This window comes from Peromyscus maniculatus, chromosome 4, assembly GCF_049852395.1.
Source record: "Peromyscus maniculatus bairdii isolate BWxNUB_F1_BW_parent chromosome 4, HU_Pman_BW_mat_3.1, whole genome shotgun sequence".
Classification (NCBI taxonomy): Eukaryota; Metazoa; Chordata; class Mammalia; order Rodentia; family Cricetidae; genus Peromyscus; species Peromyscus maniculatus.
In genome coordinates, this window is record NC_134855.1 from 63,543,198 (window position 1) to 63,615,286 (window position 72,089).

Genomic DNA, 72,089 nt, shown 5'->3' on the forward strand with positions numbered 1-72,089 from the left:
AGTTCCAGGAAAGGCGCAAAGCTACACAGAGAAACCCTGTCTCGAAAAACCAAAAAAATAATAAATAAATAAATAAATTAATTAATTAATTAATTAATTAAAATAAAATAAAATAAATTTTGTCAATTAACATTTTACTCCAAATGGTACTGAAAAATTTAATTGAAGTGATATTTCATGTATTGCTATCATCACAAAAATAACCATATGTAATATTTTATTCAGATTTGCAGTTATACATTTATGTTAGATTGAACCGTTGAAGTGGATTTTTCAGGAATTCTTTCAAGGCACACTTTACATCTTTGTTCCTAAAGCTGTAGATGACAGGGTTCAGCATTGGTATCACTAGGGTGTAGAACACAGAAGCCATCTTGTCAGTGTCTAAGGAGTGGTTGGTCCGTGGTTGCAGATACATGAAGAGAAGTGTACCATAGAACACAGTGACGGCTACCATGTGAGAAGCACAGGTGGAGAAGGCTTTCTTCCTTCCTTCAGATGAACGAATCCTCAAAATTGCAAGGATGATATTGAAATAGGATATAAGAACAATAGACATAGAGAAAAACAAGTTGGTTCCTGAGAAGAAAAACACTACAGTTTCTGGAAGGTAGGTGTCAGAACAGGACAGTGCTAACAGAGGGACATTATCACAGTAAAAGTGGTTAATTACATTGGAAGAGCAATAGGATACAGAGAACACACAAGGTGTCACAACAATGGCTGTGAAAAACCCAAAGAAGTATGTGAAGGAGACCAGCAGAAGGCAGACCCGCTGAGACACCACCACCATGTAGAGCAGGGGATTACAGATGGCCACATAGCGGTCATAGGCCATCACAGCCAGCATGAAGATGTCTGCAACCATGAAAACCAAGAATCCTCCAAGCTGAGTGGCGCATTCAAAGTATAAGGTGGTTTTTTTACTAACTAAGAAGTTGACCAGCATTTTAGGTGCAATAACAGTAGCGTCTCCCAGGTTGATGACAGCCAGGTGTCTGAGGAAGAAGTACATGGGAGTTTGAAGTCTTGAGTTCACAGTGGTGAGGGTAATGATGCCCAGGTTTCCTGCTGCTGTCAGCATGTGATGACCAGGAAGACAACGAAAAGTGGTACCTGCAACTCTGGACGTTGGGATAACCCCATTAGAATGAACTCAGTGACATGAGTGAAATTCCCAGAAGCCATTTATAGTGCTATATGCATCTTCTAATTGATAGAAAACAAAAATATTAAGAGATTATTGAAATTATTATCTATATTAGGTAATATGTAATTAAATATTTCATTGAGGGTCACTTTATATAAAATAACCACAGTTAGTAACATCAAATTTTAGTTATTTCTTGCCTGATTTGTTTTAACCTGGAAATAAAACTTTGTCAGAAGTTAACGGGTGTCTAGAATAGTTTGCATTTTTTATTCACTTTATTTCTTTGCTATGATTCCACGGATTACTTTAGTCTAAGCTACCTATGAATTAATTAATGTAGAAATACACTCACTCACTCACTCACTCACTCACTCACTCACTCACTCACTCACTCACTCATTCACACACACTCCTGATTTACTCAGCAAGTAGCTGAGGAATTGAGTAGATTGTAGACTGACTTCAGAGCATTGTTTCTTAGGTTCCACTGTTCAGAGTATCCTTCACTGATTTCTCCTCTGGTTTTCTGCTTCAGTTGCCCTCACAGAGCATTAGTGCTTGATTTTCCTTATGTTAGTTAGAATCATCCTAGGAGTCAGTCCTTTTTACATATTTATTTTTTTTTCCAAGTACTGTGATGCTACTGTGACTTCTCATTATTCAAATTATATTATTTGCTTTTGGTATCTCTTTCTATAATTGATTTCAGCTTACTCACATTCCCTTTACATTATTTTTATTTCTCTTAACATGTTTTACATATTTTTTTCAGTACAGAATCTCACTTAATATCCTAGTCTGGCTTCTAAAATGAAATCCTCACCTTCTCCCACACAATCCTGGTCCAGATTGCAGGCATGTGCAACCACACTTAACAATTTTACATTTTATATAATGTTATTATATATACTATTTTAAACATTATATATTATTTATATATAATTATATTTTAATTGTTTTCTGTCGGTGAAATACAGAACATAAGATATTGCTTTCATTTGTATAGCACATAATCTTTCCATGGAATTATGTCATGAAGTTTCTTGCATGTATCTTACTACTCAACAGGATCATGCTGCAATATGTTTTCACGTATTTAATATCTAATGAGACAACTGATTAAAGTTAATTGAGAATCTGGGTAAAACAGATGCTAATGTTATAGTCTTTTAAATTATGACTTTGTGGTTTTTCTTATTGTGCCTTACAAGTTTTATGGATTATTTGTTGTTTATCTACTTAATTTATATAAATTTAAAACTACATATGATATTTTTAGAAATAAATGATATGATTTAAATGTATATATTTATATCCAAAATAAATCTTAGTTGTTATTACTCTTCTACACTTGAGTATTTCAAATGCTTTCTCTCTATTAATTATCAACAATCAATTGATTTTATGAAAGACCTTTGAACATGAAATATATATATGATATGATATATCATAGCTTTGTATTCTCAAAAATTTAAGAAATGTAGAGTAGATTACAAAATAATATAAAAAAGATGAGTAGAGCATGTCCCAACTCAGAGTAGTAATAGATGTTTGAGTATGTGGAAATGTGATTACAATATTGTACAGTTATATTGTACATTTATTGAAATTTCCTATTGTACTCATAACTATGCACAAATATCATGTGTCAATAAACATTATATGTTTTTAATGCTATGTCACATAATATCACACAACATATGTAATAATAGAAAACACAATATAAACCTGGATGTTCATTGAATACATATGTAATTTATTCAATCCACCAATTCTACATCTGAGAGGTTGGTGTGTCTATGCTGCCCTACTTCTCCTTTATTTCTTGTGAAATACCATTTTTTCTCCATAAATATTCTTGCTTTGTTAGGAGGCTAGCTTGTGCTTGATGTCATTGTGACTAAACTTACATTAAGGAGACTATTTCTTGTCTAGTTGTTATACATGGAAATCAGGACATTATTCACTTTGACAAAAAATGCAGAAGATATATGTATTTTTATTTTAACAATAAGAATCAAGGACACTAAGCAACAGCTTATTGCCTTTTTATAAGAATTCATGCAATTTCTTTTTGGAGTTTTACTACTTATATATATTTAATATGCTTATTTACTACAAGTTTCTTCAAGTACTGAAGAAATTACCAAAGACATGGCTAAGAACATCATCATTGTCATAAATATATATTGTTGAAATTAGTATCTTGCAGAACAGAACTAGACTTTATTTTTGTTCTAAACAATATCTTGCTTATTTTAGCATTTCTACCAGAATAAAGTATTTTATATTTTATATTTATGCAAATTAAATTTTAGTTATAAATATTTAATTGGCAAAACTACACAAAATCTCAATAGCTAAACATTTAAAAATAATTAATTTTTATCATGTTATTGTATCATATCATCTCTGAAGGTATCAGAATATGATTAAGAAATAAAACTTTAAATCTGCATAATTTATTTCTGAGATTTCAAGAATTTGTTCTACTGGGTCCCCAACATGTATTTGGTCTTTTTCACTCCATTAAAAGAAGAAGATCTGCTTGCCTCTGCCTCCCAAGTGCTGGGATTAAAGGCATGTGCTACTACTACCTGGCTTGTTTATGGGAATTTTCAAGGTTTAGTAAAATAATATAAAGAAGAAAAAACTTCAAAACTTTAAATCTAAGTTACACTCTGAAGATATATATATATGTGTGTGTGTATACATATATATCATGTATAATCTCAAAATATCTACGGATGACAATTATTTAAAAATACTCAATACCATAAATTATTAATTACAGACAAATAAAAATCATGAGATATAATCCAAGTGCAATAAGAATGGCTATGTTCAAACACATACACACACACACACACACACTCACAAGCATTTTGGTGAGAATAATCAATAAGAAGAATGAAAACACATTCCATGGAATGTAGCTTAGTATAGGCTTTGTGGATGACTGTATGTTTCTTCAAAATATTGTGAGTGTGCGATGGGGCTCAATGGCAAAGCACTTGTTTTGCATGCAAGATCTCATTCATTAAACTTTAAAGTAATTTTTATTTCATGTGATTTGCCAAAGAAGAAAATTCACTATTGTATTTTTTCTCAAATAAGCATGTGAAATTGCCTCCTACATATTTATATTTGTACCCAAAGACAATTGTGACTTTGAGCTTGGGGCCTAAAATCTGCTTTTTTTAGTGGGTAGCAATGTGCAGACTTATATGGTCCCATTGCTGAGATAAATAACTGTTTATTCTACACTTTTTAAAATAATTCACAAAAAGAGTTCATGTTAAAATTTAAATGTTACCTCAAATGCTGAGGGAATTAGTCAATAAATCTGCAGTATACATAAATTTTTATTACCAATGGCATAATCCTATATCTAAAAACAAGATACAAGTCTTTGTATACAAAAGACTAACATTCTACTATTTTGTTAAACTCAGAGTTCTTAGAATTTGGCTTATACATTCTCAGAAATGCATTGTCTGTGAAAAAACTGAATGTCTTTGTATATCTTCCAAACGTTTATTGGAACAAAAAGACTAACTGTTAGCACTAGGATATCTTTAAGTTTTGTGTTTTCTCACTCTTAATTATCCAAAATAAAAAAACTGAAAAACAAAATCAGTAATTGTGTAAGTATTTCCTGGAAAAAATAGAGCTATGTGAAGAGATACTTTAGATACTTCCTGACTTCATGTTCTAAGACAGATAAAAGCTCCCTGTACCGTATGAAAAAATATACCTCTGCAATAATGACTTTTTGTGAATAAACATCCTTTTTTAAATTTATCAACCAATATATCAGGTATCATTAAGGTCTATTAACATCTCTGTAGAATTTATGCTTAAGTTGTAAGGAAAATGAAAATTCCAGCTTGACTATAATATGTTTTAAAAGACACTTGGACTCTTCATCTAGACTAACAATAAATAAAATATTTGGTATAACCAACCTTCATGGCGTGATGAACTAGGACTTACCACCAACATTTCCATTTTAAGATGAACGAAGAGTTTCGCATTTGTCCTGTCCCTGAAGACTTCCTCAGTGAAATCTCTTTACTTGTTTCCTAAAGTCCCTGAACACAAAAAAATAAATTTCCCTAGTAAACTATTGATTCCAGAGGGAAAGGCAAATGGTGAGCTTATTAGTCAAGTCCCCATTCAACTTTCACAGAAAGTGAGATGTGAAGTTTGCCCACGGCTGCTCTTAGATGATTGTGTTAGAAGGTAGATGAAATGATTGTGGCATCTTTTTTTTTTCTTGTGTCTCCTATGCTATAACTTGCTACAACAAATTACTTTAGAAATAATGAAATTCCCACAGGGGAGAGATTTGACTGTTAAAAATGGTAGCCCATTTACCTTTCTTATGTAAGTTGCCTTGGGCAGTGTCTCATCAGAGCAATAGAAATGTAATTAAGGCAATCCTCTTGTTTGGAAATTTTATTTTATAAACAATATAAATTAGATGATAAAAATAGTTCAACTTTGGCTCTTCATCTTTTTCAAATTATTTTTAGTGAGCATGTCAAATAATGGTTTTTTTCATGGTATATTCATGCACATACACGATTTACCTTTTTACTACTTTCAAACCTATTTTTGTAGACAACTCAGTAGGATGAAAATGGTCCTATGAGCAGGCAAAAATGTCAGAGGCACCTCCACTCCCACTTTTGTTAGGAGTCCAACAAAAACCCCAAGCTAAAGAACCATAACATGTACGTAGAAGGCCTAGTGTAGACTCACACAGGCTCCGTGGTTGCAGGATCAGTCCCTGTGAGTCCCTATGAGTCCTGCTTAGTTGATTCTGTGGGCCATCTTCTCCTGGTGTCCCTGATCTCTCTGACTCCTACAATCCTTCCTTCCCCTCTTCTGCAGGGTTCCCTGAGCCCTGCCTAGTGTTTGGCTGTGTGTCTATGTATACGTTCACATAAGCTGCTGGAGGAAGCCTCTCTGATGATGGTTGGGCTAGGCTGTGATGTGTGAGTATATTAAAATAACAGTAGAAATCATTTTACTGACTCTCTGTCTCTGTCTCTGTCTCTGTCTCTCTCTGTGTGTGTGTGCATGCGTGTGTGCGTGTGCGTGTGTGTGTGTGTGTGTGTGTGTGTGTGTGTGTGTGTGTGTGTGTGTGGTGACTGGTTCTACCCTAGGTTTCCGAACCATCCATCTCCAAGAACCTTGCCCTCCAGGCAGTGTTGTGCATGGGATCCCTCTCATGGCTCGGGCCTCAAGTTAGACCACTCATGGGTTGACCACTCCCAAAAGCTTTGAGCCACCTTTGCTTTGGTGCATCTCACAGGCAGTACGGGACGTAGATCAAAGGCTTTGTGGCTGGGTTGGTGTCCCAGTCCCACCACTTGGAGCCTAGCCTGGTTACATAAGATGGCCAGTTCAGGCTCCATATCCTCCATTTCTGAGAGTTCTTGCTAGGGACAACCTGATAGGTCCCAGGAAGTTTTCACTACATTAGGTTTCCACAACATCCCCCAAATGCTCACCTCTTCTGATCATCTCTTTCTATACAGGAAACTATAATAGGAATTAACAAAGACAGTAGAAAATGGAAATACGTCCAAAGCTCATGGTCTGGAAGAATTATTCTTGCAAAAATGCCCATCTTACAAAAACCTATATAGTTTTTGTCAATCTTAGTCAAATGCTAAAACCATTCTTTACAGACAGGTAAAAAAGGTTAAAATTTATATGGAGGCACCAAAACAAACACAATGAGAGCAATCTTAAATAAAAAAATACTGCTTATATTTCTTGATTTTTACTAATACTAATACAGAGCCATAATATTTCCAACAGAGAACTAGAGCAATAGAACAGAGTAGAACTTTTTTCTATTGTTCTGGAGTTGTTTCCCTTTGCCATTAACACATGTCTAATATTTGTAGATGAGAGAAGAAGGTCTTACATCAGAGCAAGAATTACAAACAGTTGTGAACAACCTGTGTGGGTTCTGGAAACAAGAACTCAGTTATTCTTCTAGAAGATCAGAAAGGTTCCTTAGCTGTTCAATCACCTTGCCAGCACCTGTTTTCAGCTTTTTTTTTTCATTATATTGAAAATTATTGACTGGGAGTGTTTTTGCTTGATCAGTAGAGTTTATTCAATAGATGTGCATAAAATTATGGCAAAGTTTATATTAATATTTATGTCTAATATAATTTTAGAAATTTTGAGAAATAGAAATTCCTCAAGTTTAATTCAGTGAAGCATATGGGTAAAAATTTGTAGCACAATTTTTGTAGTTATCTTTTAGAGAGTACATGGCATACAAATTTTGTCTCTATAATATTGAACATTAATGAATAGTACAAGTAGACTTCTCATGTTTAAAATCTGAGAGGAAAGAAATGTGGTCACAACAGAGCCCTCCACTTAGAATGTGAATATCTCAAATCCAGAATCTGTGAAGTTGTTTACAGGGTTCAGTTTTCTTCATCCTCATAACTCTCTGAAGGAAATAGGCATAGAAGAAAGACTTGAACTGGCTCATAGTTGTCAGTATTTAGTCCTTGGTCAGATGCTTGTACTACTTTGGGCTTGAGGATAGGAAGAGAGAATATCAAGATACTGGAAGTGTGTAACAGAAGGAAGAAGCTAACCTCATGCTATTTGGGAAGCCAGGAAGATCCCAGAAGGGGATAAGATCATGCCACGAGTGATTTACTGCCTTGTAGGATCTATCTCTTCAAATTTCTAAATTTGAACCTCCAAAATTAGTTTTGATGGCATTTTCATTGTTAGAGAAAGCATTTCCAATAAAATTTCTCTTTTAAATGATTGAATCTTTGATGGTGGATGGTGGTTAAGAACACTTATTTAAAATGATTTTTAATGAAATAAATTTCTAGCAATAAATAGCACCTTTGCTTCACTTCTAGGAGTCCAATCCATGAGAAACAGGAAGAATTCTATGAGCAAGAGACATTGAGATCATGATGGGAAAATGTACAGAGATGGCTAGCCAAACTAGTGGAAATGCATGAATTGTGGACCAATAGCTGAGGAGCTCCTGTGGTATTGAACTAGATCCTCTGGCTAGGTGAGACAGTTGTTTAGCTTGAATTGTATAGGGGGCCTCCAGGCAGTGGATCAGGACCTGTCCCTGGTTCATGAACTGGCTTTTTGGAGCCTAGTGCCTATGGTGGGACACTGTACACACAGCCTTGGTTCAGGGAGGACGGGCTTGGACTTGCCTCACCTGAATGTACCATGCTCTGCTGACTCCCCATGGGAGACCTTGCCTTGGAGGAGGTGGGAATGGGGCTAGGGTTGGGAGGAAAGGCTGGGGGTGGGGTGGGAGGAGGGAGGAATCTGTGGTTGGTATGTAAAATGAATAGAAAATCTCTTAATAATAATTTAAAAAGGAAAATAAAGAAAAGCTGAAGAAGCTAGACTTTTATGACAACATGGTGGGAGTGATTGGGCACAGTAAACTGAATGACACCTACATACTACAGGTGTTCTACTCCTTTTCCAATCATATTCCACTCAGAATTCCTGCCTATGCAAAGGTGCTGCTCATATTCAAGACATAGATTTCTCCCTCAGTTGCTTTCTCACATGTTAGTCATATCTGGTAAAGCATTTACAATCACATCCATGACCAAGGCTTCTCCTTTTTTAAAAAAACTCACAGCCATTGTACTTACCCTCTAAAAATATGTTTATTGCTTATTTGGGAATTTCACATCATGCACCCCAGTCACGCTCACTTAGCAGAACTCCCAGGTCTGCCCTCAACCTTTGTGATACCCCAAAGAGTAGAAGAAAGAAGAAGAAGGAGGAGGAGGGGGAGAAAGATAAGAAAAAGAAGGAGAAGGAGGAGAAAGTATAATTTGTGTTGCCCATATATTCACTGGAGCATGGTAAAACTCCCAGTGACAAGAAAACTGAATCCTTCCCCACCTGCACACCTGTCAGAGAACATCAGTTATGGAGAGCTACACTTCAACATCTTTATGACTGTTTTACTCTTCAATGACTTTCTGTACAGGGTGTTTCTTTTTTGGGGGTATGGGGGGTAGGGATTGGTGGTTACAGGTGTTGTCACAGATAACTTCCATGTCCCTTTTTCTCAACTGTGAGTCTACAGTCATCAATATTACTTCAAAAGTAGCTTCTTTGCTCTTTATAGTTAGCTGTAGCTGAATCATGGGTTTCCACATAGTCTCTTGTGGTAGTGGACATCAACACAGCCCTCTGCCACAGCATGGGCCACAAACACCATGATAGCCCTTGGGAACAGTTCATGTCAAGGCCATCAACATAACACTCAGCTGAAGTAGAACCATGTACCTAGTAATGTCCCTCTGTGGCATCAGGGACTACTAAGATTAATAGGACTTCAGGCAACTCACAGACCACTGACACCAGCATGAACTTTGGTGGTAACATGGGCCAGTGGATATCAACATGGTCCCCATTTGCAGCAGGACCATGAACACCAACATGGTCCTTGGTGGCAGCATGGAACATGGACATCAACATGACCTCAAGTGGCAATACATGTCACTCACAATAACAGGGCTTCTGGTGGGAACCAGGACTAAGAACACTAATATGTTCTCCTGCAGTAGTCTTCAACATCCAAATGGTCTCCATTGGCAGCCCAGATTTTGGGCTTCAACATGAACTTTTGGCTTCAACACAGCCTGGGGCAGACATACCAACATGGTCTCCAGGGGCATCAGGGACCATAGAGGTCTTTCAAAGAGGTCCAGTCCAGAAAATAAGTGATTCTTCATCTTGTATTTCCTATCATTGTTTAGAACAGGAATTATCAAATATCTAGGCATCATGATTTAGGGCTGAGTATACCCAAGCTCCAGGCTGCTGCATACTATCCTGTAACATGAATATAAGGCTTGAGGAAATAGGAACTCATTCTCTTGAGGCTGAGGATTTCATAGAGGTGAGAATGTGGCTGGCTTGCTCTGTTTATCTGATATTTCAGGTTTCACCCCAATATCTGGCTCCCAGTTTTTTATTATAAGACCTTTCAAGATTCATATTACATTTGGCAATCCAACATTTGTGGCACGAATTCACTAAGAAGCTGCTTATGGCCTTGCAGGCCCTTGGGTCAAGGTGGAGATGCATGCAGTTGGAGTCTCCACCCCACATGGGCCAGAGTCTCTTTGGCTTGTTCCCTCTGGTGTTTTGTGGGCTCTCTGCATCCCCATCTCTGACTGCTACCACACTAGGTAGCTGCCTTGAAACCCACTCTGGCTTCTAGTGTTCTATAAAGAAGCAGTCAGCTTCACATCTGAATCATCACTGTCAGCAAATTTGGTGAGTCAATTAAGGTAACTTAAAGGGAGAAATTAGTTAAAAGAAATTTTCCCATATTAAAAAATGGAAAACATTTTTACAATGGAAGGTGGTCTCTATTTGATATCACATTAGGCAGTCTGAAAATGGAACAATTAAATGAGAACATAATTAATGTTGATGGGATAGATGTAATGTCAACTATAAATATTATTTATTTGATCATTTCTGTTTGATCATTAAAAAGGTTGGTTAATATGAATACCAAGATAAAAATTTTAGAAAAATCTTGTTAAAACAGATCATAGAGATATTCAAGCCCAGAAATAAGAATTTAAAGGTGAACCAATCTCAGCATTGCATTATACAGCTATAGAGAAAAAGCCTAAGGCTTTCAAATAGCCAACCTTAATCTATCCAGTAACCATACAGGTACTGCCAAATGCTCAAGGCTCTGTATGAGTTGATTGGACTCCTGTGCAAATGTTAGATTTGAGGAGATTCAAGGAAGCTATAGTTTCATGTGGTATGTACTCTCTGTTTGTAAAGCAGATGTTAAACTTGTGGTCAACTTGTAATAGAATTATCACTCAAAACTGGAAAGATTTGGTTACAGCGTCCTGGAAGTTGGTTCACAGTTACAATGGAGGACCTGGTGGAAAGATGAGGTTAGCCATGATGCAGGGCTAGAGGTATGGAAATTTTCCAAAATCAACTTTTGGGGAAGGCAATTATGCTGATATACAAAAACAATCTTTATATGATGACCACACCCTAACTTTATGCCAAATGGCAGCCTTGAATACTTGAGACAGAATTGAAGAAGTAGGAAAAAAAAAACTGAGTTATTTACAAAAGCTAAACCAGGTCCAAAAGAAACCTTCACTGATTTCTTACAAAGGCTGTCTTGAGCAGTAAATACAATGACACCAAATCCAGAAGCTAAATAGATAATAATTGCATCTCTGGCTTTTGAAAATGCTAGTGTACAATGCAAAAGGATAATTAGGCTGTTAAAGGCAAGATCAGCACCCTTGGAGGAATGGATCCAAGATCCAATGATTATTGAATCTCATGACCATGATGATGCTTGGATAGAAGTGATTTCCAGAGGTTTGAAGAAAAATAGTAATGTCAGGTGTTTTAATTGGGGTAAACAGTTCACTTAAAAAAGGACTATAAACAGAGCATTCCTAGAAACAATGTTTTTTCAATGAACAATGGCAACATAATGCCCTTTCCTTCTGGATTATGCAGAAGGTGTGGTAAAGGCAAATACTGGACTAACAAATGTATATCAACAAGGGACAGACAAGGTAATCCTTTGCCTTTGCCATCTCATCAGGAAACTCCCTGAGGAGCCTCTAACAGACCCCCACAACAAATTTGGTTCAGTTCTTTCCTGCCATCATAGAAGAAACTCCTTCCCAGATCAATTAAATAACATAATGACTATTGCAAAAAAAAAAAAACCCAAACAAAACAAAAACAAAACAACCCCCCAAAAAACAAAACAAACAAACAAACAACAACAACAACAAACCAAAAACCTTTACTGCTCTTGATGATAGAACAGCTTTAGAAAATAAAACAAAAATTTAAGGAGAAACCATAAATCAAAATTGATAAAGATGAGATTTGGAAACTCCCCAAAGTTAGAGTTGGGAAAAGGTTTTGTTTATGACTTTTTCAGAAAAGAAAAACAACCATTTTGAGGAATTTAAAGAGCTTTGGACAAAGAAGCATCCAAAGAAGAAGAGCAAACAAACCAGAAATAATAGCCAAGAAGAATAATAATCTGACTTAACTTGACCTTTGAAGTCTCCAAAAAGATAATAGGACCCCACACTGACAGTTCCATCAGGAGGATAATAATGCCATTAAGCTGATAAACACCACCCAAAGATCAGCTTTGTACTACAAACTTCTCAGGACAATTTTGATATGGCTAGCTGAGATGATCCAGCCTCACAGACTATGCAACTAAGGACTTAAGACAAGCCCTGCATTTTATCATTATGCAGAGACTGGACAATAAATGATACAACTGCCTCTCCAAGGACATGACAATTAACACCCAAATTTTCTTTTCAGGATCCCCTAAATATGCTTTCACCCCTAATCAGCAGGAAGTAATTTTAAGAACACAAGGCCCACATTTCCAAGAGGTGGGGTTGGTGTTTTTTGGTTGTTCAGTGTGTTATGTATAATTGTCATTGTTTAGGGTGTTTTATTACAAAGGAAATTAGATTCAGGGTTCTTTATTTTGAAAAAAAGAAAAAAAATGTAGATAATAAGCAGATTATTGAATCTACTAAAAAAGAGAGATATAGAAATAATAGGATAAAATGGTAGATTATTTTATCTACTCTGAAAAGCAAAAAACAGGGAGGATATAAATATGGCAAGATAAAAAGTTAGATTATTGAATCTACTTTTAAAAGCCAACTGCTAGTTTAAAATGTTTTATATTGGGTTGGATTTTTTTTCTGGTTCAATCTATTTGGTGTTCTGTAAAATTCTTGTACTTTTATAGGTACATCCTTATGTAGGTTAGGAAAACTTTATTCTATGATTTTGTTGAATATAGTTTCTGGGCCTTTGAGCAGGGATTCTCCTCTATTTTCCTATTCATAGTATTTTTATGTTTGGTCCATATTACCTGGACATTTGTATTAGGAATTTTTTAGATCTAGCATTTCTTTTGACCAATGAATATGTTTCTTTTCTTTTCTTTCTTTCTCCCTTTCTTCCTTTTTTCCTTCCTTCCTTCCTTCCTTCATTCCTTTCTTTCTTTCTTTCTTTCCCTTTCATTCTTCCTTCCTTTCTTTCTTTCTTCCTTTTCTTTCTTTCTTTTTTTTTGTATCTTCAATGCCTGAGACTCTTTCTTCCATCTCTTATATTCTGTTGATGATGCTTGCATCTACAGTTCCTGTTTGCTTACCTGGGTTTTCCATTTCCAGTATTCCCTTAGTTTGTGTGTTTTTTTAAAATTGTTTCTATTTTCATTTTCAGGTCCTGAACAGTTGAATTTTTTCCATCAACTCTTGTGTGTGTGTGTGTGTGTGTGTGTGTGTGTGTGTGTGTGTTTCTTGGTTTTCTTGATATTCTTTGATTTATTGATTTCCTCCAATTTTTTGGTTGTCTTTTCTTCTATTTCTTTAAAGATTTTCTTTTCATTTTTTCTTTAAGGACCTCTAGTATCTCCATAAAGTCATTTTTAAGGTTTTTAAAGTACAAGTATTTTCTTATATTTCAGCTAAATTGGTAAGCTGGGTTCTGGTGGTGACATTTTGTTCTTTTTGTTATTGATTGTGTTTTACACTGGCATTTAGGCATGTGGATTTGGAATAGTTATGAGTCTAGGTGATAAGTTCTGTGTTTGCCTTTGATGGATAGGTGATGGGTTTTTTTTTTGTTCCTTGATTTCTGTTTCCTATCTGGTCTTCTGGCCTAAGTGACCAAGGGTTTTGGTGATCAATGAGTCTTCAGGTTCAGTAAGGTGTCTCTGGTGGGGTTTTTGTGGCCTTGGGTCCCTTGATCTGATTTGGCTTCTGATAAAACCAAAGTCCTCTTGTGTCTCTCGATCAGGTGGCCTCCTGTAAAGCCTGAGTCTTCTCAGGTACCTAGGACCAACATGGCCTATGGTGGAGCTGCTGGGTTTTGTCTTCAGACTGATGTGTACTGTATGGAGGCCTATGGCACCTGTCTTCCAATTGATATAGACTGTGTTTGGGCCTATGGATTCTCCTGGAGTTCCGGGGAAGGGCTAGCCACAGGGAGAAAGATGAGGCAAGAGGAGCTGAGCAGTGGTGTGGGCTGGGGAGCAGAATCCAGGGGGTGGCTGCAGTCTAGATGCCAGGTTACTAACCCATTTGTCAACCAATGAGGGCTGCAGCAAAGTAGCGAGCATCCTCTGTAGTTGGGGACAAGGTCCAGCAGTGGTGCTGGTGCTATGATAGGAGGGCCTGGTCAAGACCATCACTCACCAGTTGAAGGTGGTAGGTGGTCTGTGCCTCACTGGGGCTGAGGGCAGAGCCCTGTAGCAGCAGGGTCAAGTATGAGCTGGGAAGGCATAGACCTGGGGAAGGGTTGCCTCCAGGGCAGAATCCAGGGAGGGATGCAGTTCTGCTGGTAAGCCGGTCACTCACTCTTTCTGGCAGGAGTAATCTGTGCCTCAGTGGTAGAAGTCTGCTGCTATTAGGGATGAGAAGCCAGCAGCAGCAGGGCCAGAGAAGAGCTGGGATGTTGTTGGCCTGGGGAAGAGTGGTGAGGGGACAAAATCCAGGGAGATTAACAGTTCAGCTGGCCGGTGGGTCACTTACCCATTCTGGCTTATGTTGCCTGGGCCTACTTGGTGGGAGTCAACTGGGGTTGAAGCTCCAGGCATCTCTTAATTCACTCAAGTTAGCAGTTAAGATTACCTATCAAAATGTTAATTTGCTTGAGAAGTATTCATCGCAATGTTACTTTTGCATGGAAAATAAGCATGATGATATGATTATAAGTATTTTGAGATGAGGAAACTCATACATAATTTTGCTTTGGTCAATAACAATCACAAAAGTAAGGGAATGAAAAATGGATATGTAACAGACATTTTACAGTAAATATAAAGCTTAAAATCATCAATTTGCAGTCTAGAAGTAGAGAAATGCTAAAGACTGTAATCACTCTCTGGGAGTTGAGAGATAAAAGGGAATAGATCATACTATGGAGTTCCCACAAGGAATACAGAGTGCAGATAGCAAAGGACATAAGTAAAACAATACCTACAATGCTTAAACTGCCAGACTATAGCCAAAGTCCTTCTGATCCAGGAATCCCCATTGGTATGGGGACTACTTAAACTTTTTAACTCCAGATAAACAAAAGTGATCACATACTCATCTAATAGGTCTGTTTTTTCAGGATTCCTTGATTTCTGAAATCCATCTGAAGGTATTTTCTTTGCCAGCTCAGCTCTGAACTCATATTTCTCACTTCATTTTAGTCTTACTTTGCATGATGTCTGTGCAATGTACATGATCATATTTGGGATTAAGTATCAACTTTCTGACTTTTTGCCATAAGTACCTTTGTGAATACATGACTCTTTCTGAATACAGGAAGACAACTTTTGTTAAGTGAATTTTCACTCTGACTCACTATTTAAAAATTCATACAAAATGCTTTATCTTAAGATAGTTACAAAAATAACTCTATACAACAATGTTAATTTGAAGCGAACATTGTTATATTGGTGTTTGGATAAAACTAAAACTGTTTTTGATGTATGTGCCTAGAGTGAGGTATGGGAAAGGAGGGAGCTATTTTGGGGGAGGGTCTACTTCATTTGACTTTTCACATATCAAATGTCTGCATGTACTGAATACTTCTTTCACTATTTATCTTCTTCTGAAAAAATGCTTTTTGTTACACATTTTATCTTTGGATATAAAATAAAACTTCAGTCAAGATGTTAGAAAAGTACATTTTAAAAAGATAAAATAAATGCATACTTAAATGTTAACAGTTTGGTGAATGTATAACATGTTGCAAAAACAACAGACATAACTATCTATAGCAGTTGCTCAGGTCCTAGATGTTTCTAGAAGGCCTAAGCCTTGATAGCCTCTAAGAAATTATTCTCCCAGACCTCCAGTGTCTGTGCTGTGGCTTTCTCTTGTTTATTCATCAACTATGACATTTTCATACTAGGACTGAACCCAGGATTTTGTGTTTGAGAAGCAATAACCCTACCAGTAAAGTATAATTCAAGCTCTTTTGTTGTCCTTGGAGTATATTATATTCTATCTTTTAAATGCAAAATCTCATTTGTCAATTACCTATATTGTTTCCTTATTGAGGTATATAAAGGTGGAATAAAACCATAAGTAACATAAATAAATCTAGTTGCTTCTGAAATTTTACAACCTGATTATTTAACAACATCTTTGAAGAACAGTGATTTTTTAAAGGGGTATTCAAAATCATTAAGTAAAAATGTAGTTATAAATTCATGTAAGACTGAATCGTTGGCATGGATTTTTCAGGAATTCTTTCAAGGCACACTTTACATCTTTGTTCCTAAAGCTGTAGATGACAGGGTTCAGCATTGGTATCACTAGGGTGTAGAACACAGAAGCCATCTTGTCAGTGTCTAAGGAGTGGTTGGTCCGTGGTTGCAGATACATGAAGAGAAGTGTACCATAGAACACAGTGACGGCTACCATGTGAGAAGCACAGGTGGAGAAGGCTTTCTTCCTTCCTTCAGATGAACGAATCCTCAAAATTGCAAGGATGATATTGAAATAGGATATAAGAACAATAGTCATAGAGAAAAACAAGTTGGTCCCTGAGAAGAAAAACACTACAGTTTCTGGAAGGTAGGTGTCAGAACAGGACAGTGCTAACAGAGGGACATTATCACAGTAAAAGTGGTTGATTACATTTGAAGAGCAATAGGATACAGAGAACACACAAGGTGTCACAACAATAGCTGTGAAAAAGCTAAAGAAGTATGTGAAGGAGACCAGCAGAAGGCAGACCCTCTGAGACACCACCACCATGTAGAGCAGGGGATTACAGATGGCCACATAGCGGTCATAGGCCATCACAGCCAGCATGAAGATCTCTGCTACAATGAAAACCAAGAATCCTCCCAGCTGGGTGGCACATTCATAGTATAAGGTGGTTTTCTTACTGACTAAGAAGTTGACCAGCATTTTAGGTGCAATGACAGTAGAGTTGCCAAAGTTGATGACAGCCAGGTGTCTGAGGAAGAAGTACATGGGAGTTTGAAGTCGTGAGTCCACAGTGGTGAGGGTAATGATGCCCAGATTTCCTGCAGCTGTCAGCATGTAGATGACCAGGAAGACAAAGAAAAGTGGTACCTGCAATTCTGGACGGTCAGATACCCCCATGAGTATGAACTCAGTGACATGAGTGTGATTCCCAGGAGCCATTTAAATTGTTGTGTTCATCTTTCAAGGTGAAAAAGAATATTAACCGATTATCATTTTTCTGCCTTACATAATAAATTATTAAATATGTTATTCAGTTATTTTATTTAGAATGGCAAGCCTTTAAGCATGTTAAATTACAGTTACCTTTTCCTCAATTGTGCATAAATAAAAGAAATATTAAAGACTACTTTGTCTTCAAAGAGTCTTAGACAACTTTTTGCTAACATTGATTTTATTATATAAATCACAGCATCATAAGTTACCTGAAGTATGTGCATGTGATTATGTACACACACACACACACACACACACACACACACACACACACACACACACACACTCGCACTCCTATTTCAGGCATAAAAACAAACAACCTCTGAGGAGTTGAGCCAAAGTAACTTTGGATTATTTGGTTATTAGCTTTTCATTCATCTTACTTTTCTGATTCAGTTTCTTGCACACAGATCTAATTGGTACTCCTCGATTTTATGTCTTACTACAAATCTCAATCCCCAATCCTTATTCATAACTCATTTCTTCTGCCAGTTCCATCCAGTCCTGCTATGTTGTTCTGACTTCTAGTTTTAAAAATTCTGTTATTCCTGGGAGACCATGGTAAATGAAGACCACATGAGAAAAGGAAGAAACAAAGAGCTAAAGAGGCCCACAAAAATCCACAAAGATACCCCCACAAAAGACTGCTGCAATGGCCGAGAGACAGCTGGGACTGACCTACTCTGGTGATGGGATGGCCAAACGCCCTAATAATTGGACCAGAAACCCCATCCAAGTACTGAGGAATCTGGATGCAGACATCCACGGCTAGGCCCCGGGTGGAGCTCTGGGAATCTAATTAGTGAGAAAGAGGAGGGTTTATATGAGCGAGAATTGTTGAAACCAAGGTTGGATAAAGCACAGGGACAAATAGCCAAACGAATGGAAACACGTGAACTATGAACCAAAGGCTGAGGGGCCCCCAACTGGATCAGGCCCTCTGAATAGGTGAGACAGTTGATTGGCTTGATCTGTTTAGGAGGCATCTAGGCAGTGGTACCAGGTCCTGGGCTCGTTGCATGAGATAGCTGTTTGAAACCTGGGACTTATACAGGGACGCTTGGTTCACTCTGGGAGGAGGGGACTGGACCTGCCTGGACTGAGCCTATCAGGTCGATCTCAGTCCTCAGGGGAGGTCTTGATATGGAGGTGGTGGGAATGGGGGGTGGGCTGGGGGGAAGGGGAGGGGGGCAGGAAGGGGGAGAACAAGGGAATCTGTGGCTGTTATGTAGAACTAAATGGTATTGTAAAATAAAATAAAATAAAATAAAATAAAATAAAATAAAATAAAATAAAAATCGGTTATTTTCTTCTTGTAGACCTTTCTGGAAATTCCATTATAGCTTAATCACATTCTCTCTGCATTGTTTTTAAGCATCTTAACATATTTTAATTTACTATTATCAGTGTTTTCAAGGCTGATTATCACTATATATCTCATTCTACCTAATAACTCACAACCATCCCTCCAACTACCTTCTGTGTGCTTGATTACTGGCTTGTGAAATCATGCTTCATTCTATTATTTAGTTTCTGGTAAATTTTGATTGCTTTGATTTAGAATAGTAGAGCACTGAATAGAAAATTTTCCTTATATTTGCAAAACACATAATTTTTCTATGAAATTGTGCTAAGGGTTTGTAATAAGTACAATACTATTCTACAGGCTCTCTTTGGAATACAAATATATTTTTACATCTAATGGTCAATAAAGTAAATTTATTTAAAATCTATGTAAAATATTAATGTTATAAAACATTTTAACTATGCTTTTGTTAACTGTGACTGACATGTTTGATTGATTAGTTATTGTTTTGTCTTTTTATCAATTTTAAAAATATTTTTTTTATATTTTGTAAAGTTAATGTTAAAATGCAAATACAACAGTTATATCTACAACTGATCTCAGTACTAGTTAGTGTTACTCTCTTGCTTTGAATATGATGGTAAATTTTCTTAAATATTTCTTAATAGTAAATTTTACCTTACTACCTTACTAGGGACTAAATATTTATAGTAAATATATTATTATAATTTTGTATTTTGAAAACTTATGGAAAATAGAGTAGTTTGCTAAATAATTGTAAAAGTTAGAAAGTATTGTAATATATAAAATAATAAATATGTAGGATATGCTGTTTCAATGAAATAGAAATTTATATATATATATATTACTATCACATTGTTCTGCATAAATATGTGCAAAGATTACATGACAGTAAAGAGTAAGTGTTTTTAAAATTAGAGCATGTGATATCAAACTATATGCAGTAACAAAATACAAACTAAATCTGGTGTGATTGTTGCAGTATAGTTTGTTCAGTGCATCACACATGAATTTGTAGAGTTGATGTGTCTGTGTTATATCAACTCTCCCTCATATTTTGTGTCATGCCACCATAGAAACACTTGTTTTATTAGAAGGCCAGCTTATGGTGTATAGCACTGTGATAAAAATTTATTTCAATGGTGTTAATTCTTCTCTAATTGTTACACGTAAAATTCTGAGTATCATTGACTCTGACATACAATGTTTTCTATAAATGTGTCCTTAGCTTAACAAGAATCAATGGCACCATCAGCAATTATTTTGGCTAAAAATTTGTGCAATTACCTTTGGAAGCAAGCATTTCTGCATATATAATTAGCAACAAAGCCAATGACATTATGATTTTATAAAGTAAATATCACTGGAATAGCCATGCTGTAGAACTTATCAAGTGTTTTCTTTTGCTCTTGTCAAAATATTGCTCAACTCATCATTTACCTTTATTTTTATTTACATTTATCTTTAGAGATTTGACTTCATGTTATTCAACCATATGTTATCTTCAGGACAGAACCTGACTTTCTATCTCTGTCTACTCAAATGTGAACAAAAACACTAACCCTTAAGCACTAGTAAATTGTTCTGCCCTCCATTAGACAAAAATGACAAAAAGGAAAAACTCACCTTTTACTCTTAGTGATCTTGTAAGAAATTTTTAGAAGCACAGAGTTATGTATGTCAGAGACATCAGGTGTCTCCTGTGTTCTGTCAGTTCTAAAGCAGATTAAAAGCCTCTCTGTACTCTATGGAAAATTCCCCTCTTTACTGACTATCATTTTCTCTGAATAAGGAGCTCAGTCTAATTTATCAATAGAGATGTTGAATGTAATTAAGTACGACTTTTGTCCCTTGATACGGAAACCTTAGATTAGAAGCTTGAGTCTAGGAAAAGAATTTCAGTCTTGACCAAAATTTTGATTAATTGATTTGACAGACACTTCGACTCTGAATTCTGATCAATAAATAAGTAAAATACTTGGCACAGCCTACCTATAAAAACAATCTACTAGAACCTACCACCAGTGTGACCTAGTGGAGATACGTGAACAGTTTTACATGTGTCTGTCCCTAAAGATTTCCTCATTGAAATGTATTTACTTGTTTACTGAAGTCCCTGAACATGAGACATGAATTTTCTAAGTATAGTGCTTGATTCCAGAGGGAAAGAAAGAAAAATGGCAAGCTCATTAGTAAGTCCCCACTCAATTTTTCACAGAAGGTGAAACATGAAAGCTGCCCATGGTTTCATCTGAATGTTCATGTTAGCAAGTGGATGCAAAGTTTATACCAACTTAATCATTCTTTGTTTCTTTTGTGGTATTTCTCTGTACAAAATATTAAGTTAGAAGTACTGAGTGTCTCCCTGGGAAGGAGATCTGTCTTAGTTATGGTTTCTATTGCTGTAAAGAGACACCATGACCATGAAAACTCATAAAGAAAACATTTAACTGGGGTGGGTCAATAACAGTTTCAGAGGTTCAGTCCATTATCATCATGGTGGGGAGCATGGTGGTGTGCAGGCAGGGGTGGTGCTGGCTACATCTTGATATGCAGGCCACAGGAAGTGGACTGGCACACTGGTTGGTATCCTGAGCATAGAAAAGCTCAGAGCCTGCCTCCACAGTGATACATTTCCTTTATCAAGGCCATACTCACTCCAATAAACTCATACTTCCTAATAGTGCCACTCCCTACTAGTTTATGGAGGCCAAATACATTGAAACTATCATGTGCTGTGGTCTAGAGATTGAATTTTAAATATCGGAATATAATGAATGTAAAGCTACTTACTATATTGCTCCAAGAGCAAACCAAGGTATATGAGACTTAAAATTGTAGCTATGTAGTATGTATACACTAAGAAATTATATAGTTGTGTCATGAAGTAGTAATTAGTTTAACTCTTCTAGAAGTTAAAAAATACACAATTTTAGTTTGGCAGAAAAAATTATAGGACTAGATTATTTTATTTTCTATAACATTTAGTACATTTTCCCATTCATCTACACTTAATTTCTCCATCAAGTCACCTACACTGAATTTGAGCAGGGGTAGAGCTATTTTTATTGAGGAAAATTCCATTTGTTATTTTCCTATTATATTTTCAGATTCTTATATTTTATTATATTTTTATTATTGAAAACAATTTTTAAATTTAAATACATATTGATCAAATTCTTCTGCTCCCCCAAGTTCTTCCAGACCCTCTCCTCCTCCCTACCCACTGAAATTTAACTTCTTTTCAACAAACAAAACCAATACAACAAAAAAACCAAACCCCCAAAGAAACAACAAAAATTTCACCAAAGTATAAAGAAATAAAAGTGCACAATTAAACTGTGGCATCCATTATATGTTCGTCAAATATTCTTATAATGAAAAATAAGATTTATTTTTTTATTGGGTGTATGCATGCATCTGTGTGTAGATATGTGCACATGAGTGTGGGTGTCTGTAGAGGACAGAGAATGGCATTTGTCCCTGAGAATCTGGAATTGAGCCAGTTGTAAGCATCCTGACATGGGTGCTCGAAACAGACCTCAAATTCTAGGCAAGGACCTTGTGCATTTTAATCACTGAACCATCTTCTCAGCCCCTATAATTACATTTAGAAATATTTTGCAAATGTTTTCTTCTATCCAGTATCATCATGTATGTTTATGTTCACATATAAGCCAGTGTGTTTGTATAAAGGTCAAAGGACATCTTTCAGGAACAAGTTCTCTCCTTCAGCCTTTGGTGAGTCCTGGTTACTAAACTTGTGTTGTCAAGTGTGGCAAGTGTGTTTAGCTACTGAGCCATCTTACCTGTCCTCTATTCCTAATGTTATAATGTCTAGGAATGAAAACATATTACATCACTACTATTCCTTATACTCAAATCAGCTCATGTTTTCATAGACACCCTAAGTTTCTCTAATTTATTTTGTTTCTTGTTCTAACCAGCATTTTTATTTTGAATGACATTGTACAGAATATTAAATTCAGTGAAACAAATTTTCTCAGTAATTGTTTCATCCAATTCTAGTTTATTGTTTATAAAAATTATAGACTATAGGAAAATATATAAAATGTTTTGAAGTACTCATGAATTTACATAATAGTAAAATACAAATTGACTTTCAAAATAATTGATATGACCAATTTTAAGCATCATCACTTGTTAATTCTTTGTGGCCTGTTACTTGATGTGATATCAAAAGTGACCTTATTTATATTAGAAATGTGTTATTGGGGCATATATAATTCTGAATGTCTCCTCAAATGTTGATGTTAGTAATTTTTATCTTTGAAATATAATTTATATGTAGTCACTAAAATTGATTGATAGAAATAAAATATGTTAAAATTTCAATAATTTAAATATTTTATGATTTGATGATGAATAGCGTCATTTTATTTTTTCATGTTGAACTTTCTATTACTAAATTACAGTATTTTAAAAATATAAACCTATGAATACTTGGCATTTAACTGTATAATAAATTCAATTCTGTTATCAACTGTTTCATCTCTTCATTAATAGATCTCAATATGACTATTCATACACTTTTATTATTCCAAAGAACACTTATTTAGTAATTGATTGGTGACACAGATATATTTGGTACATTTTGCAAATAACATGGCATGAAATTTAAGGAGGAAATACTTTTGTAAACCTTGATGGATTAGGATGAATATGTATGAGGAGTTTACACAATACATGAAAATGTATTTCTGTAATATATTGCTGTACTTTTGTTAGAAATATAGCACATTTTTATTTGTGAGATTATGCCTGCTCTCACAAATAATATAATATAATATAATATAATATAATATAATATAATATAATATAATATAATATAACACACCATAATATGTATAATAAATATAATTATGACATATTATATTTGGTACCATCAATAAATGTATTGAATCCAATAGCGTCCTCACTGTTGCATGAGCTAAATAAAAGGGTATCTTTCCAATAGAGAACAACAACAATACTTCATTCATTCAGATATTATATGCAAGAAAAAGACAGCACAACATTTAAACTATTTTTATTATTTTGATTTAGAGAATTAAATTATGTAGAAAGAAGAGCCAATAAAAGTTAAAAATTGAGCCAGTAATAAAAATAAATAAACAAAAGGAAGATTAATAGAAGCCTTTGTAGAAGAACTTAAGCATCCATCTGAAGTGGTACATTCACTTAAAGTCACATATACATGAATTAGAAAAAATAGACACTACAAACAAACTACAGGATATTTGAGTGACAGAGTATACCAAATTATCCAGACCTAGGGGTATCATAGATGAAAGTAATGTTGATGATGAGAAAAAAAGAAGAGCCATAGATGGCCCTCGTGGGATGGGCAATTAAGCAAGGTCTGTGGTGATTTATTAGCAAAGCAGGGGAACTTGCTTAATCAAGTTAGATTTTCATACAACTCATAGAAATTAGAAATAATCCTAAAAGGTAAAGGAGATGTTTACACGAAAAATGCAACAAATGAATCAAAAATGCAACCTCCATTTAAGCCCTGCTATACAGCTCTGGTTCTTTCTATACATTACAAAGCTATACCATTATTTGTGATCTTTATACTCTAAGAATATTTTGAGTGATGGTTTATCTAACATTGTTAGAAATATAATCTAACCCTCTTCATTAAAATGGAATGAAGTCTATTGTTTTCTTCAGGAATGCATATAGAGAATTTAGATGTTTGACTACCAGGGAGAATGCTATCATTTAATTCTATGTTGATCCTTTGTACTTGCTAAGTATTTTTGTGGAAATCAAAAATTGAAGGACTCCAATCCCACCTATTTTTCAAAGGAAAACACTGTGTATTTTTTCCCCTGTCCTATGAAGGGCATCTTTTACATCCTTGTTCCTCAAGCTGTAGATCAAGGGATTCAACATGGGAATGATCAGGGTATAGAATATGGAAGCCACTTTGTCAGTGTCAAAGGAGTGACTGGATTGGGGCTGCACATACATGAATATCAAAGTCCCATAGAAGACAGTGACCACTGTCAGGTGGGACCCACAGGTGGAGAAGGCCTTGCGTCTGCCCTCAGCAGAGTTCATCCTGAGAATGGCTATGAGGATGAGCAGGTAGGACACAAGAACAACTAGGAGAGAGGAAATCAAATTAAAAGCTGCCAAGAACAACATTATCACTTCAATTTCTTGTGTATTTGAGCAGACCAAAGATAACAAAGGGAGACTGTCACAGTAGAAATGACTAATGATGTTGTAGCCACAGAAAGACAAAGTGAAAATTTTAATTGTGATTAGAAGAGCCACAGTTGTGCAGTAAAGATAAGGAATTACCACCAGCACCCAACATACTCTTTTTGACATGATGACCATATAAAGCAGAGGCTTACAGATGGCCACATAGCGGTCATAGGACATTGCAGACAGAATAAAGAGTTCACAAGCAATGAACAGAAGAAAAAAGGCTAACTGTGTAGCACAAAGGTTAAATGATATTCTGTTTTGACCAACAATAAAATTTGTTAACATTTTGGGACCCACAGCTGTTGAATAACCAAGATCTGTAGTAGCAAGGTGTCTGAGAAAGAAGTACATGGGTGTTTGCAGCCTAGAATCCACCATGGTGAGGATAATCATGCCCAAGTTGCCCACCAGTGAAATCAGATAGATGATGAGAAACAGTCCAAACAATGGGGCCTGTAACTCAGGGTGGTCAGTTACTCCCATCAGGATGAATTCAGTCACTACTGTGAGGTTGTGGGTCTCCATCCTAGCTTATAAGAAAGCCTGTTCTGATTAGAGAAATCAGCATCATAAATAGAGTTTAATTATTGTTAATTGGAGGAATATTTATAAAATATTATAGGTAAAATAAACCTGATTTTTTTTCAATTTTCAAAATTTAAAAATCTTTAATATGCATATATAACATACCTCCACATGCTTTTAAAAACAAAAATGCAGATTTTTAAAAACAGATGCAGATTGCAAGAATGAATCTAAACTAGATTTATGCTACAAAATAACAATTCCCAGTAATCAGATTGGTCAATACCCTGTCATTGTAGAGCCTTTATCCAGTAACTGATGGAAACAGATGCAGAGATCCACAGTCAAACACCAGGCCAAGCTTCAGGAGTCCCGTTGAGGAGAGAGAAGAAGAATTCTATGAGCAAGGGGCATCAAGATCATGATGGGGAAACCTACAGAGACAACCAAACCAAACTAGTGGGAACTCATGAAATTTAGAACAACCCCTTAGAGCCTCCACAGGACTGGATTAGGCCCTCTATATAAGCGAGATAGCTGTGTAGCTTCATCTGCTTAAGTGGCACCCTGGCAGTAGGATCAGGATCTATCCCTGGAGCCTGAGCTGGCTTTTTGGAGCCCACTACCTATGGTGGGACATCATGCACATCCTTGATGTGAATACTCTATTGAATCTACCAGGCTCTGCTGACTCTCCATGGGAGGCCTTACCTTCTTGTAGGAGGGAATGGGGGTTAGGTTGTGGGGAGAAAGCTGGAGAGGTGGGAGGAGGGAACAGGGGAATCTGTGATAAGTATGTAAAATGAAAAAAAAAATGTAATAAAAAAACAACAACAAATATCCCAAAATAACATAATTCAATGTTTACAAATATTTGGTTTTTTGTTTTGTTTTGTTTTTTGGCTGGCAGATAAATCTCTCCTCATATCTGGTGGCTACAACCCACCTAAGCTGTGAAATATCCTATTTCATTGAATATTTAGCCTCTAATAATATTTAGTGTGATATTTTACTACTTTCAAGATTCATAAACCTAGATAGATGGAAGATAAGGAGACAGTAAGTAAAAAGATAGCTGAAAATAGAGATTGGAGATATAATTTATTGACATATGTACTAAAATAACGTTTGAATATGTTAAAAACTTTGGATGTCACTTATGTAAAGTTTATTGCACTTTTTTAATACTCTTTGTTCTTCATTTTTATAAATATAAATGATTGTGATATATAAACAGTATATTTAGTAATATCTCATAATGCATATACTAATCATCCTTCAAGAGCAGCTAAAATATATACAAAAAAATCTACCACCTCTCCTTTTAAACTGAATTATGAAATACTTATACTTACTGATATAGTAGCTAAAAGAGTTAGCTTGTAAAAGATATTGAGTAGATATGTAAGATAGAACTATAGAAAATCAAACTCAAATTGGGTTTTTATGAAGGAACTAAAGAGAACATATTCAGATACATATTCCTGATGTATTTGAACATAGTATATACACAAAGGTAAATTTTGGCAAATACTTCATTGAAAATATTTTTTAGCATGTTCCAACCTGACATACCTATTCATGGTTTGAAGAAAAGAATGATGGTCTTGTACAATGTTGTATCTATTCTTCCCCAAGAAACTTTCAAAAGTCACATGTACATACTGGTTTGCATTTTTAGCCAGGGCATAAACTCACCACAAAGAGACTGTGTTCACAAGTGTTTTTGTACATTTTGCTGGTCAGTACTGAACGCTTTACTGATCTGAAATGATAAATAGCTAGGTAATTAGGTCAAGCATCTTGTTTTTCACTGGACCTATTTCAGGCTTTATCTTCACAATGCCAAAAGTATATGGGATTGTGTGCTGTGTTTCAATTATTGAATATTTGTATAATCATTAAATAAATAATGTGTATATGATATAAATGTGTGGTCTTATGAATTTTTAAGGACATATTGCAATATAATCTTGATAACTTTATTTATATATTATAGTCAAGCACTTATAAACATATAAAGATGTCTGAGCAAATTAGGAAGAATAATTTTTAGTACTGATTTAAAAATGAAGACTCAAAACTCTCCTTGTATAAAGGAACAAGAAGTGTGTGGTTTATAATAATAAAATTTAGTACTTCATATTCCACATATTTTTATATGGTAAACAACACTATAAAGATAAAAATCAAATAAAAGATTAAATTGCATGGTAATTTGATATGATTTGAAATCTTCCTGTGTATCACATACACAATTTTTTGGCAAATATAATCCAGAACACATTGGAGGTAACTTCTAAAATCATACAATATATATATGAACACATCCCACATCTCATAGATTAAAAATATATGAGTCGAAATTATCAGTTTTGTTGAATATTATAATCCCCCACATTGACTGAATAAGAAGAGATTACAAGTAAGAAGACAATTCATAGTGAGGATGCTGAACATAACTGGTTGTATAATCTATAAATTAGCAGTAAGGTCAAATCCTTTACAGCGTTATGTAAAAACACTATATTTAATTTGCTTTACTCACTTAAATATTGTTTATAGTTTATGGTCCTAGATACCTTCGATATATGAGAAAATATTAAATTATAACAAGGAAATTCCTTAAATAAATGCTTTGTTTTCATTTTATTGCTGTATTTCAAAATGTTGAAAACTTAAAAAAGAAGCTGCAAAACATAAATAAAATATTTCTAAAATGGTAGTTAAAGCTGTATCCTATCTATAGATTTAAGAGTCAATACAAGAGCCAAACATATTTTTCAGAGTTACTATCTTTACTGAGTATTGGAAGACAGCTTTTCAAGCACTAAAAAAATCATTATTAAAGTGTAGAACAAATTGTCATAATCATAAAACTGGAAAAATATTATCTCATATTCAAATAATGTTAGGCACACCTTTGATGACTTGGACATTTCATTTGCCTCTTGAATAATTTAGAAATTAATTACATCTATATATTTATAAAAAATAGTATTATTGTTTCAGAGAAGCAAAGATAACTGAGTATTAGACACAAGAATGTGATATAGACTCCTTGAATTTCAAATTCTGTCATAAAAATCAGGACAGTAAATTCATATTTAGATCATATTAAAAATCCAACTTATATTAAACTGTATATATGGCATATTTTAATAAACTGTATACAAAAATAGATTTGACAAATACATCATCTAAAGCTCTTATAGCATATATAAAATCAACATGTCTTATACTTGATTTGTGAAAAATAAATGAATAATAAATGAATCAGTAGGTCTATGATATGTATACATATAAATACTCTTGGTGTGATAACATTTCTGAATAATTTTCAAAGATGCTTAAAAAACTGATATTCTTTAGATACAAGTATTAAAAATTAACAAGAAAGAAAAACTGAGAGCATCATAGAGAATTCAGAAAGCACATAATTGGTGTTAGAAATGGACACTTAGAAATTGTTGGGAAAGGCTGAGATTTGACAATTGAAATCACTGCTGACATAGAAGGCTGTGTCACACTGTTACCTGTATGAAACCACTGTCTTGAATTCCCAGTTTAGTTCTTAAAATGGAGATTCTAAGGTCAATTTATGTGTTTTTTAAACCACAGAAACATTTCTCTATGGATTTTCTAAGCAAATCATTGATTGCACCTGAATAATTTGAGCATCTAATGAGATGTCTAGAGGTTATAAAATAATTGTCAAGGAATGCTGTTATGCAACTAAGACCTTATTTGTTTATTTATGTGTCTGTCTAATTTATAATACAAAAATCTACTTATGTAAATCTCTCCATATGTGTTGGTACTAGGATCTTAAAAAATTAGTACTCTCACATTCACTATAGTATGTGTACTAGCCAAGATTTGAAAATTCATTCTAGAATTAATAAATAGAATGTTATTGGATATTGCAAATCTTAATGGTGAATTAATTTGAAATGTTTGATAGCGTGCATAGACTTGCAGAGAACATGATGATTGAGCTAAGACAAACACATAAATGCAAATTTTGCATGGGTCCCATTAAAGTAAATAAACAAATATTGGCTACACCTGCCCCAAACACAAACACAACCCAAAACAAAAAGAGAGAAGTATTTCCTTTGGCCAGATCAGAACATGGGAGGGTATTTCTTTCGAGTTTACTGTTGTGCCAAACTGAAGTTACTAATAAACAGACTGAAGTGTCAGGCATTAAGAATTACAAATGTGGAGACCTGCAGTGAAAGTCTGTGCCAACAACCATCAGCACTCTGAGTACACTTGATGCAGTTTAACATTTTGTTTTCATGAATACACCACATGATCACATGAAATAGGAATGGAACTCAATCATATGGTTCAAAAGATATGGGAATTTAAAAAATGGTACTAGTTAAAACGGAGTCACGAAACTAAGAACATCTTTACCATGAATAATTCACAAAAACAAACACAACAGAAAAAAAAACAACAACATAGGTTTAGAAAACTTATTTCTAGTTCCCTGAGGAAGTGAGCAATTGGAGAGGAGTGATTACCAAATCACTTTGAAATGGAAAAGTTTGTTCTGATTTGGCATTATTTTGTCTTGCTTTTGTCTTAGTTTCAGTCTTGTGGTTTTATCCTGTTTTTATTTTGTTTGGTTTTTGTGGTGGCAGAGAGAGACTGGGTTAAAGAAAGTGAAAGGAAGAGAGAGGGGGGCAGACCTAGGGGCAGGGAGAGAGGGAACATAAAATTGGTTAGGTAGGGTGGAGGGGAGATTCTGGGAGGGTCTGAGTGATGAGAAAAACATGATCAAAATATATTTTGTGAAAAAATTAGTGAAAATCAGAGTATAATATCCAAAGCTACTTCCATAAAGTCTGATCGATGTGACTAAACAAATGTGAGATGAACAAAGAAGCCAGCAATGATCATGTCAAACTGGATGGGGAAAAGCACACTAGGCCTCCTTCCTGCACAAAGAACTAGAGACAACAGAGGAAAGCTGGGGAAGCAGAGGTGGCTTACGCAGGGAAGAGCGCAGTGTTTTGTTGTTCAATCCCAAACTACCAGCTCTGTAAACTTGCACACAAGTAACATTACATGTACTGAGAAGATTATATTTAGGAATATATATGCATATCCATCTACACATATGCATGCATTAGCAAATAGTGAAAAAAAAGAGGTCACACATTTGAAGGTAAGAAGGGTGAGTTTGGAAAAAGTAAAAGGAAGGGAGAAATGTTTTAATCAAGTTATCATGACAAAAGTTTCAAAAACAGAATTTGACTTTGAGACAGGTGGTGGGTGCATAATATCGAAATGCTGTAATTACCACTAAGATTATTTATGGCATGTGAATTTGCCTCACTAAATTATTTTTCCTTCAGCTTGCATATTATTTTACACATTATTTATGTAACTTTTTGAGACATAATTATCTTATACTGAACCCTAATAACTTGTTGGCTTTCCCCAAGATAAATTTATGCTTTGCATTCTATCAGATTCCCTTTGCTGTTAGCAGTAAGCACTAGCTGGTATCACTCTAATGCAAGGTGTCATAAGTGAGTACAAATCTATGTACTCATCAATAAAATCCAATGAGTTAGATATATTTTATATGTTATTGTGCTTTTCAATTTAATATCTTACACTACAAATCCATAGTTTTTGAAAGGTGGATATTTTCAAACCTATACAAAGTTCATTAATTTATCTAAAACTTTTTTCTTCTTGGATAAAATATAATGCTGTTAAATATTTTAATCTTTTGTTTGTTACTTTTTATCAGCTGAGTTGAAATGGTTGCATTATTGATGCCTTCTCCTTGTCTCTCTGAAGTGACCAACATGTAAACTTTTTAAAAACTATAACATTATTATAGTATAATACTATCACATTATATATTTCATATACTATATATCATTATAGTATAATACTATAGTTATAAAATTATATAATATAATTGTATTATGTGATAATTATATATTATAGTTATAATATTATACCTTAGTCTTATTACATCAAAATTATAAATCATGATCAAAATATATACATTATTTAAAAAAGTTTCTCTTTTGTGAGTATATGTGCATTTATCTATTTCATCCAGTTTCCTAAGGATTAATAGACAATTGTTAATTGAAAAGAAGTACCTACATTATCAGTGCTCAAAAGCCCAGGGGAGATATCACAGAGCAATTTTACCTCATTTATCTTCCAGTTAAAAGTATCAATGTGACAATTCCCTATCAAGTAACAAATCAAAATCTATAGAAAAAGGCCTGAGTTTTTCCTCTTCACTGAGAGACTGTTTTTTTTTTGTTGTTGTTGTTTTGTTTTGTTTTCCCTAGTATTTGAAGTGCTTAGTCCATAGAGAGATGGCTAAGCTATTTTTCATTGCATGGTGCTCTTACTAAAGATCTGAAGAGATTCCTAGCTCTCACAGCATGTAGCTTAAAAACACATGTAACTCCAATTTCAGGAGATCTGTAATTTTCTGGCATCTTCTGACATCCCTATTCACATGAACATACCACCATAAATATAAAAACTATTTAGATGAACAAATTCATAATGATATGAGCTGTTAGATAGTTTCAAATATGTGTCATATTCAAATTATCAGCCAATTAAAAATTAATTTGTTTTCTAAGTTTTAATATTAACAGTAGCTGGGCAGTGTTGGTGCATGCCTTTAATCCCAGCAATTGGGAGACAGAGCCAGGTGGATCTCTTTGAGTTCAAGGCCAGCCTGGTCTACAGAGCGAGATCCAGGACAGGCACCAAAACTACACAGAGAAACCCTGTCCCAAAAAAACAACAAAAAAAAATAGTAACAGTAATATACTGTGTATATTAATTTTGTATTAAATGCATGGACTTCAGGTGAGAGATTGTGTTCCGGCAGAACTCAAGTATCTGGTATGAACTGCCTGAAGTCCTGGCTCAATATCTAAGTCAGCACCACTTAGATGATGTTTTGTTTATATTGCTTTGATGGCATATCCACAGTTCAAAGTAAAGCAAAACTTAAAGCAATTCCTTTATGAATGTTACCAGTGCTTCATTTTAAAGTCATCTTTTATATCCCAGATGGCCTCAACTATGTGGCAAAGGCTGGTCTTGAAGTTCTGATCTTATTGCTATCACATTTAAGGTAGGCTTTCCATTCCATGGACATTTTAGCACATGACTTTTAAACAAATATTGTTTTCTGTATATAAAGAATACAGAATCTATCCATTAAAGTGAAATGGGTAGTAAGGAATTATGATTAGGCCATTAACAGAATAAAAGTAACATAATAGATGCTTTTATAGAAAACTGAATCCATGTACTACAATTAGTTCATTCACTTATATATACATATGCTCTGGATTAGAAAGAATTAAATGATCAATTGAAATTAATTCTTGTATAATCAATAAATATATCAAGCTAGTAAGCACCATTATGGTCTTATCTGAAAATAATGCAGCAATGAGAGATCAGAGCATTGTATTGCTGTAATATGGGAGATGACTACATTGATATGAATGAAGACTTAATATCCAAGCAATATATCATCTTGATAAACTGATAGTTTAATTCTTTTCAATCAACTTATAAATGATTAAAAATGCTATAATACAATGAATGCACCTATAGGAGGTGAAACAAAGACACACATTAACATTGCATGACTTATTATAATATCTAAATATAATATCCATTTAAATCCTCCTGACAACTTTGTTTCTTTATTAAGAAACTTTTTACTCACTTTACACACCAACCATAGATTATACTCTCTTCCCTCTTCCTATCCCCCCCAGGTTGCCACCCCCAACCTATTCCCCATTCCTTCTTCCTCCGAAAAGGCAAGACCTCTCATGGAGCATCAGCAAAGCCTGTTACATTCAGTTGAGGCAAGTCTAAGCCCCTCCATCTTCATCAAGGCTGTGCAAGTTGCATAGGTAATGGGCTCCAAAAAATCAGCTCATGCACTAGGGATGGATCCTGATCCTACTTCCAGGGTGCCCCTTACCTTATATAGACCAAGCTACACAAATGTGTTGCTAATGGAGAGGGCCTAGTCCAGTCTCATGGAGGTTTCACAGCTGTTAGGCTGTCGTGTCCGCCTCGACCAGCGAGGAAGACACAACACCAGGCTCTTCTCCAAGCAGTTTATTCAGGAACCTTGAAATAATCTTCTGACTTCTGACCCTGGGGAAAGCCAACCACAACCTAAATAGCTTCTGGGCAGTCAACCCCAATCTGCCACGTGGGTACTGCGGATAGGTCCAGGTGCACGGAAGCAAGCCAAATCCTTAGCCTTAGCCAAATAAGAAGTTGTTTATCACAGAGACCGCTCACCATCGGAGGGTGGAAGGCGGAAGCCAGCACCATCTTTGAGGCGCGGCTGCACGCAGCTCTCTACAGTTCCTCCTTTTTTATTTATTGCAACAGGCAAGAGTAGAGGCCTGATCTCTGTAAGAACGATTCAGGGACATTGTACTGACTCTCACTCAGGCGTCAGCCACCTGAGTAGTGCCAGACCCGTCCGATACCCTTTTCACAGAGGTGGGACATGAGGTATCAACCCACATGCAATCAGGTGTGCTCTCCTTGGGGTCCGATATGCAATGGGCCCCAAGTGCAGTGCTTAAGCCTTGCATCCCGTGTTAGGGAACTTAATGCTCCATGGTGGCCAACCATGCTTGAGGGGATTGGCCCGCCTCGACAGCTGTAAAGGCTTGAATGATCATGGCTGCATTGCGATGCTGAGAGATCCTAAGCCGGCAGATACACCATAGGCAAACCAGAGAAACCAGCACCAGAAGGCCAGTTAAAGCCCCTATGCCTGCCCATTCCTTAAGATGATTCATGGCCATCAAGATCCATGAGGACAGTCCCTCTGCCAGTCCAGCGTCCACTCGGGTAGAATTCACGGTGACAATGGCCATTCTCAATTGCTCCACCATATTGTCAAATTCTCCAGACCAATTGCCTAAAAGATAGCTAGACAATTCTTTAGATAAATTTGCTGCATATGTGAAATTATAAGATAAAAGGGAAGTGTTCTTTGCCAAATCAACTGCTGTAATTGTTGAAATAAAGAGCAAACAGGGCTAGAACTTTTAATAGGTCCAGCTGTTTCTAATACCTTAAGAGCATTAACAACATAAAAAGCAAGCACCTGAACTTCCTCTTTTATTTTGAGTTAGCTGAACCACAGCTGCTGCTAGACCAGCATTAGTCAGCCCCCCGCCCCCCCCCCCCCCCCCCAGTTCTCGGCAAACCTTCATCCATACCTCTAACCACCTGTTCTTATACGGGGTTATGGCAGCCCTACATTCTTTTGTACATTGCTCATAAATAAGTTGCTTCAATGGAATTGGGGTGCCCTTCCATCCCTTACTTTTCCCTTCCCTACTTGCTCTTTTACTATTTGCCTTTTCCGATCTCTCTTCCTGCAAACTCTCTAAGGCTGCCTGTCCATTTTCTATGGCTTCATTGCATCGCTGGTCCTCTAGGCACCCACGAACCAGCTTCCATACAGGCCTGACAGCAGCTTTGAGTGCTCCCTGCTCAAAGGCGAAGTCTAAGGCTCTGCCAAGTTTCTCCCAGGACCGGATGGTGAGGCTGCCTGAAACTGTAAACCAGGGAGATACAACGTCACACTCCTCTAGGAATCTCTAAGGTACTATTCTTGACTTTTAAGTTCTTTGATCTGAGCAGCTCATTAAGAGCCCAAAAAATTGGGTGCGAAGAAGAGGTGCCCATAATTAGTACTAAAATTTATCTACCTTTTGATTCGCTCATCCGCGACCTGTTTACTTTCGGTTCGCCGCACCGCGAACTTTCTTCGCCCTCTCTTTGTCTACAGAGAAGAGCAATATCCCCGCTTTAGTCGTGGATCCCCACCTTACCTGGGGACTTAACCAGTGCACTGCCCTGACCGCGAAGAGTTCTGAGCCTTCAAGAGACAGGGAAGGTAAAGGCTCCTCGTAGGGGCCACCACTTGTCGCTTCTGCCTCGACCAGCAAGGAAGACGCAACACCAGGCTCTTCTCCAAGCAGTTTATTCAGGAACCTTGAAACAATCTTCTGACATCTGACCCGGGGGAAAGCCAACCCACAACCTAAATAGCTTCTGGGCAGCCAGCCCCAATCTGCCACGTGGGTACTGCGGATAGGTCCAGGTGCACTGAAGCAAGCCAAATCCTTAGCCTTAGCCAAATAAGAAGTTGTTTATCGCGGGGCGGTGGTGGCGCACGCCTTTAATCCCAGCACTCGGGAGGCAGAGGCAGGCGGATCTCTGTGAGTTCGAGGCCAGCCTGGGCTACCAAGTGAGTTCCAGGAAAGGCGCAAAGCTACACAGAGAAACCCTGTCTCGAAAAACCAAAAAAAAAAAAAAAAAAAAAAAAGAAGTTGTTTATCACAGAGAGCGTTCACAGTCAAGAGGGTGGAAGGCGGAAGCCAGCGCCATCTTTGAGGCGCAGCTGCACGCAGCTCTCTACATTAGTCTAAAGTTCATGAGTTCCCACTAGCCCGGTACATTAGTCTAAAGTTCATGAGTTCCCACTAGCCTGGTTTGGTTGTCTTTGTTGGTTTCCCCATCACGATCTTGATGCCTCTTGCTCATAGAATCCCTCTTCTCTCTCTTTGACTGGACTTCTGGAGCTCAGCCTGGTGGTTAACTCTGGATCTCTGCATCTGCTTCCATCAGTTACTTGATGAAGGCTCTATGATGACTGTTAGGGTATTTACCAATCTGATTACTGGAGTAGACCAGTTCAGGCACCCTCTCCACTGTTGTTGGTAGTCTAAGCAGGGGTCATCTTTGTGGATCCCTGGGACTTCTCTACCGCCAGGATTCTCCCTATCCCTATGTTGTTTTCCCCTATCAAAGTATCTCTTTCATTGCTTTCCCACTCCATCCCTGTTGCAGATCAACCATCCTGTTTCCTTATGTTCTCATCCCCCATCCCCTATGCACTTTTGTTGCCACCTCAGTCTTAGTTTACTCATGGAGTTCTCATCTATTTCTGCTTCCCAGGGCAATCCATGTGTCCCTCTTAGTGTCTTCCTTTTTAGCTAGCTTGTCTGGAGCTGTGGGTTGTAGTCTGATTATACTTTGATTTACATCTAGTATCCACTTATGAGTAAGTACATATCATGTTTATCTTTCTGAATCTGGGTTACTTCATTCAGGATGATATTTCCTACTTCCATTCATTTGCCTGCAAATTTCGTAATGTCATTTTTTTTAACTGCTGAGTAGTACCCAGTTATGTTTATGTACCACATTTTCTTAATCCATTCATCAGTTGAGGGGCATCTAGATAGTTTCCAGGTTCTGGCTATTACAAATAATGCTGCTATGAACATAATTAGTCAAGTGTCCTTGTGGTACAGTTGAGCATTTCTTGGGTATATGCCCAAGAGTGTTATTGCTGGATCTTGAGGTAGATTGATTCCCAGTATTTTGTGAAACCACCATACTGGTTTCCATATTGGTATACAAATTTGCACTCCCACCAACAGTGGAGGAGTGGTTTCCCTTGCTCCACATCCTCTCCAACATTTGGAAAGGAAGAAGGCAAACTTTTACTTTTTGCAAATGATATGATAGTATACATATGTGACTCCAAAAATTCTACCAGGTAACTCCTACAGCTGATAAATACCTTCTATAATGTGGTGGGATACAAGATTAAAAAAATCAGTAGCTCTCCTATATATAAATGGTAAAAAGGCCAAGAAAGAATTCAGAGTAACATTACCCTTTATAATAGCCATAAATAATATAAAATACATTGTGATAACACTAAATAAGCAAGTGAAAGACCTGTACGACAAGCACTTTAAGTCTCTCAAGACAGAAATTGAAGAAGATATCAGAAAATGGAAAGATAACCCATGCTCATGGATAGGTAGGATTAACATAGTAAAAATGGCAGTCTTACCAAAAGCAATCTACAGATTCAGTGCAATCCCCATCAAAATCCGAACACAATTTTTCACAGACTTGGACAAAACAATACTCAACTTCATATGGAAAAACAGAAAACTCAGGACAATGGAAACAATCCAGTAGAGTATAGCAACTTCTGGAGGCATAACCATCCCTTACCTCAAGCCCTACTATAGAGCTCTAGTAATAAAAGCAGCTTGATATTGGCATAAAAACTGACACGTGTGGCCTGGCGGTGGTGGCACACACCTTTAATCCCAGCACTTGGGAGGCAGAGGCAGGTGGATCTCTGTGAGTTAAAGGCCAGCCTGGGCTACAGAGTCAGTTCGAGGAAAGGCACAAAGCTACACAGAGAAACCCTGTCTTGAAAAAACAACAAAACAAAACAAAAACAACAACAAAAAATCAACATGTGGACCAATGGAATTGAATTGAAGACACTGCCATTAATCTGCACACCTATGAACACCTGATTTTTACAAAGAATCCAAAATTGTAAAATGGAAAAAAGAAAGCATCTTCGACAAATGGTGCTGGAATAACTGCATGTCAACATGTAGGATTTCAAATAGATCTATATCTATTGCCCTGCACAAAACTCAAGCCCAAATTGATCAAAGACCACAACATAAATCCAGTTATACTCAATCTCATAGAGGAGAAAGTAGGAAGTAGCCTTGAATGCATTTGCATAAGAGACCACTTTCTAAACATAACACCAGTAGCACAGATACTGAGAGCAACAATAAATAAATGGGACCTCCTGAAACTGAGAAGATTCTGTAAGGCAAAAGATACAGTAAATAAGACAAAATGACAGCCTAGATAATGGGAAAAGATCTACATGCACCCCACATCTGACAGAGGATTGATCTCCAAAATATATAATAAATTAAAAAGAACTAGACATCAAAATACCAAACAATCCAATTTTTAAAAAATCGGATGTAGATCTAAACAGAGAATTCTCAGCAGAAGAATCTCAAATGGCCAAAAGACATTTAAGGAATTGCTCAACATCCTTAGTCATCAGGGAAATGCAAATCAAAATGACTTTGAGATACCATCTTACACCTGTCAGAATAGTTAAGACAAAAAATACTGATGACACCTCCTGACAACTCATTCTCCTCACTCAAACATAGACATAAATCCTACTTGTTCTACTAATTCTAATGTCCTTTTATTCTAAGCAATGTTTTTGTATTACTATGTTTATTTATTTTTGATATATATGTATTACACATACACACACACACATACACACACACACACACATAGTCTGACTCCTCTTCAAAGAGCATATCTTCTACATTTCCCTTCATGGATACTTATTTTACTATTATGAATTATTTTGATAACTTTTTAAAAATATAGGAAATGTACAAGGCAATATTGCATAGCTTTCCCATTGTCTTTTAATGGCATCTTTTAAATCTTTGTTCCTTAAGCGATAGATTAAGGGATTTATCATATCAATAACCTGGGTGGAAAAGATGGAAGTCATTTTATCAGTGTCAAAGGAGTGAATGGACATAGGTTGCAAATATATAAATAAATATCAAAGTCTCATAGAAGACTTTGACTACTGTAAGGTGGAACCTGCATGTAGAGAAAGCCTTCCTTTTGCTCTCTGCTTAGTTCATCCTGAGAGAGGTGTGAGGTTGAATAGATAGGACATAATGACTACAGAAGAGAAGAAAGCAAATTAAAAGTTGATAAGATTAAAATTATCACCTCAATTTCATGTGTATTTGTGAAGGACAAAGATAACAAGGTAAGATCGTCACAGTACAAATGACTGATGACATTGTGGCCATAGAAGGATAAAGTGAAAATCTTTGTGATATGTAGACATGAGACAATTGTACCATGGAGATAGGAAATGATGACTAGTATCCAACATACTCTCTGTGACATAATGACAATGAAGAGGAGTGGTTTCTAGGTGGCAACATAACAGTCACAAGACATAGCAGAGAGAATAAAAATTCACTATCTCCAACCATGTTCTCAATATCTCTTACTCAGACAATCCCTCCTCTCTCTTGCTGATTGGACTCCTGGAGCTCTACCTGGGGCTTTGCTGTGGATCTCTACATTTGCTTCCACCAGTTACTGGATGAGAGTTCTGTTGCTGGAGGGCTTCTCTCCAGGTTCCACCAAGCCCTGCAGTCCCACAATCCACATACAAAATAATCACTCAGACGCTTATATTAATTATAAACTATATGGCCGTGGCAGGCTTCTTGCTAACTGTTCTTATATCTTAAATTAACCCATTTTTATAAATCTATACCTTGCCACGTGGCTGGTGGTTTACCAGCATCTTTACATGTTGCTTGTCCTGGCGGTGGCTGCAGTGTCTCTCTCTCCTTCTTTCTGTTTCCCCAATTCTCCTCTTTCCTTGTCCCACCTATACTTCCTGTCTGGTCACTGGCCATCAGTGGTTTATTTAAATAGAGCGATATCCACAACACTTCCCTTTTTCTTCTTCTTCTTTTTTTTTTTTTTAAAGGAAGGTTTTAAATTTAACATGGTAAAATTACATATAACAAAACAATTATGGAGCAAGAATTACAGTTACAATATTAAAGAAGATGTCTCATCTATCTTATATTTGTGAGTTTAAGGTTTTATATCTAACTTATCTTTTATCATAACTGAGGAAATTGCAACTATCTAGTCTTCAACCACATCAAAGACCTCAGAAGGATATAATATTACCTGAGAAATGGGAGAAGGATGTATGTAACTTTCGAGAGTCTTGCAGGGTAGACAGAGACAGCTAACAGCCTGGACAGTCACCTAATGTTCCTTTGTAAAGTTGGGACATCTGTCCTTAGCTCACAGGGCTCAAGTCTCTCTGTCATTTTTTTTTCAGTGTTCTGTAGAATGTCTGGCAGTTTTCTCTGCGAAGCAGGAACCTGAAGGACCATCTTGTCAAGCAAAGTTCAGTGGTCATCCTTCCATGGGTCCTGCATGTCCAGTCGATCAAGCAGTCCAGGCAAGAACAGTTTCTTGCCTGAATGGCTATCTTTGCCAAGGTGAGGATAAATTCCATATGGAGTGTCTTCGATGCCCATCCTCCTCTCCAAAGCAAATCCAGTACTGTCAGGAGCAAACATGTCTCACTGTCCAGAATGTCTAAATTTTTAAAACATTTTAAATGCCATATTCTCTAGGTCTTTGAAATGTTTAAAGACTACCTATCTATCTGAAATATATCTATGTATACCTAGAAGACTTAACTAACATGGCTATAAATATGATTATCATAGATGACTAATTACTAATCTATATCTTAATTATCCATTACAATTTTAAATGAGTTACATAAACATAATACCTCAAACAAGAATAGAAATATATATACAGTATAACAAAATTAACTTCAAGTTTGTATCAATAAACTAAAATTTATACCAATGTAAAACATTTTAAACAAAAACTAAAATCTATACCAATGTAAAACATTTTAAACAAGTTGTTCTTTAAAAGTAGGTTCATTAATCTTTTATCTTATCATCTCTATATCCTATATATCTATATCATATCCCCTTTTCTTTTTTAGAAAGAGATCACATTTATAATCAACCTGTTTTAAATAAAAATATTGGTTTTTCTCTGTCCCACACCAGAGGGCTCCTCTGATTTGGGACACAAGAATCTCTTACCATTTTTTTAAAGCAATATGTCTGGGTTTAGAGGGGGAGTGAACCAATTCCACCTCTAAAGCCAGCTTGGTATATTTGGGAATTTGGGTGTAGCATCTCTTACTGCTTCCTGCTGGAGGGGGGTGCTGTATCTTATGGGGATACAAAGAAAATTTTAGGATTATGGAATAGTCCATGAGGCTGTATTGTCTGAACCAGTTGCCTTGAAACCGTTCTGGATGTTGGATCATCTGGGCCATGGTGTCATCAGAGACCTTTCAGGGGGTCTTGGCTGGTCAAACCTGATGTATCTTAATCTGGAACAAATCCATAGCCTCTGGCTTTCTGTAGAAGCAAAAGCAGAACCTCTTTTCCAAAGCAACATATCCTTACATCCAAATTTTGAAGTCAAGGTACCTTTAAAATATACATATTGGTTTTATTCAACGTCTTTTTCAATCAAATGATTTTTTTGCAGTTAAAAATCCCAAAAGCAACACAATCCATTTTCTCTGTGTAATATTCATCTTTACGTATTTTTATAGTAATTTGTCTTTTTTGTCTCTTTTAAGCCTACGTATATTTTACACACATTGTAAACGATTTTATCTGAATCAGTCTTATTGTGAATCTATTGCTTTAAACTGCAGTATTCTAAGACTGAAAGGGGCTGTGGCTGCTGGCTCTGTCCATTTCAGCTTACCAACATGGTGTTTTCTGCCAGTTCTGTGAGTCATCAAGTCTCAGAAATAGTGGGTCTAAGCTTTTATCAAAGCAGCGTGTAGCCCAGAAACCCTTTTTTTTTTTTAATACTAGTAAAGACTAAATCTACCACACAGCATAATGTGCCACTGGCAGACATCTCATTACTGCCATACTGCTGGTCAAACGCAAACGCCAGAAACCTGCCAGTAGTTGAAACCTGCGTTTTGTGGTGTTTAGCTGTCCATATGAGACATGAAGCAGGAACCTGTTTTTGGCTCTGTTATTAAATATTCTCAGGTTTAAGGTGGAAACTTGAGCTGTTAGGCACCATTTGTTGTTGGAGGGCTTCTCTTCAGGTTCCACCAAGCCCTGCAGTCCCAAAATCCACGTATAAAATAATCACTCAGATGCTTATATTACTTATAAACTGTATGGCCATGGCAGGCTTCTTGCTAACTGTGCTTATATCTTAGATTAACCCATTTTTATAAATCTATACTTTGCCATGTGGCTGGTGGCTTACTGGCATCTTTACATGTTGCTTGTCCTGGTGGTGGCTGCAGTGTCTCTCTCTCCTTCTCCTGTTTCCCCAGTTCTCCTCTCTCCTTGCCCCACCTATACTTCCTGTCTGGTCACTGGTCATCAGTGTTTTATTTATATAGAGTGATATCCACAGCAGAGTTCTATCATGACAGTTAGGGTATTGGCCATCTGATCACCAGAGCAGGTCAGCTCAGGTACTCTCTTGACCATTGCCAGTAGTCTACAGTGGAGGTATCTTTGTGGATTTCTAGAGACCTCTCTAGCACTCTGCTTCTTCCTATTCCATTCATCATGGTATCTCCCTCTCCATTCTCCCACATTGCTCCTGATCCAGCTGGGACCTCCCTCTCTCCTAAGCTCTCTTTCCCCTGACCCTTTCCCTCCATTACCCCCCACCCCCACCTTGTTTGTTCATGTAGATCTCATTATCTATTTCTCTGTCATTAGGTGATCCATGTGTCTTTCTTAGGGTCCTCTTTACTAGTTAGCCTCTCTAGAGTTGTGAGTTGCAGTCTGGTTATCCTTTGCTTTATATCTAGTATCCACTTATGAGTGAGTACATATCATGTTTATCTTTCTCAGTCTGGGTTACTTCACTCAGGATGATTTTTTTTTCTAGTTCCATCCATTTGCCTGCAAACCTCATGATGTCATTGTTTTTCTCTGCTGAGTACTACTCCATTGTGTATATGTACCACATTTTCTTTATCCATTCTTCAGTTGAAAGGCATCTTGTTTGTTTCCAGGTTCTGGCTATTACAAACAATGCTGCTATGAACATAGTTAAGCATGTATGTGCCCTTGTGGTATGACTGAGCATTTCTTGGGTATATGCCCAAGAGTGGAATAGCTGGGTCATGGTTGGAGGAAGCACAGGGACAAATAGCCAAACTAATGGAAGCACATGAACTGTAAACCAATCGCGGAGGAACCCCCATGGAACTGGGTCAGGCCCTCTGGATAAGTAAGACAGTTGATTAGCTTGAACTGTTTGGGAGGGCCCCAGGCATGGAGCCAGGACCTGTCCTTGATGCATGGGCTGACTTTTTGGAGCCTGGGGCCTATGCTAAGACACTTTGTTCATCTTGGTGAGGGAGGACGAGACTGGACCTGCCTTGGCTGAGTCTGACAGGCTGGTCTGACTCCCCAGGGAGACCTTGACTTGGAGGAGGTGGGAGTGGGGAGTGGATTCAGGGAGAGGGCTGGGGGGTGGGAGGAGGGAGGATGGGGGAATTCGTGGCTGATATGTGAAATTAAGTTAATTATAAAATAAAAATACTATAAAAATTCACTATCAATGAGTATAATAAAGAAAGACAACTGGGTAACAAGAAAATAAAATGATATTTTATTTTGATACTCAAGAAAATTTCTTAACATTTTGGGCCCCATTGCAGTTGAATTCCAAGATATTTTGTAGCAAGATGCCTGAGAAAGAAGTACATGGGTATTTGCAGCCTGTTATCTATCGTGGTGAGGATGTTTATACCCAAGTTGCCAACTAATGAGATCAGATAGATGATGAAGGACAGTCTGAGCAATGGTGCCTACAGCTGGTCCATGATGCCTCTCAGAATTGAACTGTCACCACTGTAAGGTTGTGGGCCTCCATTCTATCTCATCAGAAAACCTGCTCTAAATAGATGTACCAGTTTCATAAGCAGTTTCCAAATATATAGGATGACTTTATTTTTATTTTGGAAACCAATATAGATGATATATCTCTAATGAAATAAAAAAAAGACATACATACATAACCTCATTACCGTGTTACTTTTAATAATTTCCTTTGCCAAAAGTAACATAAACTGTCACCTTCATGTCATGATTATAGTAAAACTATGACATGGGAATATGACCATTTGTCAAATACGTAAACATATAATGCTCTAAAAAGCTGATAAACCTTGCTGGACAGACTCATGTGGAGATGTAAATGTATTACAGATGTGAAAAGCAAGATAAATCTTAGAAATTGTAGAACATTTAAGTTACACATATTGGGGTAAAAATTATTATTTTTTTATTTTTGTTTTTTGTATGATTAAAGTTACCTTTAGACATTTACAAATTATATGATATTTTGCTATACTACATAAGATCCACACCAATTACAATACAGACACCTACTGAGGGTTTTCGATAATTTAGACAACTTCAGTTACATGTGTAGATATGTAGAATCCTAACACCTACAGATAAGACAGCTAGAGTCATAAAACTTAGTCAATGTATTTTTATATGTATTAATAAGAAAATTGTAGCACATCACACTTGGGCTTCTCTTTATTTGAAGAAATAAAATAGCGTGTGATCTATCTTAGCCATCTCTTGCACCTTGACCTAGTGTATAGAAATGTTTATTTGGAAAAACAATTTTGGATGAATAAAATACTTTTTCAGCGTAAATGAAAATAGGAGGACTTTGTATTGCTTATTCAAAAGATGAAGAGGAGACAAAATGTTTCAGGAATTCTATGCTCTGTGGTCACAATTTGCAAACATGATGATCACAGGAACTTCAAAACAGTCACTGGTTATAATAACTCATTTGAAAAAATGTTTGCTGTATATGGATGTGTACAACCAACAGGATGAAGGCTTATATATTTTGATGAATCTGAAAAGATGAGAAAATGAGAAACTGGTCGTGAAATGCTTGAGACACAGGCTATCCCAGTATCAACCTTTATTACCCAATGGTAAATTTTAATACTTCTCTTATGTAGGATTATATATCTCTGTCCATTCTTAACTTAATGAAATTTTTATATAAATTTCCTTCATCATATAATTTAATTTTTCACTGCCATGAATTTTTATTATAATTTAGACATATAATTATACTACAAATTAGACACTTGTTTTAGCTCATAAATATTCTAGGAAAATATGAGACAATTAACAATATTAAGGGAAACATAGTTTCTTATAATTGTTGTAAAATGGCATTTGCAATGATTCTTGGGTATGACAGAAAACTGTTGTGGAATGTTAGTTTAAGATATTTCTGTGGATATCGTTCTGTATAAATAGAACACTGATTGGCCAGTGGCCAGGAAGGAAGTATAGGCAGGACAAGTAGAGAAGAGAATTCTGGGAAGTGGGAGGCTGAGCGAGGGAGACACTGCCAGCTGCTGCCTTGATAAGCAGCATGTGAAGATGCTGGTAAGCCACGAGCCATGTGGCAAGGTATAGATTTATAAAAATGGGTTAATTTAAGATATAAGAACAGTTAGCAAGAAGCCTGCCATGGCCATACAGTTTGTAAATAATATAAGAGTCTGTGTGTTTATTTTATAAGTGGACTGTTGGACTGCCGGGGCTTGGCGGGACCCGAAGAGAAAACTCCAGCTACAAGATATATTACATTTGTTCATGCTGTGGAATATTTGTTTAATGATGCAAAGATTGGTTGCATCGTTTTATGTTGCATTTGTTTAACTAAGTAAAGCTATGTTACTTTGCCTGCCTAAAACACCTAATTGGTCTAATAATGAACCGAATGGGCAATACCTAGGCAGGAGAGGGATAGGTGGGGCTGTCAGACAGAAAGAATAAATAGGAGAAATCTAGGCTAAAAAAGAAAGGGGTAGAGCTAGAAAAGGAAAAGGAAAGGAAGATGCCAAGGGCCAGCCCGGGATCAACCACACAGTCAGCCACAGAGTAAGAAGCAAAGAAAAATATATAGTATAAATAAAGGTAAAAGCCTAGAGGCAAAATGTAGTTAAAGAGAAAAAGGATAATTTAAGTTAGAAAAGCTGGCTAGAAACAATCCAGGCATTCATAAGTAAGAAAATTCTCCATGTATTTCTTTGTCTTTGAGAAAGCATTGATTTTGATTACTAGTCAGTACTCTAAGTAAATCAGAATTTGATAAAATATGTGACTTGCACACCACAGTCAAAACCCACATGTATTAAATAAAATGTTTAAGGCAAAATAGCACAGTTAATCCTGAAATTTTAAATTCCAGTCCCCTCCCCAAATCCTTCAGCTATTCTGTAGTTAACTCTTACCCAAGGAATAGCACATTCAAGTTTGAATACGCAATGAATGCCCCCAATTCACCTTGTTTATATCCACTTAACCATCAGTGATAAAACCCATAGGAAATGCCCCAGAGGGATTATGTCTTATTTATCTTCTGGTTAGAAATTAGCAAAATTGAAATTGATGAATGATGGGAAAAGAACACAACCAAATAAACACACAACAATACTTCTGGAGTAAAGCCTCTTCTGCTGCTGTTGAAGGACAGAAAAATATTTAGCTCCTATTGTCAAGAGTATTTGTGATGTTGAACTGCTTTTCACACATGATTTGGAGTTTTTTCTTTGAGACAACATAGTGTTCAAACCAATTGGCTAGCTTTTTAAATTAAATATCATTTTAAGTTTTAATATCTAATTAAATGCTGTTTATCTGAATTTTGTATTATATATTTGGTTGGTAGAGTCAAAGATGTTGTATATCAAACAATGCCCAAGATCCAGGAATGACAAAGTTTGATTTTTTATATGGATTATAAGCATTATATTTTCATAGCTTTTATTATCAGCTTGGTGATAATTTTCATTGCTGCACACACTTTTAAAGTATATTTTGTAAGTTCTGGGGAATAAAGGATTTTAGTTACAATAAAATTATTTTTCAAGAAAAGAATAGTTTATATAAAGATGACTATTTAATTTTTTAAAAATATTTTTATTTTATAATTAATTTAATTTTACATAATAATATTGTATTAGCTTGGCTTTGGTGTCAAATCCACAAAAGGATTTTCAAGCAAAACTTAAGATATTGCTTTATGAAGGATTCTGGGCTTTGTTTTTATTTTTAAGTCATCTGATGTAGCCCTGATTGACCTCAGCCTAGCTATACAGTCAGGGACAATGTGTAGTCCTCTTGACTCCACATCCCAAATAATTATAGGGGTGGCGTTTCTTCCAGTAATCAAAACTTAGTATATATCTTACAAGTAATATACTTTCCATGTAAAAAGAAGACATTAAATCATTCAGTAAAGAGAAATGGGAAGTAAGAAATTAAGATTAGTTCAGTAATAAAACAAAGGGGATAAAAGTTGCCATAGAAAATTCAAGACAACTAACATAAACACACACACATACACACACACACACACACACACACACGCACACGCACACGCACGCGCGCACACACACACACGCACACGCACGCGCGCACACACACACACATACACACATACACATGTATGCTCAGACTTACACAATATTAGATGATACATTTAATTTATGAACTATTTAATCATTAATATATGACATTCATTATTTCTATTGTAATTGTATGAGAGGCAATGTAAAAAGAAAAGTGATATGAAATCAGGACATAAGAGTCCCTTTGGAAAGAAAGCCTCTGTGTGATCTCATTTACTGGTATCTTAATATCAAAGTGATAAATTTTGCTTTTCTAACATGGTGATCAAGTGTTTATAGATTTAAGTGTTTATAGAAATAGATATGAATATAAAATGTATGTAAATATTAACAATGCAGGTAACACAAATAATTAGTTAGATATACATGAACACCAAACAATTTATTTTAAAGTTCAATTCACAAAATTAATTTCAATCCTCAGAGACACCTGTCTCTCTCTTCAGGCACATATAGCATACACATTGCTACCTTGTTTAGATTTATACACTTTAAAAGAATTCTTATGTGCTACCTCATTTCTTCAATTTTTTGTTTATAATCTGTCTCCTTTTCAGAGAAGGATTGACTTTTACTGTTTTCTTCTCTGACGCTTATAAAGCATTTAAATGTATTTGTGGTGAAGTATGCCATCTTACAACATGTGTTTTTAGGAGAAGATATTTTGTATTCTTTTTCTTGTCTTTTTAAGGGCTTGTTTTACATCTTTGTTCCTCAAGCTATAGATCAAAGGATTCAACATAGGGATAATTAGGGTATAAAAGATGGAAGCCACTTTGTCAGTGTTGAAGGAGTGACTGGACTTAGGTTGCACATACATAAATATCAAAGTCCCATAGAAGACAGTGACCACTGTCAGGTGGGACCCACAGGTGGAGAAAGCCTTGCGTCGGCCCTCAGCTGAGTTCATCCTGAGGATAGCTCTGAGAATAAGCAGATAGGATGCAAGGATGATAAGTGGAGAAGAAATCAAGTCAATAATTGATAAGATTAAAATTATCATTTCATTTTCCTCCTTATTTGAGCAGAGCAGAGATATCAATGGGAGACCATCACAGTAGAAATGACTGATAACATTGTGTCCACAGAAGGATGAAGAGAAAATATTTATGGTTACCATGAGAGCAACAAATACACTGTAAACGTATGGGATTGCCACCAGGACCCAACATACTTTTTGTGACATAATGACATTGTAGAGGAGTGGTTTGCAGATAGCTACATATCGGTCATAAGACATTGCAGAAAGAATAAAAAATTCACTAACAATGAACATACTAAAGAAAGACAATTGAGTAGCACAAAAATAAAATGATATTATATTTTTATCTACAATAGAATTTCTTAACATTTTGGGTCCCACAGCAGTTGAATAACCAAGATCAGTGATAGCAAGGTGTCTGAGAAAGAAGTACATGGGTGTTTGCAGCTGGGAATCCACCATGGTAAGGATGATCATGCCCAAGTTGCCAACCAGTGTGATAAAATAGGTGATGAGGAACAGTACAAATAATGGTGCTTGCAGCTCAGGGCGGTCAGTGATGCCCATCAGGATGAACTCAGTCACCACAGTAAAGTTGTGGGTCTCCATCAGGGTTTATTGCAAAATCTGTTCTGAGTTGAGATCAAATGTCATCTTGTGAGTTTTTATTATTCAAACAAGCTTTAATGATATATCTCCAAACATTTGAATTCATTTTTGAAAGTAATTCTATTTAAAAGGGTGTACATACAGTCTTATACTTGTCTATACACACATATTTAAACATATGGCTTGAAACAAACAAAAAACATATTTCTAAATCTCTGGTTCTCTACCAGTTAATGTTTTAATCAGAGAATAACACAAATATGTTTGCCAAGGTACATACTTTCCCCAACTGTGATGAGAACCATCCCTTAGATACAATATTAGATATTAGTTAATCTAAAAAACCATCCTTCTACCTCACATATCTAGCCCAGGAATCATCCAACCTCAATACCTAATACCATTAGGATCTGGGAATATAGGTATACAAACAGAAGTACATGTTTAAATGAGTTTATATATATATGTATAGATGTGGAAAAATAAGATACAGTCTTTAAATTATAGATATTTGGATTTACACATACATTCATGAAATTTATTTTTCTTTTGCTTTAATTTCTGATGATTACTCCTACACTGTGACATAATTATTATATACTTTTAATAATAGATAAGCTGCATTCTAAAAATAGTACATATGTATTTAAAAAAACCTTACTAAATGCACATTGCTGGACAAGGTGGATCATTTCTTTAATCCCAGTACTTAGGAGACAGAGGCAAGTAGATCTCTGGGAGTTCAAGGCCAGCCTGGTTTAGAAAGTGAGTTTCAGGATAGTGATAGTCAGGACTATCTCAAGTCACCCTCTCTTGAAAAACTAAAAAAAGACCAAAAAGTCCACATAAATCTACTTTTATGTGTAGATCTACAGAATCTTAACAGGTAAAAGTGAAACATCTGAAGGTGTTATCACAACTCATATTGGTCAGATCTATGAATACTGTTACACATCATGCTCAAAATTGTCTTGATACTAAAAAGCATGTAGGTAAGAGTATCTTTGCCATCCTCTTAAACAATACCTAGCATACACAAATATTCCTTTGGAAAAATAAGGTGAAATGTATAAAATACTTGGCATATATAAAATCAAGATGTCTCTGTATGGACTTTTGAAAGCTTGAAGTAGAAGTAAATGATCCATCAAGTCTACTCTCTGTCCATAGCAACAAAGATGATGAACATGGGTTTCAACCAGTCACTGGACTCACTAACCTACCTGAAAGAGTTTTCCTTATAAATATATATCTACATCATTCAAGAAAGGATCTCAGCTTCTTTGTTAGATCTGAAAAGATGAGCAAATGAAGAGCTGGTCACATAAATAGAATGTACAAAAACTACCAGTCTGTAGCTTGAACATACAAGAGGAAATGTTCACTGCTTGTTATAATTTTTAATTAATACTTTATTCATTATCATGATAATAAACTCATTAAGGATGTATTATGTGAGAAAATGATTTATTTTTAATAAAGGAAAAAATGAAGCATATAAAACTAAAAAGAAGAAAAAAGCAAAGAATACAAAATTAAATAGTCCCCTATATAAATTATTATTTTCTTGAAAGAACACTTTATCATAATACAATTCCTATGTTCCTTAGAGCCTACAAAAATATAAAGAATCTGAAATAATAATAAGAGCGTTTATTTAAATTGCCTTATTCATGACCTCTCAATATCTCCCATTGATTAAGAGGTATCATATTACAATAGTATAATTTTTAGTAATAGAATTTCTAAATATGGCTGCCCAATGTTGTGATAGATGTTTAATGCTTGATAATGGATTAAACTTTAACTGTGTTGTAGATACCACAGAACAAAACCGAAGCGCAGTTTGATGGCATTTGCATGGTTGCAAATGAGGGACAGAAAATCTTTCTGTGTGGTTAGTTCACAGGAACATCTTCTAAATATGACAAAGGACACAATATGATAAATTTATATACTCCTTTATGATAAATTTATATACCCGAAGAAGGCTTGTATAAATATATCCACTTCATCAGAGAGAGGGAACAATTTATTGCTTTTGTAAAAATGTGTATGTGTCAATGTTTTCTGAGTAAAACCAGAAACAAAATGATTTACAATGTTAATCATAGTAGAAATTGCAGCCTATGTCAATATGGAACTGAAATACCCCAGATCTCACCACTGTGTATTCAGGTGATTGTATTTAATTTATCCTTCAATCATGTAGAAGGTTGTTTTAAAGTGTGGCTACATAATAATATTCCATTCTCAATATATACACTTCGTACAGTAAACATGTAAAACTACCAGTTGTTGTGCAACTGATAGTTGTATTGGCTTGATTGGCAATGATATGAATGGAAAACCTTAAGTACACTGACTGTAAATTTTCTTATATGTAAGGAAGTACAAAAAGGTTTTCCTCTAAATATAATTAGGATTTAATGAAAAGAGAAACATATTTTATTATAGATTATTTTGTTCACAGATTACTTGAATGTTATTTTTCAAATCTATAAATTCAGGAAGGGTAGTAGTATTTAGCAAAAAAAAAAAATGAAGTAATGGTGTTCATACCCTTTGTGAGATACAAACTACATTACCCTCATTAAAGGGTCAGGAAATGGGTCAGAGAGCTGTCCCAGAGGTTAAACTGCTGAGTGCGGGGATGTGAGTGTGAGCCCGAGTATACAAGGATGGAAGAGGAAAACTAAATCAGGCATTATTCCTCTGATTTTTGCACATTTGCACTCACACATAATAAATGAATAAATAAATACTGTAAAATTTAATAGAATGAAAAGTAATCACAACTATGTATTTTGTCTATAAAATTACTTGTTAAAGTTTCAGTTATTTAATTTAGTTTACCATAATGGGATTTATTATGGCATTTTCATACATATATGTCCAAACACATTGTTCTAATTCTTCTCTCTCTCCTTTTACTCTCTTTATAATTGTTTTCTTTATCCTAGATGTTCCCCACTACTCTGGGTTAGAATAATTTTTTAGCTCATTAGGAAATCTCGGGTCAAATATAATTAAAGTTTGGAAAGACAACATAAATATAGATAATCCTTATGTTCTTAAATTCTTTTTTTAAATAAAATTATTTTATTTATTATCTATCTCTTTTTTCTAGGCCCTTCACTAGTTATAAAACTGTATATGTAGCAGAGAGAAGAGAGAGTGAGAAAGAGACAGAGACAGAGAGAGACAGAGGAAGACAGAGAGACAGAGACACACATACAGAGGCTTTATAAGAAAAATATCTAAGAATATATTTTGTATGATTAAAAGATAGTTAATAGCATTTGCCCTCTCAACCTCAGGAAAAGTGTTCAAAAATAACCTGAAATAGAGAAATGAAGATCTATTATTGCTAGCGAGCCATTGTGGAATATTAGAAAAAATAGACACGGAATCACAAAGGGGAACTTCTAGATTGTGAAAGAAGCCTAGCAGAGGATGCCCACATCTCCTTATGCTGAAACTTCAGAGCTCTGTGTGACACTTTGTTACCTGTTGTGAAACTCTTGTCTTCATTTCCCACTGTGGCTCTCAGCATGGGCTTCTGAGATCTACTTATGTGTGTTTGTCAGCCATAGAGAATCTCCCTGAGGAGATGCCGAAATCTTATTAATTACCAGCTAACTTTTTCTGAGTGTCTAATGAGGTGATTTCTGAAGGTTATGAACTATAGGATCAATTTGTTTTCCACAATTAGTTATTTGTTGTATAAGCCAGCATTCCCATTTATACTTATCAAAAAGTATCAAGGCCAGGTTCTCAAAGGTAAATTTGTGTGCTCCTGTTTATTGTGACATAATATGCAACTTCAAGGATGTAGAATATATAAAATATCCAATCATGAATGAATAAAGAAGTAAAATCTTTTGTACAAAACAATAGAGTATTATTCAAGTTATACAAAACAATAGTGTATAATTCAAACTTAAAAAAAAAACAAAGGATGATAAGAGGGATGAATGTGGAGAACACCAGACTGAATGAAATAATCCTAAATTATGCATCAATAAATACAGTAAGACACCAATTATATGAGTTGCATGAAAGTAGGATAGAGAAAATCCAATAAAAAGCTGAAGAGATCAACATTTTCATTTCAATTTTGAGTATATTTGAACAGACCAAAGATATCCAAGGAAGATTGTCAATTTGAAATGACTGATGACATTGTACACACAGAAAGACAAAGTGAAAATCTTTTTTCTTCTGTCCTTGCTTACATAAAACCAGCAACAGCAACCTCTCTGCTTTTCTAATGGTTTAAACTTTAGCTTAGACTTCCTTCTTTTTTTTTTTTTTTTTTTTTTTGTTTGTTTTTCAAGACAGGGTTTCTCTGTGTAGCTTTGCGCCTTTCCTGAAACTCGCTTTGGAGACCAGTCTGGCCTCGAACTCACAAAGATCCACCTGGCTCTGCCTCCTGAGTGCTGCGATTAAAGGTGTGTGCCACCACCGCCCGGCTTCCTTTTTTTTAAATTTCACTTTTTATTTAAGAATTTTCTTTGTTCATTTTACAGACCAATCACAGATCCCCCTCTTATTCCTCCTTCCTCTCCCTCCCAGCCTTTTCCACCCCACCCCCACCCCGGATGAACCAAGCCTTATCCCCTCCTCCAAAAGAATAAGGGCTCCCATCAGAGTCAGCAAAGCCTGGTCCATTCAGCTGAGGCAGGACCAAGCCCCTCCTCCATGCATGAAGGACGAGAAAGGCCTCTGACCATTGGTAATGGATTCCAGAAAGCCAGCTCATGCGCCAGGGATAGATCCTAATCCCACTGCCAGGGGCCCCTCAAACAGACCAAGCTTCATAAATGTCTCTCGTATGCAGAGGATCTTCTCTGGTCCAGTGTAGTTTCCAGAGCTATCAGTCTAAAGTTTGTGAGTTCCTACGATCTTGGTTCAGTTGTCTCTGTAGATTTCCCCATCATGATCTTGACCCCCACACCCTCGCAGATATAATCCCTCCTTCTCTTCAACTGGACTCCCAGAGCTTGGTCTGGTGCATGGCTGTGGATCTCTGCATCTGCTTCCAGCGGTTACTGGATGAAGGCTCTATGATGAAAGTTAGGGTATTCACTAATCTAACAATTTCTTTGCTAACTTTAGCAAGTACATCTTGTAGGCAGGATAAATTGTAGGATTATGGTTATATGGATGGGTTTGGTGTTCCAGTGTCTCCATTGGAAGCTTTGCCTGGTTACAGGCTACATATCTCCAAAGTGGCTATACAAGTTTGTACTTCTAACATCAGCAGAGAAATGTTCCCCTTGATCTACATCCTAGCCACCATGAGCTGTCACTTTTGCATTTGATCTTAGACATTTTGACAGGTGTAAGATGAAATCCCAGAGTTGTCTTGATTTGTATTTCACTGATGGCTAAGGATGCTGAACATTTCTTTAAGTGTTTCTCAGTCATTTGAGAATTCTGTTTAGATCTGATCTCCATTTTTATTGTTTTTTTCAATGTCTATCTTTTTGAGTTCTTTAAATATTTAGAAATTATCCCTCTGAAAGATGTGGGATTGTTGCAGATCTTTCCCCATTATGTATAATGCAGATTTGTCCTATTGACTATATCCTTTGTCTTACCAAAGATTTTCATTGTTATGGGGTCCCATTTATAAATTGCTGATCTTAGCGCCTGTTCTATTTGATGTTCTGTTCAATATTTTGTCTCATACAAATTTATTCTGGCAATTCATAACTTTCTCATCTATCATTTTCAGTGTATCTGTATGTATGTTGAGAACTTTGATCCACTTGGACTTGAGTTTTGAGCATGGTGATAGATTTGGATCTATTCATTTTCTTTCATGCTGACCTCCAGTTAGACTAACACCATTAGTTCAAGATTTTCTTTTTTTCATTGTGTAATTTTGGCTTCTTAGTTAAAAATAAGGTGTCCAGAGGTGTCCAGATTTATGTATGGATTTAGATTTGATTCTATAGTTCCTACTGACTGTTTTTCTGTTTTTATGCCAATATCATGTGGTTTTAATTACTATAGCTCTGTAGTAGAGCTTTAAATCAGGTATGGTGATACCTCCATATGTTGGTTTATTGTACAGCATTGTTTTAACTATCCTGGGATTTTTGTTTTTCCATATGAAGTTGAGTATTGTTTTTCAAGGTCTGTAAAGAATTGTGTTGGGATATTAATAGGGGTTACTTCTAATCTGTAGATTGCTCTTAGTAAGAAGGCCATTTTTGCTATGTTAATCATTCTGATACATGAGCATGGGAGATCTTGCCATCTTCTGATATCTTCTTCAATTCCTTTCTTCAAAGACTTGGAGTTCTTGTAATACAGTTTTTTTAACTTGCTTGGTTAGAGTTAACCCAAGATATTTTATATTATTTGTGGCTATTGTGAAGGGTGTTGTTTTGCTGATTGCTTTCTCTGCCCATTTATCCTTCTGTATAGGGCTACTGATATTTTTTTTTAGTTAATCTTGTATCCAGCCTCTTCACTGAAGATGTTTATCAGCCTTAGGAGTTCTCTGGTAGAATTTTTGGGGTCACCAATATATATTATCATACCATCTGCAACTGGAGATACTTTGAGTTCTTTCTTTCTAATTTTATCCTCTTGATCTCGTTTAGTTGTCTAGCTCTAGCTAGAACTTCAAGTACTATATTGGAGAGATATGGAGAAAGAGTGGATAGCCTTGTCCTGTTCTTGCTGTTAGTGGAATTGCATTGAGTTTCTTTCCATTTAATTTGATGTTGGTCTTAGGCTTGCTATAAACTGCTTTTATCATGGTTAGGTATGTTCCATGTATTCCTGATCTCTCCAAGATTTTTATTATGAAGGAATCTTGGATTTTGCATTGCCTTTTCAGCATCTAATGAGATAATCATATAATTTATTTTCTTTCAGTTTTCTTATGTTGTAGATTACAATGACAGATATTCCTATCTTGAACCATCCTTGCATCTGTGGAATGAAGCCTATTTGATAATGATGGATGCTCTATTTTACGTGTTCTTTTTGGTTTCTGAGTATTTTATTTAGTATTTTTGCATCAATGTCATGAGGGGTATTGGTCTATAATTGTCTTCATTTGTTGAGACTTCATGTAGTTTGGGTATCAGGGAGACGGTGGCCTTATAAAATTAATTTGGCATTTTTCCTCTTGTTTCTACTTTGTAGAATAATTTTAGGAGTATTGATATTATCTCTTTGAACAACTGGTAGATTTCTGTGCTAAAAGAGTCTGGCCCTTGGATTCTCTTGTTTGGGAGACTTTTAATGACTGATTCTATATCCTTAGGGATTAGCGATCTATTTGTTTATCTGATCTTGATTTAACTTTGATAAGTGGCATATATCAAGAAAATTTGTCCATTACTTTTGAATGTTCCAATTTTCTGGAGTACAGATTTTTGAAGTATGACCTAATTATTATCTGAATTTCCTTGATGTCTGTAGTTAAGTCCTCTTTTTCATTTCTAATTTTGTTAATTTTATTTTCTCTCTCTGCCTTTTAGTTAGTTTGGATAAGTGTTTGTCTATCTTGTTGATTTTTTCTCAAGGAACCAATTCTTTGTTTTATTCTTTGCATTGTTCTCTTTGATTCTATTTTACTGATTTTAGCCCTCAGTTTGATTATTAACTGGCATCTACTACTCTTTTGTGCATTTGCTAAATTTTGTTATGGATCATTCAGGTGTATTGTTAAGTTGCATGAATTGGCTGTTTGAAACCTGGAGCTTATGCAGGGTTGCTAGGCTCAGCCTGGTAGGAGAGGACTGGACCTGCCTGGACTGAGTCTACCAGGTTGATCTCAGTCCTCAGGGGAGGCTTCTCCCTGGAGGAGGTGGGAATGGGAGTGGACTGGGGGGAAGGGGAGGGGGGCAGGAGGGGGGAAGAACAAGGGAATCCATGGCTGATATGTAGAACTGAATTGTATTGTAAAATAAAAAAGAAAAAAAAGAGATATCACCAAATTCTTTATAAAAACACTTAATGCTATGAAATTTCATCTTAGCACTGCTTTCATTGTGTCCCATAAATTTGGGCATGGTATACCTTCATTTTCATTGAATTCTAGGAAGTCTTCAATTTCCTTCTTTGTTTCTTCATTGACCCAGTTATCATTCAGTAGAGAGTTGTTAAGTTTCTATGTCTTTTTAGCCTTTCTGTTGTTTCTATCCTTGTTAAAATCCAGCTTTAATCTGTGGTGGTCTAATAGGATGGAGAGATTATTTCAGTTTTCTTATATCTGTTGAGGTTTGCTTTGTTAATGAGTATGTGGACAGTTTTGGAGAATGTTCCATGAGGTACTGAAAAGAAGGTAAATCTTTTGTGTTTGGGTGAAATGTTCTGGAGATATCTGTCAGGTACAGTTGGTTCATAACATCCGTTAAATCCTCTATTTCTTTGTTTAGTTTATATCTGGGTGTCCTGTCCATTTGTGAGAGTGGGGTATTGAAGTCTCCTACTATCAATGTGTGAAGATCAATATGTGATTTAAGTTCTAGTGATGTTTGCTTTTTTTTGCTTTTTTTTTAATGGATGTGAGTATCCTTGCATTTTGAGCTTAGATGTTGAGAACTGAAAGATTATCTGTGTGGATTAATCTTTTGATGAATAGAAGTGTCCTTCCCCATCTTTTTTGAATAATTTTGGTATTAATATTTAGTTAGGTATTAGAGTAGCTACACCAGCCTGCTTTTGGGTACTATTAAGTTGGAAAATCTATCTATAAAATATCTATCTTTGATGTTGATGTGTGTTTCTTGTATAGAGCAGAAAGATGTATCTTATTTTCACATCCATTCTGTTAGTCTGTCTTTTGGGGGGGAATTGAGTACACCGATATTTCGAGATATCACTGACAAATAATTGCTAATTCCTATTGTTTTGTTGTAGTTGTTGTTGGTAGTGTGTGTGTGTGTGTGTGTGTGTGTGTGTGTGTGTGTGTGTGTGTGTGTGCATGTGTGTTCCTTCTTTGGCATATGCTATTGGGAATGTATTTATTGCTTATATTTTCTTGAGTGTAGTTAAGTTCCTTGGTTTGGAGTTTTTCTTCTAGTACTTTTTGTAGGACTTGATTTGTTCAAAGATATTATTTAAATTTGACTTTATCATGCAATATCTCATTTTCTCCATTGATGGTGATTGAAGTTTAACTGTGCATAGTAGTCTGAGCTGCCATCTGTGGTCTTTTAGAGTCTGCAGCATATCTGTCCAGGTTCTCTAACTTTCCAAGTCTTTATTGAGAAGAAAGGTATAATTGTAATAGGTCTGCCTTTTATGTTATTTGGCCTTTTAATTTTGCAGTTTTTAATATTCATTCTTTGTTTTGTGTGTTTAGAGTTCTAATTATTATGTGGCAAGGAGTCCTTCTTTCCTAGTCCAATCTATTTGTTGTTCTGTAAGCTTCTTGTACCTTTATAGAGACGTCCTTCTTTAGGTTTGGAAAATTTTCTTCTATGATTTTGTTAAAAATATTTTGGGGCCTTTTGAACTGGGAATCTTCTTCAATTACTATTATTCTTAGGTTTGATCTTCTCATAGGTCTGTAGATTTCCTGGAGGTTTTGAATCATGGATTTTTTAGATTTAACATTTGCTTTGACCAATGTATCTATTTCTTCTATCATGTCTTCGGTGTATAATATTCTGTCTTTCATTTCTTGAATTCTCTTAGTGATACTTAGGTTTATGGCTCCTATTAGCCTCCTAGATTTTTTCCATTTCCAGGATTTCCTCAGTTTGAGTTTTTGTTATTGATTTGTTATTGTTATCTATTTCCATTTTCAGGTCTTGAATAGTTCTATTTCTTTCTCTCAACTGTTTTTTTTTTCTTGGAATCCTTGACATTCTTTAAGGGATTTATTGATTTCCATTTTTGATTGTCTTTTCCTTGATTTCTTTAAGAGACTTATTCATTTCCTTTTTAAAAAAATTATTTATTTACATTTTTAAATTTTCCATACCAATCCCAGTTCCCCCTCCCTCTCCTTCTCCTGCCCCCATCTCTCCCAATCCCACCATCCATCCACTTCTCAGAGAGGGTAAGTCCCTTGGGAAGTCAACAAAGTCTAGCATACTAATTTGAGGTAAGACCAAGCCCCTCCCCCCTGTGTCAAGGCTGAGCAAGGTATCCATCCTAGGGAATGTGTTCCAAAAAACCATTTCATGCACCCAGGATAAGTCTTGGTTCCACTGCCAGGAGCTCCCCAAGCAGATCTAGCCACATAACTGTCACTCACATTCAGAGGTTCAGTCTCATGCATATTCTCCCACTGACAGGCTGGAGTCCATGAGCTCCCACAATCTTGGGTCAACTGTTTCTGTGGTCTCACCCATCATGATCTTAACCTAACTTGATCCTGTGATCCTTCCTCCCTCTCTTCAACTGAAGTCTAGGAGCTCAGCCGAATGCTTGGTTGTAGATCACTGCATCTGCTTCCATCAGTTATTGGTTGTAGATTCTATAATGACAATCACTAATCTGATTATAGGGGAAGGTAATTTCAGGCACCCTCTCCATTATTGCCAAGAGTCTTAGTTTGTGTCATCCTTGTGGACTCCTGGGGATTTCCCTAGCACCAGGTTTCTTCCTAACCCCCAATGGTTACCTCTACAAAGATAGCTCTTGTATTGCTCTCCCTCTCTGGCCCTCCCTCAACTGAGCCATCTCCTTCTCTCCTGTTCCCATCCCCCATCCCTTCCTTTCTACACTCCTCCAAGTTTACCCAGAAAATTTTAACTATTTTCCCCTCCTGGAACCCTCCATATATGTCCTTCTTAGGGTCATCCTTTTCACCCAGCTTCTCTGAGGTTGTGGATTGTAGCCTGGTTATCCTTTGCTTTGCATCTGATATCCATTTAAGTGTGAGTACATACCATGTTTGTCTTTCTGGGTCTGATTTCATCTTCATAAAGTTGGTTCTAAAGTTATTTTCTTGTGCTTAAGCTGTGTCATAATATTCAGGGCTTGCTGTAATGGGATGGTTGGACTCTGGTGATAACATGATGCTGTGGCTGTTGTTCATTGTGTTTCTATGTTGACATTTAGGCATCTGGATTTGGAGTGATTATAGATCTAGGTGCTGATTTTCAGGTTTGTCTTTGTTGAATGGTTGTTTTCCTCCTTTGTTTCTGTATCTTCTTTGGCCTTCTTGTCACAGTGGCCCATAGTTGAGTATAAGGTCTCTGCTTGAGTTGGACTTTGATGCCCTGAATGGTCTCTGGTTTAGCAGTGGATTAACATCCATGTTAGGGGCTGGAGTTCCAGCTATGTGCAAGGCCTTTGATCTGAATGGGGTCCCCTGGGCTTCAGAATACTGGCCTGGCTTCTGGTAGAGTAGGAGGCTTCTACCTGGTTTTCAGGAAGCTGGCTTAGTTTCTGCGGTATAGGATGATGCCTGGCTTCTGGTGAAGAAGGAGAATTCTTCAGAATGTGGGTTAGGATAGTGTGACAAGGAGACAAAAGGCTGTTAGGGTTATGATGGGCAGGCACGGGCAGGCTGGAGACAGACTTACTTTGGATTCAGGGAGCTGGCTTGGCCTCTGGTGGAGTAGAAAGCTTCCACCACAGGTATAGGCTTGGATATAATGACAAAGAGAGGAGGGATAGTTGCATAATGCTGGGTGGCTTGGGCAGGGTTGGAGGGCAGTCTTTCCTTGGGTTTAGGGAGCTGGCCTGGCCTCTCCATAATAAAATTTCTTAACATTTTTGTTCCAACAGATATTGAGTAACTGAAAACTGTAGTAGGGAGATATCCGAAAAAGTACCTGGGTTTTTGCAGCCTGGAGTCCATCATGGCAATGATGGTCATGTCCAAGTTGTCCACCAGTGAGATTAGAAAGATGATAAAGAACAATCCAAACAATGACACCTATAGTTTAGGGTGATCAATGATATCCACATGGAGGACTTCAGTCACCACTGTGATGTTATGGTTTTCTATCCTAGTTTAACAGACAACCTATTCTAACATGAGCATTATCAACAGAGTTCAATTATTATTATTGGAAGAATTTTTATAAACTATTGTAAATGGCATAAATCTAATTCTTTCAATTTTCAATATTTAAAATCCCATCTGTAATATGCATATTATATGTATATGCATAATATAGCACATATCTACATTCATTTAAAAAAGAAATAGACATAGATGTACAAGAATAGCTATAAACTAGATTTATGTTACAAAATAATATTATTTAGTGTCTATGAATACTTGGTTTTGCAGGAGGAATATTCCCCTCATATCAGGTGGCAACACATTTTAACTTTGAAAATTACTGCTCAGTTAAATATTCAGACAACAATTATATGTAGTGGATGATTTATTAGCTTCAAGATTCACAAACCCAGATAGAGGATATGTACACAACAAATAAAAAGAGAGCTTAAAATAGAGATGGAGATATCATTTATTGATCATCAATTCAGTTTTAAAGGATCATTAAAGTGATTTAATAAATTCAGAAATATGAATGGCATATGTAAATATTTATTGTTGAAACATGATCCTAATTTGTCTTATCAATAAAAACCAGGAGTTAGATATTGGGGTAAAAGCTGAAAGATCACAGAAGCAAAGGAGCAGCTACCAGAGACTTCTTACCTCTCTGAATCCTTGGAACAAAAGGGCCAAGATCCTGTTTCCACCTGCCTTATCAAGTCCTGCCTCCTATCTGTACAGACCTCCAGACCTCTATGGTTAACTAGTGGCTAGTTCCACCCTGTGATTTCCAGGCAAGATTTATTTGTCAGAACACAAAGTATCACACAATATATTGTGCTTTTTAAAATGTTATATTCATCATTTCTATAATTATAAATGCATAGTTACATGTAACCACTACATTTAGTAATATTTCATAATGCATATACTAATTATCCTGCAAGAACAGCTCAAAACATTTATAAAAATCTACCACCTCTCCTTTAAAACTGAATTATGAAGTATTTATACTTACAGATATAGTAGCTAAAAATGTTAGCAAGTGAAAGATATTGAGTTGATTGTAAATTTACTATAGAAGATCAAACTCAAATTAGATTTACATAAAGAAACCAATAAGAATATATTCACATATATATTTCTGATGTATTTTAGCATAGTATACACAAAGGCAAATTTGGGCAAATACTTCATTGAAAATTTTTTCTGGCATGTCCCAACCTGACATGCCTGTTCATGTTATCTAGAAATAAAGGAGGATTTTAGGATTTGTTGTATCTATTTTGCCCCAAGGAACTCTCAAAAGTCACATGTGTATACTGTCTTGCATTTTTAACCAGGGCATAAACTTGCCACAAAGGGGTTGCTCTCAGAATGTTTTTGTACATCTTACTAGTTGGTACTGAAGTGTTCAATGATGTGAAATGGTAAGCAGCTAAAGAATTAGGTCAAGCATCTTGTTTCCACTGGACCGATTTCAAACTTTGTCTGCACGTGTCAAGAGTAAAACTTGATTATGTTCCATGCTTCAATTTCATTTGAGATCAGCACTCTGTCAGATGTGGGGTTGAATGAAGATCCTTTCCCATTCTGTAGGCTGTTATTTTGTCTTATTCACTGTGCCCTTTGCCTTATAGAAACTTCTCGGTTTCAGGAGGTCCCATTTATTGATTGTTTCTCTCAGTGTCTGTGCTACTGGTGTTATATTTAGGAAGTAGTCTCCTGTGCCAATGCATTCAAGACTACTTCCTACTTTCTCTTCTAGCAGGTTCAGTGTAACTGGTTTTATATTGAGGTCTTTGATACACTTGGACTTGAGGTTTGTGCATGGTGATAGATATGGATCTATTTGCAATCTTCTACATGTTGATATCCAGTTATTACAGCACCATTTGTTGAAGATGCTTTCTTTTTTCCATTGTACAGCTTTGGCTTCTTTGTCAAAAATCATGTATTCATAGGTGTGGAGGTTAATGTTAGTGTCTTCAACTTGATTCCATTGGTTCACATGCCAGTTTTTATGCCAATACCAAGCTATTTTTATTCACTATAGCTCTATAGTAAAGCTTGAGGTCAGGGATGGTGATGTCTCCAGAGGTTGCCTTATTTTACAGGATTGTTTTAGCTATCTTGTGTTTTCTATTTTTCCAAATGAAGTTGAGTATTGTCCTTTCCAGGTTTGTGAAGAATTGTGTTGGGATTTTGATGGGGATTGCACTGAATCTGTAGACTGCTTTTGGTAAGATTGCCATTTTTACTATGTTGATTCTACCTATCCATGAGCATGGGAGATCTTTCCATTTTCTGGTATCTTCTTCAATTTCTTTCTTCAGAGACTTCAAGTTCTCATCATACAGGTCTTTCACATGCTTAGTTAGAGTTACCCCAAGGTGTTTTATATTATTTGTGGCTATTGTAAAGGGTGATGTTTCTCTGATTTCTTTCTCAGCCCATTTATCATTTGTATATAGAAGCTAAACATCAAAATAATGAACAATCTAATTTAAAAAATGGGCTACAGAGATAAAAAGAGAATTCTCAAAGGAAGAATCTCAAATGTCTGAAAGACATTTAAGGAATGGCTCAGCATTCTTAGTTATCACCAGATGCAAATAAAAACAACTCTGAGATACCATCTTAGATCTGTCAGAATGGCTAAGATCAAAAGTACTGAAGACAGCTTATGTTGGAGAGGATGTGGAGCAAGGGGAACACTCCTACACTGTTGGTGGGAGCAAACTTGTACAGTCACTTTGGAAATCAGTATGGCAGTTTTTCAGAAAATTGGGAATCAATCTTCCTCAAGACTCAGCTATACCAATCTTGGGCATATACCCAAGGAATGCTCAATCATACTACAGGGTCACATGCTCAACTATGTTCACAGGAGTGTTATTCATAATGGCCAGAACCTGGAAACAACCTAGATGCTCCTCAACCATAGAATGGATAAAGAATATATGGTACATAGACACAATGGTTTACTACTCAGCAGAGAAAAACAATGACATCATGAAATTTGCACACAAATGGATGGAACTAGAAAATATCATCCTGAGTGAGGTAACCCAGACTCAGAAAGACAAACATGATATGTACTCACTCATAAGTGGATACTAGACATAAAGCAAAGGATAACCAAACTACAACCCACAACTCCAGAGAAGCTAGCTAACTAGGAAGACCCAAAGAGGGATGCATGGATTGTCCTGCGAAGGGGAGGTGGATGAGATCTCCATGAGTAAACTGGGGAAGAGGGGTGAGCAATGAAGGGTAGGGGATAAGGGATGAGAACATAAGGGAACAGGATGGTTGTGCTGGAACAGGGATGGAGTGGGAAAGCAATGAGAGAGATAACATGATGGATGAGGACATCATGGGGATAGAGAGGGACCGAGTGCTATGGAAATTCCCAGGAGTCCCCAGGGATGACCCCAACTTGGACTACTAGAAATAGTGGAGAGAGTGCCTGAACTGAACTGGCTTACCCCAGTGATCAGATCTGTGAAAATGCTAACTGTCATCACAGAGCTTTTCTCCAGTGACTGATGGAAACAGATGCAGAGATCCATAGTCAAACACCAGGCAGAGCTCCAGGAGTCCAGTCAAAGAGAGAGAAGAGGGATTCTACGAGCAAGGGCGTCAAGATCATGATGGAAAAACCTGTAGAGACAATCAAATCAAACTAGTGAGAAGTCATGAAAGTTGGATCAAGGGCTGTGGAGCCTGCATGGGACTGGACTAAGCCCTGTGTAGCTTGATCTGCTTAGGGGGCCCCCTGGCGGTGGGATCAGAATCTTTCCCTGGTGCAGGAGCTAGCTATTTGGAGCCCACTGCCTATTATGGGACATCTTGCACACACTTGAGGCAGGTGGAGGGGCTTTGACTTGCCTCAGCTTGATGTGCCTCCCTATGGGAGTCCTTGCCTTCTTTGGGAGGAATAGGGAGTGGGTTGGGAGGGTGAGGCTGGGGCGGGGGGCAGGAGGAGGGAAGAGAGGGATCTTTGATTGGTATGTGTGAAAAATATTTCTTAAAAAAAATTTAAAAACTCTATTTGAATAATTTTAAAAACACTAAACAATATATCTGTATGATACAAATGTGTAGACTTATAAACTTTTCTCTAAAGGTACTTTTCAAATTATTTTGACATATTTATTTGTAGATTACTGTCAAGAGCCTACAAACATATAAAGATACCTGAGCAAATTAGGAAGAATTGCTTTTAGTATTGGTTTTTTTTTCCTTTTTTATAATTAAAAATTTTTCTATTCATTTTACATACCAACCACAGATCCGTCTCTCCTCTCTCCTCCCACCCCCCGCCACCAACCACCCATTCCCACCTCCTCCAATGCAAGGTCTCCCATGGAGAGTCAGCAGAGCCTGGTACAATAATGAAGACTCTTAATTATCCATGGATAAAGGAAAAAAGAAGTATATTTTGTTTTAATACATTTTAATGCTTTGTATTTAAAATATCTTTTATCACGGTAATACTATACAGATGAAATTAAATAAATAAAGCTTGCAATTACATGGGTAATTTGCTATAATTTGAAAAATTCCTTTTTATTTCATACACAATTGTTTTTTTTCTTTTATTTTTTTAAATGATGAATGAGCTAAGACAGACACAGAAAAGGAAATATTGTGTGAGTCCCACTAAAGTAAATAAACAAATATTGGTCCACCTGTCTAAAACACAAACATAACACACAACAGAGAGAAATATTTACTTTGATCAAATCAGAACATGAGATGGTATTTGTTTAGAGCTTACTGTTGTGCTAAACTGAAGTTACTAATAAACAGACCAAAGTTTCAGACATGAAGAGTCATACCCCCTATGAGTCTACCAGGTTAATCTCAGTCCTCTGGGGAGGCTTTGCCCTGGAGGAGGTGGGAATGGGGGGTGAGATGGGGGGAAAGGGAGGGGGCAGGAGTGGGTAGAACAAGGGAATCCATGGCTGATATGTAGAAATGAATGGTATTGTAAAATAAAATAAAAGGAAAAAAAAGAGCTCTATTTCTCTGGAAGAATCTGTCAAAGCTAAAACTACAACAATAATCACAGTAGATTCTATCCTCAAGTTTACTGAGGTGATGTGCATATTTTTGTCTTTATCTTTCATTGATTGTGTATGACTTATGTTAAGTTGTGTCTATTTCATGGAAAATTTCTCCTACACTCTCTCTTTTCGTTAAGAACAATTAGTAAAAAGTTTACTGTTGATATCAAATTTGTACAGTTTTAATTTTCCATTTGCTTTATCTCTTCAGATTTGTGAAACTTTGATGATAGTACATACTTTTCATTCATTGAAAATTATTTCTTCTAGTATGTAAGAATAAACTATTTTGGTATGTTAACAATTTTTCTGGTGATCTCAACATCTGCCACATAGCAGGACTGATGTTTGCTAATTGTCTTTTAATCTTAACAATTAGTTATATTTCCTAGGTTCTTCATTTGTTAAACAATTTTGAGCTGAATATTGTGAATGCCATAGTATGGATACCAATTTTATAAAACATTAAGATATTTAATATGAAGTTAACTTGGATAGACTACAAATCCAAACCTGATCTTATGAACAGTACCTGATGTATGGTTTCATTTTCTTCACTTATAATTTGGCTGTCCATTCTCTGCTTCATGTGTTGGCTAGGTAGTTCTGCTTTGTGCTAGTAGGATTTAGATCTTTCTTCCTTTCCTCCAGAATTGATACTGTGCCTTTCTGTGATGGTAATTGCACTGACCTCTGTACTTATGGATTTCACACAAGAAATATTGAGTTTTCTTACTACCTAACTTAGAAACGCCCTACAGAGAACTTGATGCCAGTTTCCATTTGGGCAAAAGTCACAATGAAAAAGCCAGCAAAATTGTTAGACATTTCTTACAAGGTCATATTCAAAATCTATTTGCTTTTACTAATAGCCCAGGCTGCTCCAGAAGATGTCCTTTGTTTGATTTTCAATTTAAAATAGCTTTCTGAAGTATGTACATTCAGTCCACTAGGAGTATACATCCTTCTAAGTGATAAAGAATTATTAATATATTTTAATAAATCAAGTTAAAACTAAAAAAAAGAAACTAAGGTCACCTATACCATGAATAATTCTCAAAAAAATAAATGCAATAGAAAAATAAAACTGAGAAGCTTTTGTAGAGCAAAGGATACGGTCAACAAGGCAAAGTGACAACCTACAGAATGGGAAAAGATCTTCATAACCCCACATCTGACAAAGGACTGATATCCAGAATATATAAGGAACTCAAGAAATTAGACATCAAAACGACCAACAGTCCAATTGAGAAATGGGCTTTAAAACTAAACAGAGAATTCTCAACAGAGGAAACTCAAATGGCTGAAAGACATTTAAGGAATTTCTCAACATCCCTAATCATCAGGGAAATGCAAATCAAAACAACTCTGAGATACCACCTTATGCCTGTCAGAATGGCTAAGATAAAAAAACACTGAAGACACTTTATGCTGGAGAGGATGTGGAACTTGGGGAACTCTCCTCCACTGCTGGTGGGAATGCAAGCTTGTACAACCACTTTGGAAATCAATATGGCGCTTTCTTAGAAAATTGGGAATCAATCTCCCCCAAGAGCCAGCTATACCACTCTTAGGCATATACCCAAGAAATTCTCAATCATACCACAAGAGCACTTGCTCAGCTATGTTCACATCAGCATTGTTTGTAATAGCCAAAACCTGGAAGCAACCTAGATGCCCTTCAACTGAAGAATGGATAAATAAATTGTTGCACATATACACAATGGAATACTACTCAGCAGAGAAAAACAAGGACATCATGAGGTTTGCAGGCAAATGAATGGATCTTGAAAAAATCATCCTGAGTGAGGTAACCCAGACTCAGAAAGACAAATATGGTATGTACTCACTCATAGGAGGATACTAGAGGTGAAACAAGGATGACTGAACTGCTACTCACAACACCAGGGAGTCTACCTGGAAAACAGGACCCCAAGAATGACACGAGGATCTCCCAATGATGGAGAAATGGCTGAGATCTACATGAACAACCTGGACATGAGTGGGACTAATGAAGGGCGAGGATCGAGGGAAAGAGAGCCTGTGGGAGTGGGAGATCCCAGCTGGATCAAGAACAGAGAGGGAGAACAAGGAATAGGAGACCGTGGTAAATGAAGACCACATGAGAAAAGGAAGAAACAAAGTGCTAGAGAGGCCCACAGATATTCACAAAGATACCCCCACAATAGACGGCTGGCAATGGTCGAGAGACAGCCAGAACTGACTTACTCTGGTGATGGGATGGCCAAACACCCTAATAGTCATGCCAGAAACCCCATTCAAGGACTGAGGGATCTGGATGCAAAGATCCACGGCTAGGCCCAGGGTAGAGTTCTGGGAGTCCAATTAGCGAGAAAGAGAAGGGTTTATATGAGCTAGAATTGTTGAAACCAAGGTTGGATAAAGCACAGGGACAAATAGCCAAATGAATGGAAACACATGAACTATGAACCAAAGGCTGAGGGGTCCCCAACTGGATCAGGCCCTCTGAATAGATCTCTGAAATATTCGAAGGCCACCTGGTCAAACATCCCAATTGTCGTGATAGAAACCTGATCCAATGACTGAGGGAACCGGATACAGAGACCCATTGTCAGGCCCTAGGTGGAGCTCCAGGAGTCCAATTGGTGAGAAAGAGGAGGGTTTGTATTAGTGAGAATTGTTGAGACCAAGGTTGGAAAAAGCACAGGGACAAATATACAAACGAAAGGAAACACAGGAACTATGAACCAAAGGCTGAGGGGCCCCCAACTGGATTAGGCCCTCCAGATAAATAAGACAGATGTATAGCTTGATCTGCTTGGGAGGCATCCAGACAGTGGGACCCAGTCCTGTCCTCAGTGCATGAACTGGCAGTTTGGAACCTGGAGCTTATACAGGGACACTTGGCTCAGCCTGGGAGGAGGGGACTGGACCTGCCTGGACTGAATCTACCAGGTTGAACTCAATCCTCGGGGGAGTCTCTGCCATGGAGGAGATGGGAATGGAGGGTGGGCTGGGGGGGGAGGTGGAGGTGGGGGGTGGGAGGGGGGAGAACAAGGGAATCCGTGGCTGATATGTAAAATTAAATTTAATAAATAAATTTAAATATGATAATAAAAAAAGAAAAATAAAACATAAGTTTGGAAAACTTATTTCTAGTTCCCGGAGGAAGTGAGGGATTAGACAGGAATGACTACCAAATAGATTGGCAATGGAAGAGGTTTTTCTGTTTTGACATTTTTGTCTTATTTATTTCTTGTTTGTTTGTCCTAATTTTCAGTTTTGTGGTTTTGTGCTGTTGTTATTTTGTTTGTTTTTTTGTGGTCGGTATGTGGGAGTGGCATAGGGAGAGGGAAAGGAAGAGAGAGAAGGGAAGGGACAGGGAGAGGGAGAGAGAGATCATAAAATTGGTTAGATAGGGTAAGGGGAGTTCCTGGGAGGGTCTGAGGAATGGGAAAAACATGATAAAAAATATTGCATGAAAGATTAATTAAAAATATGGCATGATATCAGAAACTACACATATAATGTCTAATGGAAGTGACTGAGCAAATGGGAGGTGAACAGAGAATCCAGCAATGATCATACCAAACTGGATGGAGAAAAGCACACTAGGCCTCCTTCCTGCACAAAGAACTAGAGACAACAGAGGAAAGCTGGGGAAGCAGAGGTGGCTTACGCAGAGAAGAGTGCAGTGTTTGGTTGTTCAATCCCAAAATACCAGCTCTGTAAACTTGCACACAAGTAACATTACATGTACTGAGAAGATTATATTTAGGAATACATATGCATATCTTTCTACTCATATGCATGCATTAGCAATTAGTGAAAAAAGAGGCCATGAATTTGAAGGTGAGAAGGGAGAGTTTGGAGAAATTAAAAGGCAAGGAATTTAGTTAAATTATCGTGACAAAAATTTTAAAAACAGAATTTTATCTAGAGAGAGCTGGTGGTTGCATAATATTGAACTGTAATAATTACCACTATGATTGTTTAATGGCATGTGAATTTACCTCACTAAATTATTTTTCCTTCAACTTCATACGGTTCTATACATTATTTGTGCAACTGTTTGAGACATAGCTATCTTAGTAATAACTTGTTGGCTCTCCCAAAATAAATTTCCACTTTGCATTCTATCAGATTCCCTCTGTTGTTGGAGGTAAGCACTAGCAGGCATCACTCTAATGCAAGGTGTCATAAGTGAGTACAAATCTATGTACTCATCAATAAAATCTAGGTAGTTAAATATATTTTATACAAACTTGTGCTACTCAATTGATTTATCTCATACTACAAATCCATAGTTTTTTGTAAGGTGGATACTTTTGAACCTATACAATGTTCATTAATTTATTTAAAACTTATTTTCTTCTTTGGTAAAATAAAATGGTGTTGAATATTTTAATCTTTGGTTGTTACTTTGGTTATCAGCTGAGTGGATATCTTTGCTTTATTGATGCCTTGGCCTTGTCTCTCTGAAGTGAACAACCTGTAAACTTGTTTCAATTTAAAGATTATAATATTATTATTATAATATTATTATAGTATAATACTCTTTTATTATATATTATACATGTTATATATTATTATAGGATAATATTATTGCTATAATGTTACAGTTATTCTATTATAGTTGTCATAATGTAATATTATAATTCTAATAGTATTACATCAAAATTATAGATCATAATCAAAATATACAAGTTATCTAAAAAAGTTTCTCTTTTGTGAGTATATGTGCATTCATCTATTTCATCCAGTTTCCTAAGGATTATTAACTCAAGCAAAGTGCCTACATTACCAGTGCTTAAAATTCAGGGGAGATATCCCAGAGGGATTATATCTCATTTATCTTCCATTTAAAAATTAGCAATGTAACAAACTCTATCAAGTAACCAATAAAAATCTATGGCAAAAGGCCTGAATTGTTCCTCTTCACTGAGATACTGTTTTTTTTTTCACCAGCACTTGAAATGCTTACTTCATAGAAAGAAGGATAAGCTTTTAAAATTGCATGGTGCTCTTGCCAAAGATCTGAAGTGATTCCTAGCTCCTACAACATATAGGTTACAAACACCTGTAACTCCAATTTCATGCATTCCAGTGCCCCTTTCTGGCCTCTTTGGATACCCCAATTCACATGAACATACCACCATAAGAATAAAAACTAAATATTTAGATGAACAAATCCATGATGATTTGTACTGTCAGATAGTGTCTCAAATATGTGCCATTTTTGGCTTAGAAGCAAAAAATTATTCACACTATTAGCAAATTAAAAAAATAATTTCTTTTGTAAGTTTTAATAGTAACAGTAATATACTGTGTATATTAATTGTTTTATTAGATGCATGAATTCCAGGTGAGATACGTTGTTCAGGCAGGGCTCAAGTATCTGATACGAATGTCCGAAGACCTGGCTCAAAACCTACCTCAAGTAAGGCAATGTTTCATTAGTAACATGGGTAATAAACAATATTATTTACATTGATATTTTCACCCTGATTATGATATTCTTTACCACAATGACATATATTAATTCATTTCAGCACTACTTAAATGATGTGTTTATTTGGCTTTGATGACATATCCACAGTTCAAGATAAACCAAAACTTAAAGCAATCCTTTATGAATGTTACTAGTGCTTCATTTTAAAATCTTTTATATACCTGATGGCCTCAACTATGTGGCAAAGGTCCTGAAGTTCTGATCTTACTGCCATCACATTATAAGTTAGAATTTTTATTCCACAGTCATTTTTTAGCATGTGACTTTTAAACAAATATTGTTTTCTGTATATAAAGAATACAGAATCTATCCATTAAAAATAAATGGGTAGCGGTGGTGGCGCATGCCTTTAATCCCAGCACTCGGGAGGCAGAGC

The 72,089-nt window shown here is 36.2% G+C and overlaps 4 protein-coding genes across 6 annotated transcripts; all 4 read right to left on the reverse strand.

The window, feature by feature from the left end:
* Positions 1-241: 241 nt before the first annotated feature.
* On the reverse strand, positions 242-1,188 carry LOC102922503 (olfactory receptor 8J3-like). The gene is given in 2 exon segments (XM_006989763.2): positions 242-1,086; positions 1,089-1,188. Coding segments are annotated over 2 exon segments (945 nt in total).
* A 15,273-nt stretch (positions 1,189-16,461) lies between these two features.
* LOC102926652 (olfactory receptor 8J3-like) lies at positions 16,462-17,409 on the reverse strand. Its single transcript, XM_006989702.3, has one exon. The coding sequence runs from the start codon at positions 17,407-17,409 to the stop codon at positions 16,462-16,464; it is 948 nt and encodes a 315-aa protein (XP_006989764.2).
* A 6,415-nt stretch (positions 17,410-23,824) lies between these two features.
* On the reverse strand, positions 23,825-29,136 carry LOC102926947 (olfactory receptor 8K3-like). Of its 3 annotated transcripts, none has more exons than XM_076568656.1 (3): positions 29,098-29,135; positions 27,260-27,326; positions 23,825-25,922 (listed from the first exon to the last, which is right to left on the reverse strand). In XM_076568656.1, exon 3 carries the CDS (start codon positions 25,559-25,561, stop codon positions 24,620-24,622), a length of 942 nt encoding a protein of 313 aa, XP_076424771.1. In that variant the 5' UTR covers positions 25,562-25,922; positions 27,260-27,326; positions 29,098-29,135; the 3' UTR covers positions 23,825-24,619. The 3 variants fall into 3 exon arrangements, with proteins under 3 accessions (XP_076424771.1, XP_076424770.1, XP_006989765.2); XM_076568655.1 differs by having other exon boundaries at positions 23,826-25,995; positions 29,098-29,136; XM_006989703.3 differs by lacking the exon at positions 29,098-29,135 and having other exon boundaries at positions 23,826-25,995; positions 27,260-27,342.
* Positions 29,137-48,258: 19,122 nt separating this feature from the next.
* LOC102927250 (olfactory receptor 8K3-like) lies at positions 48,259-49,200 on the reverse strand. The gene has a single exon (XM_006989704.4). The coding sequence runs from the start codon at positions 49,198-49,200 to the stop codon at positions 48,259-48,261; it is 942 nt and encodes a 313-aa protein (XP_006989766.2).
* Between the last annotated feature and the right edge of the window lie 22,889 nt (positions 49,201-72,089).

Excerpts from the sequence above, each read along its gene's own strand:
- LOC102926947 (XM_076568656.1), bottom strand. The coding sequence starts at position 25,561 with ATGGAGACCCACAACCTCACAGTAGTGACTGAATTCATCCTGATGGGA.
- LOC102927250 (XM_006989704.4), bottom strand. The coding sequence starts at position 49,200 with ATGGAGACCCACAACTTTACTGTGGTGACTGAGTTCATCCTGATGGGC.
- LOC102926652 (XM_006989702.3), bottom strand. The coding sequence starts at position 17,409 with ATGGCTCCTGGGAATCACACTCATGTCACTGAGTTCATACTCATGGGG.